We start from the raw sequence: 72,089 nt of genomic DNA, 5'->3' as shown, positions 1-72,089 counted from the left end.
CTTTGGGGAGTAGATAAGAGGGGACATTAACCTAGAACTGGTGGGTCTTAGTGCTTAGCACATTACCTGGTATACAGTGGGCGCTTAGCAGATGTTTGGGGAACAAACAAGAGAAAAATTTTTCCTAAGACCAGCTATATATTTCTCCTCTCAGAATTTACAGTTTCCCCAAGTAAGTCACTTAACCTCAACCCCATATATTGAAATACTGTCTGCCAGAAAAGACAGATTTTATCTATTTTTAAATTTTCAATATTGTGAACATCTTTCTCATTAACAATCACGGTGAAAAATAAAGGAGTAATCAAAACTGCATCAAAGTTCTAAATTTTATCAAATAGGAAAGATAGTGCCAATTTCTAAAACATCAGAGAAGGAAAGGAAAAATAATTTTCAATTAAGTTATCACTTTTTATAATGTTTTTCAGCCCTTTTTTTTTTTCATTTCCTCAAATGAATGGGAAGCTCTCCAAAGGTCCTCTCTAATATAATCCTGTATCTACACAGGAGGCATAAACAGCTAATGAATGACTTGGAGGATAATGATTTTTGTTGCTTACCACTAACTATGGGCATAGGAGGCTGTGAAGTCCAGTGCCCAAACACCCAGATTTTGGAATCAGATGGCCTGACCCTGATTCCTGAAACCACTGCTAGCTAGATTTCTGATCCTAAAAGGATGAAATGAAAGAATATAAGTAAAGTATTACTGTTCTGCCTGGCATGCAGTAAATGTATGCTTATGTTGGATACCATCATTATTATTAGCTATGTGAATCATGAACAAAATGGGACTACTTTGACCACTAGGTGATTCCATCTATAACAAGAGAGTCAAATCTTTAAGTCTAATTGTGATTTCCGGGTGTGTTAGGATCCTTCAAGAAGCCACAGGTTGTGCAGTAATAAAATAACAGGCACTGTATAAAGCAAGCCCAGGTAATTCATAATCTAAACAATCACTAGTTTCCACCTGTCTTTTTATTTTCATTTCCAGCTAAGTGCTGTTTTCTTTCCATGCTGGTATCTGAAAAAACACTTAAAATAAATAAAAGAGAAACTCTCAGGGCAGTGGCCATGTCCATGATTAATGCAGTATTGTGTTCACCCTTTAACATAGGTGAAGACTTCTCTGAAAGCCAGGATTAATGACAGCAAGGAAGAGAAGATGCACTTCAACTGTACACATTTCCCAAATGATCAGCTTTGCATGACCTTCATATAAAACCCAAAGGTGTTTATTGGCCTTGTGCACAAGCACGTCTCGAGCGAAGGCAGCTGCCTTTCCTCCCGGTACAAGTGAAAGGTTTTAGATTAGGAAGTAGATGAGGTTAACTTACTTCATTATTTACTCATTGGGGGAAAAATCAATTTCTGGAATATAATCCTATTGACCTGACTGGCACCAACCAGGAGCATAAGTAATCACAACCCTAAAATAAATACCCGTTCATACCTTGAAAAGACGCCTACACTAACCATTCTCCTTTATGCATTAAGGATATCAAATAACCATGCAAACCAGACTCAAGGCTAACGGGCCTCTTTTTTGAATATGTCACTAAAATGGGATGGTGAAAATTCTGCTTATTTTGTTCTGACCTTGTGAAATTCACACATTATATGATCAAGGCTGCATGTGTCCTATCTCTACTTAATACTGAGATTACTATGTTGCCAGACAATAGTGAAAAAAGCAAACATCACTGAAACAAAAAAGTAACCCAATTACACCAAGGAATAGTGTGTTCACCTCACACTATCAGCAACAAATTATGGTGTAGTATAATATACATAAGTAATTTTAACCCCGACTCCCAAGCAGGGATTCACAATGCCCCAATCCCACTTTCTTTCTCACAGAAATTTGAAGATACTTTTCCTTCCAGGTTTGCCCTTTAGCAAGGATGTCCTAAGCTTCCATCATGTTGAATTTAGCCTTGCAAGGATTTTTAATTAACAGCAGTGATCCACAAGCCATGATTTATATGCAAGAAAGATGCCCTATTTTATCTTCTTTCCCCAGGCTATGATATATGGATGCTTCTAATAAGCTAAAGATAAAAGTGGTTTGGACCAAAAAGCACCTATTTTCTCAAAGATGCACATTAAGACCGCAGCTGTCAGCGAGGGAATAAAGTAGAGCCTAGACGACAGAAAATATAAAGGAAGTAGAAAATGATCAAGGTTTAATTTATGTATTTATGATTAGATCCTAATTCTTTTTCTAGAAATACTTAATTTTTACTCCAAGTAAAGCACTATATTTAAAAACTGTAGTTTGGTGAGGGGTTATCTGAAGTATTTCTAAAGTTTTGTGATTCTATTTTAAAGAATCTTAAATTTACTCATTCAAGTTCATGCTGTACATGAGGATATACACTTATTGCAACGATGATACTGTAGCTGAAAATATGTTAGCATCTCTTTTCTGGTATAGCTCTCAGAGACAGTGGTATACTCTTTTGAATAGACCTAGTGTTGAAAAATCATATTTTGTAGTTGGATTGAGACTCTCTAGTCCTCTAGCTCTGCTGTAAATTAGCTGGTTGACCTTGTGCTGTCACTTAATCTCTCTGGGTCATGGTTTACTTATATACATAAAGGCATGATTGTGCTACATTACTGTCAAGGGCCTTTCCAACTATAAAATTATACAATTTAGTGACTTGACATTTGGAAACAGCCAGAAATCAGTGTGGAAACAGGAGAAATGTCATTTTATGTATTTAGAGAGAGAAATTCTTATGAAGTCATTCATTCATTCATTCAACCAATATTTTTTGAGTACCTACTGTGTGCCAGGCACTCTCCTTATTGCTGCGGATACGTTAGTTAACAAAATAAAGAGCTCTTTGTGGAACTGAAATTCTAGACAGATGAGATAGATAATAGACAATGAATGTAAGGAATAAGTCAATTATATACTACTACAATATATTATAGGGTAAGTGCAGTGAGAAAAGTAAAACTAGAGTGAGGTATGCAGCACAGGGAAGGCAGTGGTTAGGGGGCTGGGAAGGGGTGGGTAGGTGGCAGTATTAAATAGAGCAGTCGGAGACAATCTCATTAAAAAGGTGAGGCTTATGCAAAGACTTGAAGGAGAAAATGAGGGAGTCAACTAAATGATGTCTTGTGGAAGAATGGGTCAAAGTGCACAGCTAAAGCAAAGGCCCTGAGGTAGGATCATGTGTGTTTTGTTTGAGAAAGAGCAGAGATGCCAGTGTGGAGCTGACTGAGCCTAGAGTAAGGGGTAGGAGAGGAGGTGAGTGAGATAACAGGCTAATCATGGAAGGCCCAATGGGCCATTAGAGGGACTTCAGCACTAATTCCAAGTGAGATGGCAGCCATTGCAAAACTCTGAATGGAGGAGTGCTATGACCTGACTTACATTTATAGAGGATCACCTATGTTGAGAACATTTATAGGGGAACAAAGGTAGAAGCAGTGAGACCATGTCCTTTTTCCTTATGCATTTCGTAAAATGCCTATGAAGCTGATACCCAAAGGATTACAACAGGGTTTCGCAGTGAACACGTGGGAAAAAGGGAATAATTTCAAATATTATCTAGGTTTATGAATTCTGAGTTTGTAACAAAATCAGTTGCAAAAGATCGTCATATTCTATATTCCCAAGATATTCTGCTTAGGCTGATAATAAAACTTTCAGAAGTGAAGATAATGATCACTGTTCAAAACTATTATTACGTATATAGTCAAATCTTCAAGCTCATAGCATTTTAAGGGGCAGGAGGCCACTTATTCATAATTGAAAAATAATTGTTCATTGTATTCTCATATTTGTGAACAACTATAAAGCACCCTCCCCAACTCTTGAAAGTATTTCCTATTGTCTCACCTTATTCTTTTTATTACTACACACTGCCTTTCATCAGCCTTGTTCAATAAGCATTAAGCCCACTACCATTCCCTTCTTTTCTGGGAGGAAATTAGTAAGACCTCTGCATTACCTATTAAAGCTACTGTTCTGGCTTTAACAAAGAATGTGATATTGGTACCCTACTGGTGGCTGTGAGAGTATAACCATGAACTCACAATTTCTCAGTGACTATCACAAGTAGCTTGTCTGAAAAATATTCAGTGCATTCTTTTTTTACAAGTCTAAACCAGCAATGTCCAATAGAACTTTCTACAAAGATGAAAATAGTTTTTATCTCTGCTGTCCAACATCGTAGGACCAGCCACAGATGGCCACTGAGAACTTGATATGTGGCTAGTGTGATGGAGGAACCAAGTTTTTAGTTTTATTTCATTTTAATTAATTTAAATTTAAATATAAGTAGCCTCATGTTGCTAGTGGCTGCTGTATTGAAGAGCTCGGGTCTAAAGCTTTATCCTATATTATGTCAGACTGACCGTGAGACATTCCTGCCCCATATTGTCTTACTATCTCCTAGAAATGCTTCTCTTGAATGTTCTTTGATATTATGCCACAGTCATTAAGGAAATTTTTAAAAAGCAGCCCTATGAAATCCATTGCTATATTCACCGAAAGGAAGTTGCTGAGGTTGCTGATAATTGTGTAACATAATAGCCTATTACTCTGGTCTCAGTACTAGGAAAAGATGTGGTTGTTCTAAAAACTTTGTCTGTATGATGTAATTTACTGTGATACATCTTTACATTTGCTTCAGGGGAGCACAGAGCCAAATAGGTGGTCCATCTCTTGCAAGCACGTATTAATACAACATAGAGCCTCTTGGGCTACATTCTGTGTGCTTATTTTACTTTTAACCTCTTTGTCTTATTTTTTTCCGTTCTTATACCCTCTTTGCTGATTTTATTTTTTTTAATTTAATTAATTAATTAATTTTTTGGCTGTGTTGGGTCTTCGTTGCTGTGCATGGGCTTTCTCTAGTTGCGTTGTGCAGGCTTCTTATTGCGGAGGCTTCTTGCTGCGGAGCACGGGCTCTAGGCGTCTGAGCTCAGTAGTTGTGGCTCGCGGGCTCTAGAGCATAGGCTCAGTAGTTGTGGCACGCGGGCTCTAGAGCGCAGGCTCAGTAGTTGTGGTGCACGGGCTTAGTTGCTCCGCGGCATGTGGGATCTTCCCGGACCAGGGATTGAACCCGTGTCCCCTGCATTGGCAGGTGGATTCTTAACCACTGCACCACCAGGGAAGCCCTTTCTTGCTTATTTTAAATGCTAGCTGGTGGTACTATAATCATTTTTGTATTCCAAAAACAAGCAGAACAAAAATAAATTAAAACCCTGTCTTTTTTTGGAAAACATATTCAACCTCTTTGTTCAAACTGCTGACTTCCTAAGACCTCATTCTTATCATTATTTTTGCTTTTCTCTAAATTATTCCCAAATTCTACATATTTCATGTCAACTGTTGACCTCATATGGCTCCTATGACACTGAAAACACCCTAGAGATGAAAATGAGAATAAAAAGAGGATAATATTATATATAATTTGTTAGATTACAATTTATTCATTTCAATATTATACTTGCTATGTTACTAAGAAATTCTGACATCATAAAAGTTTCATATAAGCTTATGAAGACCCTGAGTTATACTAAGAAGTTATGTCCCGCAGGGTTGAGATCATGGGTGTTTGTTTGAGAAAAGGAACCATTTAGGAAAATGTACAAGAGTGGTTTAAAAAATGAATATTCACAACATCTGTGAGTCTATGACTTGGTGATCATTAATTAAAATTAACTATTGCTTACCTGTCCTTGGTTGAGTTTTGGTTTTTATTTTTATGATCCTTTTTTTAAAAAACACATCTCTGCTTGGCTTTGTTTTCAGAGCCAAACTGGAAAAAACTTGATAAAGTTTGTTATGTAGTTTCTTTTTTTTTTTTTTTTTTAATTTTTTTTTTTTTTTAATTGTATAGCTACTTTATTTATTTATTTATTTATTTTTGGCTGTGTTGGGTCCTCGGTTCGTGCGAGGGCTTTCTCCAGTTGCGGCAAGTGGGGGCCACTCTTCATCGCGGTGCGGGGACCGCTCTTCATCGCGGTGCGCGGGCCTCTCACTATCGTGGCCTCTCTTGTTGCGGAGCACAGGCTCCAGACGCGCAGGCTCAGTAGTTGTGGCTCACGGGCCCAGCCGCTCCGCGGCATGTGGGATCCTCCCAGACCAGGGCTCGAACCCGTGTCCCCTGCATTAGCAGGCAGACTCTCAACCACTGCGCCACCAGGGAAGCCCTGTTATGTAGTTTCTGTCATCAGTGTTCCTGATGGTTTGCAAAAGTTTGAATCAGTTACTTTATTCCTGGGCTCTAGGAAAACTCTGTTTCTCACCTGAAAAAATATCCATCACTTGCTATGCTAATTTATGACTCTGAGTCAGTGTTGGGCAAAGGGAAAGAGGGTGCTTGCTGTTCTAGTGGAATTTTGCTATAGTCCCAGTCTGGTAGTTTGGGCAATGTTTTGTCATTACCTGCCAGTGAATCAAGAGGTGTTTCATCTTGAGTGGAAGGGGAAAGAAATCAGGCTTTTAAGTATGAAAACCATAACACCTAATATCATACAGGAGATTTGCTATATTTGGACAGGTAACACAGCCTTGCTGTTGATGGGAAAGGTGATTCTCCTTTCACCCCAACCACAAACCACTTTTTATTATATTTATTGAGGGAAAGTAAAACAAGAGACATCTCAATCTTCAAAATTGCCTATGCATCGGCTAGATATAAATTACTACTCAAGTAAATAACTGGGAAGTCAATTTGTCTAACATCAAAAAGAAATGGGGGGCCTCCCTGGTGGCACAGTGGTTAAGAATCCACCTGCCAATGCAGGGGACACGGGTTCGAGCCCTGGCCCGGGAAGACCCCACATGCCGCGGAGCAACTAAGCCCGTGCGCCACAACTACTGAGCCTGTGCTCTAGAGCTTGCAAGCCACAACTACTGAGCACGCATGCCACAACTACTGAAGCCCACGCGCCTAGAGCCCATGCTCCACAACGAGAAGCCACCACCATGAGAAGCCCGTACACCACAACAAAGAGTAGCCCCCGCTCGCTGCAACTAGAGAAAGCCCGCGCGCTGCAACTAGAGAAAGCCTGCGCACAGCAACGAAGACCCAACGCAGCCAAAAATAAATAAATAAATAGATGAATTTAAAACAAAAAGAAATGAGAACAAATGGTAATCAAACGGTAATTTAAACTCCTCATACTAAAAAAACTACTGTTTTTAAAAACAAGTTCAGTATCCTATGATTTATTCTACATTCACTTGCAACAGATCCTTTTGTTATATAAACTCTATAATTTTGACTAAAAAATGTACAACAAATTATATTACTTTTCTTCACATTGCAAGGACAGGATTCAACTGAACAGCTAACTCTTAAATAAAGAGGAAAGTGGGTCAATGCCATGTATTAAATGACTAGCTCCGAAGATAGCTATATCAGCTATTGTGATTTTAGAGATGCCTCTCAAAGATGTAAAGTTATTAAGCTATCTTCAGAGCTAGTCTTTTGCTTCATTTAAATGTATGGAATTGACCTCAATGATTATCCTCATATTGAATTAAATATTAACTTGGTTCTGCTTCATCATTTAATACACATTTATATTTCAAGATAGAAAATAACTTTTATTGATTTAAAACTCTAATTACAATAGAGCTTCCTAACAATGTGTCCTTGAAACATTGTAATTACCCAGACACTCTTATCAACCGTGAACTATATTACATTTGGACCCACTTAAAAATCATCCACTTGAAGTCATGCCCCTCTTATTCCACTCCTTATAAAAGAGAACTAGCATGAAAGAGTTAGTCTCCACATTCTCACCTCCCATTCTCAGACTTTTATTCCCTCTACTCTGAAAAGGCTCTTATCAAGGTCACCAGTAACCAACCTACTTAATACCAAGCCCTATGATCAGTTTTCAGTCCCTACCTTCCTTGACCTCTCAGCAACATTTCACACAGCTGGTGATACTCTCCTCCTTGAAACCTTTCCTTCACTTGGTTTTCCAGATTTTCCTCCTACCTCATTGGCTTGCTCCTTCTCAATTTCATTTGCTAATGCATCCTTCTTTTCCCGACCTCTAAATAATACAGTGTCCTAGGGCACAGTCTTTGTTCCTCTTTTTTATGCACACTCTATCCCTAGGTGATCTCATCCCGTCCTGTGACTTTTAAATAAGATCTAGATGGTGATAACTCCAAAATTTACATCTCCTGCCCTGATCTCGTTCCCACACACCAGATTCACATACGGAACCACTTGCTTGCTATTTCCACTTGGATTAAGAAGTATAATTTTCAACTCCCCTCCCAAACCTACTGCTTCCTCAGTGTTTCCTGCCTTATTTTATAGTAACTCTGTTTACCCATTTTCTCAGTCTTAAAACTTAGGAGTCATCTTTCATTCTTCCCTTTTCCTTCTACCCTTCCTCCAGTCTATTATCAAGCCCTGTTGTGTCCTTCTTCAAAAATATATCCTCAATCTGACCGCTTCTCATTGATTCCACTGCACTGAGATAAAACTTTTACAGTGCTTAGCCCAGAACTTGGAAACCGTCTCTTTCTCTTAGACTCCTATCTAATCCATCAGCAAATCCTGTCAACCCCGCTTGGGAATATATCCTGAATCTCACTGCTTTCCATTAACTATCACAGGTACCACTCTAGCCAAAGTCATCCTCATTTCCACCCTGAAATATGGCCATAGTCTCCTAACTGATCCCCCTCTACTCCACTTTCATGCTTGCCCCCTATAGTGCAGACTGATTTAAAACATAAATCAGATGAATCACCTCCCTATTTAGAACTCTTCATTGGTTTTCCAACATACCTACATTAAAATCCAAAGTCTCCACTGGGACTTGCAAAGCTCTACATAACCTGGGCGATGTCTACTTCTCTGAGTGTTTATCCTACTACTCTCCATTTCACTCTCTCTACCTGAGTCACACTGTACTTCTTCTACTAGGTGAACACATGGATCTGATCTTGCTTCAAATGTTGCACTTGATGTTTCCCGTACTTGTAACACACATTACCATTGAAATTCTCATGGTTCACATCCTCCTTTCATTTAGGCCTGAAATGCTAACTTCCCAGAGAGGTCCTCCCTGCCCAACCTATCTCAGAACTTGTTGATAACTTTCACCAAAAAGGATGCCCTGATGTAATCAGACCGACTTCATAGAGGCGGCTGACCTGGTGCACAGCCATCTGATGGAGGCTGTATAACCTTACAGATAAAGCCCAAGCTTTGCATTCAGGTATCATAGGTTCAGCGCTTAGCACAACCACCAGTAATCAAATAGCTATGGGCCTCAGTTTCCTCATCTGTAAATGAGGAATAAAATTAGGAGTAGATATTATTGTCGTGAAAGAATTGATAAGTAAGCTGACCAAATAATTTATCATCCAAGATGGGATAATCTGAGAGAAAGGGGGCAGTTTTTATTTTCTCTGCATTTTATTTTTTTAATTACCAAAAAGTAAAATCGACTTTTTTCTATCAGTTTTAACACGTAAAAAGTTCTATGAATTTTAACATACCCATAAAGTTGTGTTAACAGCATCACAAACAGTATAGAGAACACCTCAATAAACTCCCTCGTGCTATGCCTTTAAAGTTACATTGGCCCCCCCCATACCCCCTGGCAATCACTGATCTGTTCTCCATCACTGTAGTTTTGTTTTTTGGAATGTCATATAAATGGAATCATACAGTATGTAACCCTGATATTGACTTTTTATATTCAGCATAATTCCCTTGAGATCCATCCAACTTGTTGTGTTTATCGGTAGTTATTTTATTACTGAGTAGTATGCCATTGAATGACTGTACCACAGTTTGCTTATCCATTTACCTACTGAAAGACATTTAGGTTCTTTCCAATGTTTGGCAATTATGAATAAAGCTGCGTTAAACAGTAGTGTACAGGTTTTTGTGTGAACATAAGTTTTTATTTCTTTAGGGCAGGGGTCAACAAACTACACAGAACATTCATGTCACATCTGTTCTACCACCTGTTTTCTTAATAATATTTCATTGGAACACATTCACACTCATTTTTAAAAAAACATAGTCTATGGTTACTTTTGCATTATAACAGTAGAACTGAACCACTGTGACAGATATTGTATGACCTGCAAAGTCTAAAATATTGCCCATCTACCTCTTTATAGAAAAAGATTGCCAATTCTTGCTCTTGGGTAAATACTCAGGAGTAGTATAACTGGATCATATGATAAGTGCTTGTTCAACTTTTTAAAAAAGTATCAAGCCACTTTTTCAGAGTGGGTATACCTTTTTGTATTCCCACCAGAATTATGTGAGAGTTCTTGTTACTTTGCATCCTCATCAGCACTTGATAATGTCAGTATTTTTTATATCGGCCATTCTAAGAGTTGTATAGTGGTATCTCATTGTGGTTGTAACTTGCATTTCCCTAATGACTAATGACATTGAACATCTTTTTATATACTTATTAGCCATCCTTACATCCTCTTTGGTGAAGTGTCTGCTCGAGCCCTTTCCCACTTTTAATTAGATTGTCCATTTTCTTACTGCTGAGTTTTGAGAGCCCTTTATATGTTCTAGATACATATCCTTTGTCAGATACATGATTTGAAAATGTGTTCTCACAGTCTGTAACTTTTTTTTCCTCTTAACAGTGTCTTTCACAGAGCAAAAAATTTTAATTTTGATAAACTTCAATTTATCAGTTTTTTTAATAGATTGTATTTTTGGTGTTATGTCTACCAACTCTTCAACCTAAATTCATGTCACAAAGATGTTCTCCTATGTTTCCTTCTAAAAGTTTTATAATTTTATGTTTAAATTTAAATCTATGATCCATTTTGAAATAAGCCTTGTATAAAGTGTGAGGTAGGTTAAAGGTTTGTTTGTTTTGTTCTGTTTTTGCACATGAATGATCAATTGTTCTAAAACCATTTGTTGAAAAGACTGTTCTTTCTCCACTGGATTCCTTTTACACCTTTGTAAAAACTAAATAGCCATATTTGTCTTTTTCTGCACTCTCTATTCTATCATTCTACGTGTATATCTCTCCTTTCTTGATTATCCTAGTTATATAGTAAGTTTTAATATCTATTAGAATGATTCTTCCCATTTTATTCTTCTTTTTCAAAACTGTTTTTGCTATTCTACTTCATTTTCCCTCCCCTATAAACTTTAAATCAGTTTGCCTATGTTTATAAAAAATACTACTGGAATTTTTATTAGTATTATTTTTAAAATACTGAGCAATTTGGAGAGAATTAACATCCTTAATATACTGAGTCTTCCATTCCATGAACATAATATGTTTTCCATGTATTTAGGTCTTCTCTGATTTCTTAGGTTTTCTTTTTTTTTTTGTAGTTTTCAACATACAGACTATGTACATGTTTCGTTAGATTTATTTAATAGTTATAGGGCTATTCAGATTATACAGTTCATTTTGGGTGAGTTTTGGTGGTTTGTGGCTTTCAAGGAAACAGTCCATTTCATCTTAGCTGTTCAATTTATATGCATAGAGTTGTTAATAATTCCCTTATTATCCTTTTCAGGTCTGTGGACTCTTTAGCAACAGCCTCTCTTTCATTTCTGGTATTGGTAATTTGTGTCTTCTCTCTTTTTTCCCAGATATTTACAATTTCTGGTGCTCTTCCTTCAATCCTGATGTTCCAGGTTTCCCTTTGGTATCATTTCCCTCCTGCCTGAAGAACTTCCTTCAGCAATTCTTTTAGACCAGGTCTTTTGTCTCCAAATTATCTTAGTTTTTCTTCATCTGAGAATTTCTTTAATTCACCTTTATTTTTGAAGGATATTCTCTCTGAATATAAAATTCTAGATTCACAGTTTTCTTCCAGCACTTTAAAAATGCTCTACCCCTTTTTTCTGTCCACCATGGTTTCTGATGAGAAATCCATTGTTATTTAAGAAATTGTTCTACTATAGGTAATACGTCATTTTTCTCTCGCTGCTTTCAAGACTTTTCCTTGCCTTTTGTTTTTAGTGGTTTAATTGTAATGTTTCTACACTTGAACTTTTTGGGTTTATCCTGTTTGGGATTCACTTAGTTTCTTGAATTTGTAGGTCTTCTCTAGAATGGGGGAACTTTTTTTTGTTTTTGTTTTTTGTTTTTTATAAATTTATTTATTTTCATTTTTGGCTGTGTTTTGTCTTCATTGCTGTGCGTCGGCTTTCTCTAGTTGTGTCGAGTGGGGGCTACTTTTCGTTGTGGTGCGCGGGCTTCTCATTGCAGTGGCTTCTCTTGTTGCGGAGCATGGGCTCTAGGTGCACGAGCTTCAGTAGTTGTGGCACGCAGGCTCAGTAGTTGTGGCTCATGGGCTCCAGCGCACAGGCTCGTAGTTGTGGCACACAGGCTTAGTTGCTCCGTGGCATGTGGGATCTTCCCGGACCAGGGCTTGAACCTGTGTCCCCTGAATTGGCAGGCGGATTCTTAACCACTGCGCCACCAGGGAAGCCCTAGAACTGGGGAAGTTTCGTCTATTAGTTCTTCAAGTATTTCTCAGCACCACACTCTTCCCCTGTTTCTTCTAGGACTCCAACAACAGGAATGTTAGACATTTTATTGTAATCTTACAGATCCCTTTGGCTCTGTTTAGTTTTTTCAATCTTTTCTTTTTCTATCTGTTGTTCCGACTTGACAATTTCTGTTGATACATCTTTAAGTTCACTAACTTTCCTCTGTCACTGCTATTCTGCTACTGAATGTATCAAATGAGGTTTCAAAATTTCAATTTTATTTTTCAGTCCTAAAATTTCTATTTGGTTCTTCTTTATATATTCTATTTCTTTGCAGATACTTTTAATTTTAACTTGCATTTCAAGAATGTTTGTGATTGCTCTTTCTACATTTTTATTATAGGTGCTTTAAAGTCTGTGTCAGAAAATTCTATTACCTGTGTCATCTTGTTGGTGCCTGTTGATTGTCTTTTTCCATGTGAGTTGAGATTTCTGGGGTTCTTCATACGTTGAGTAATTTGGGATTGTTTCTTGGTCATTTTGAATATTACGAGATTGGGTCTTGTTTAAATTCTACAAAGGATATTGAATTTTTTGTTGTTGTTTTAGTAGGTACTTGAATAGGTTTGGGTATTTTTGTGACAGCATGTACATGTCCTGCTTTGATTCAGGCTACAAGTTTCAACCTACCTTCTGTGGGCTGTGGTACCACTGTCAGTGCAGTTGTTGAAGGGTTTGCAGGTTATTTGGAACTGTCCCTCATGTGCACCACCCAGTGGTCAGTTTGGGACGTGGGTGGAGGTCTTTCTGTTAGCTCAGTCTTTGGTATCTAAGATCAGATCCATGCATGCACAGGTTGTGGGTGGACCTAGGAGTTCAAAAACAGCTTTACTGGGGCTCTTTATCAGGTTCCTCCCTCTCTGCGATTGCCCTAGTACTTTCTGGTTCCCTGAAGTTCCAGAAAGGAGGCAGTTTTAATAATTATGCCAGGAGAACAGGCATAACTGGGACTATCCCAGCAAGCTGAGTCTTATGGTTACTATATTAATAAAGAACATGGGAATGGGAAACAGCAGAGGTACTCTGTGGCTAACAGGGAGAAAAGACTTCCAGGTGTAAACCACCTAAAATTTGTATTGCCTAAATAGTATGGGATCAAGAGCTACAGCCAGACGTTTCTGGGACATAATTGAAGCATACAGACCAACGCGACATTCAGAAAGGGGAGGGTACTCCTACAGTGTTGGTAGGAATGTAAATTGGTGCAGCCACTATGGAAAACAGTATGGAGGTTTCTTAAAAAACTTAAAATAGAACTACCACATGATCCAACAATCCCACTTCTGGGCATATATCCGGAGAAAACTCTAATTTGAAAAGATACATGCACTCCAATGTTCAGAGCAGCACTATTTACAATAGCCAAGACATGGAAGCAACCTAAATGTCCATCGACAGATGAATGGATAAAGAACATGTGGTATATATATACAATGGAATATTACTCAGCCATAAAAAAGAATGAAATTATGCCATTTACAGCAACATGGATGGACCTGGAGATTACCATAATAAGTGAAGTAAGTCAGACAGCAAAACACAAATATCATATGATATCACTTATATGTGCAAACTAAAAAAAAAAAAGATACAAATGAACTTATTTACCAAACAGAAACAGACTCACAGACACAGAAAACAAATTTACGGTAACCGAAGGGGAAAAGGGTGGGGGATAAATTAGGAATTTGGGATTACTATATATAAAATAGACAACAAGGACCTACTGTATAGCACAGGGAACTGTATTCAATATCTTGTAATAAACTGTAATGGAAAAGAAAAAAAAAGAAAGGGGAGGGAGGGTACTAATGGAATCAAGGTCATTGTTAAAGCCCAGTACAGCAAAATAACTAGAAAAAGATATGAATGGAGAGACCATAGCTATAAAGGTTAGCTTTCTCCTGACCCACTAGTAGTTGCAGCAGAATTTACCATTAAGATAATGAAACTTCAGTTTTAGGGTCCCTCATATTATAGGTCCCTTTCAAGCCCTAGTCCAATTTTTTTGTACATGTAATTTTGTATTCTTTGTTCTAAGGAACCCCACCCCCATGCCACAGTTTTAAAGTTTTAGGTGCTACAGAACCTGGATCTCCACTGATAAGGTCGCAATTTCCCCCTGAATAATATACAGGGAAGTCTTCTACCTTCACACTCTTTCTTCCTCTATGAATTTACCTTATTCTTGGCTCTAAATACAAATTTAGAGCCATCCAGGGAATAAATGGAAACTTAGGTGCTAGTTGGTTCCTATCCAGAATGAAAAGGTCACCATGATAGTCATTACATTTTATTCTTAAACACAGACAAGACAGAGATCAAGCATCTTTGACATTTTCGTCTGATGTTTTTGGCCATATATCAAAACATTTGTTGATGACTGAATTTTCCACTTATTGCTGAGAGTTTTAAAACTCTTCTGGAAAAAAAGTAGCCACTACAGGTATTTACAGCAGGAAAATTATACAATTAGAAGGGTTTTTCAAGAGTATTCAAGTAATGAGTGTGGGAGGGTTTCGTAGGGGTAAGAGTTTGAAGACAGGGATAAAAGTTGATAATTTAGTCTAACTATATGGCAAGAGACAATGAGGGTCTGTGGCAGACAGAATAAATTTCTGAACCTGAATAACACTTATTCTCTGCAGGCTTAAAGGACTTAGAATTTTCTTCCTTTTCATGAAATCTCATTATCAGAATACTACAGGATGGATTAACATGTTTGTTGAACAATAAGAATTATCATAAAAGGGTTGAAATGATATTAGTGTGTTTGGAAATCATATGATTTAGATTCTGTTGCTAGAATTGAATTCTATATACCATTTATTTATACAATTAGGAAAGAAATGACTTGCCACTTAATGATCATTTATGAAGTAATGCAGCTACTTTTCAACAATTTGACTGCTTTGTCAGCCCCTCAAGAGTACAGAAAAAGAAACCATGAAAAATGTGGTTCAATTGCACCGAGTGACGTCCTAGGGAATTTGGAATCCACCTCCAACCCCAACTGCCTCAATGGCAGAGGTAATGAGCAGCTGTCAGGGCTGCAACCCTATTTCAATCAGAGTGACATGCCCTCTACCAGTCTTATTTATTTGTTTTTTAATTAATTTATTTATTTTCGGCTGTATTGGGTCTTCATTGCTGCGCGCAGGCTTTCTCTAGTTGCGGCGAGCGGGGGCTACTCTTCATTGCAGTGTGTGGGCTTCTCATTGTGGTGCTTCTCTTGTTGCAGAGCATGGGCTCAGTAGTTGCGGCACGCGGGCTCAGGAATTGTGGCACACGGGCTCTAGAGCGCAGGCTCAGTAGTTGTGGTGCACGGGCTTAGTTGCTCCATGGCATGTGGGATCTTCCCAGACCAGGGCTCGAACCCATGTCCTCTGCATTGGCAGGTGGATTCTCAACCACTGCGCCACCAGGGAAGTCCCTACCGGTCTTATATATTGGGTTCCCTTATAAGATTTTATTTGAACAATGGGTTTAATGGATAAACAAATTTGAAAATAATGAACATAAAGAAATTCTTAACAATTCATCCATTTGTAGGTAAGAAGTATGAATAATTTTTCATGTATCTAAAATGTATTTTTGTACAAATGGAAACAACATACTGTTATTTAAATAATTTGGACATAGTACTTGGTTTAAACAAAATAAACAGAGGATGAATCTTTTGTAGGATGTTCTTGAGAAAATATATTCTACCTTGCTTTTTTGGTCTCTTTTCTAGTACAGAAATGAAAATATTTGTTGTGGAAATTTTTATTTCTTTTATACTAAGATGTTTACATAACTTATAAATGCTATTAAAATAACTGTGCATTTGATGAAGAAATGAGCAAAAAATATGGTAACACAAAATGTGAAAACTAAAAGAAAATATATGTGGCTGTTGTGTTGGTAGCACTTTATTTTCTGTTTCTTGAGAAGAAGAATTTCTTTGACATAAAAAGGACTAGAGGTATTAATGGTCCCAGTTTAAAAATTCCTCTAAATTACGCCCACTTAGTCATTGGGCCTTTGAGGGGGAATTCACATTATCACAACACAGTTCATTATACCTATCAATTTCTACTTACTAGTAAGTTTTTCCAATGTGTTGAGTCAATTTTTACATCTTTAATATTTGGCTCTATTTCTATACTGTTAATCCAACAGAATTATAATCATCTTTATTCATTTACTTACTCATTCACTTATCCAATCTTTATTTATTTATCATTTCGCACATGCCAGACATTGTGCTGGGTGCCAGGGATACAGTGCGGAATGTGACACAGACTCTACTCTTAGGAATTTACAGAAATTCTGGGAAAAGGTCATTTAGAAATCTATCAGAGGGGCTTCCCTGGTGGCGCAGTGGTTGAGAATCTGCCTGCCAATGCAGGGGACACGGGTTCGAGCCCTGGTCTGGGAAGATCCCACATGCCGCGGAGCAGCTAAGCCCGTGTGCCACAACTACTGAAGCCTGTGCGCCTAGAGCTGGTGCTCTGCAACAAGAGAAGCCACTGCAATGAGAGGCATGTGCACCACAACGGAGAGTAGCCCCCGCTCACCACAACTAGAGAAAGCCCACGCGCAGCAACAAAGACCCAATGCAGCCAAAAATAAATTAGGTTAATTAAAAAAAAAAAGAAATCTATCAGATGTTAGAAAATAACAACTATGTCTCACTTCCTCACATGAGCAATGAACTGAATTGAACAACCTCTCTGCTTGCGTTCCTCACACCTCCCTCCACACTCCTCCTTGATCAAACCTAGAGATGTGGAAACGGAAAGAACTCATTTGAGGCTGGCACCACCCATTCAGGGTCAGTGTGATGGAGCCATTCACAGCTAATGCGGTGGATCCTATTATATAAATCAACTTCTAGAAGGATCAAATGCTGGTAAGTACTATTTTATCACTATTATTGTTTTGCTAGGAATAGCGTCATAGTAACAGGAAGAAAATGCTTTCCTCTTAAGATACTTGCCCTTGTCTTCAGAGGGCAAAAATGTTGGCACTTTCTTCGGCAAGAGAAGCTCTCTTCTTAGGTAAGTAGTGAGGTTCTCACTGGTGGGGATGCTGAACTGAGGAGAAGAGGATGGGAACACCTGCTCCCGTCACTCAGCTCATGTAAGCAGAAACACATCTCTTCTCTAAAGTGTGAGCTACTGGAGAAAGTAAGAGACAAGCAAGGGCTGAGGCATGTAACGTTTTCCTTATATGAGATATGTTTCATTTAAGCTTCCTGGAGATTTTCGAAGGATAACGGGGCAGTTATAGAAAGATAGAGGTGAGGTTAAAAGGAATATTCATCAGGCCTCTTCCTAATTAGGGAATGCGAGAATCTATTTCCTTCAGGCCAAGGGAAAGCATACAACAAGTAAATTGTTTTGTTTTTTCTCTTGCCTAAGTGCTTCTGCCACTCAAATCTTCCCTGAAGCCTGCAGTAGGGCACAACTCCATTTCCAATAATGGCAGTGGGTCAACCCGTAATTGGCATCAGATAATATAAGGCAAGAGATATTGAGAGACATTTCCCTGGGGCCTGGATGGTGTCCGTCATGAAAGTAGATGTTTACAACATGTACCATAGCTGTGCCAGAACTACTAAGTGCTCTATCTCTAGTGAAACGTGCATATGTGTGTTCTTTAACTGTATGTGTGTGTGTGTGTGTGTGTGTGTGTGTGTGTTATACATGGCTCAAGGCAAGTATCCTCTGTAGCCTCGGCCAAAGGGCAGTACTGCTCTCAAGCCATCTGGCAAGATGAAGTAGTTAGCTTATCATGAAGCTATGCACAACTATGTAGCATGCTTCTTTATATTTGCTTTCACTTCCTGCCTCACTACCCCTTTCTCTCACTCTCTCACTTAGCAATAAGTATTTGATTTGTTTAGAACTTATTTTCTACAGAACCCAGGCTAAATTAAGTTACTCTCCAAAGATTACTAGAAATAGTTCCATAATCACATTCATAGATTTTGTTTTCAACTCCCTGGAAAGAATTTATTTGGATTCAGTGACTAGAATGAATTTAAATACATACTCTCACTTTTCACTGTTTGAAAACCGAGCCAACTCTCATATTTTTGTTGCCCTGTCCTCACAGCCAATGTCTACGTTTTTTATTTAGCAGTTACCCAAGGCTTCCTCAGTGTTAGCCACCATCTGTTAAGCACCTTGCTTGCATTATCTCCTTTAATCCAGATAACAACCTTATGAGATAGATACTATTATCTCTGTTTTACAGATGATAATATTTAGACTTGGCTAGGTCAAAAAATTTGCCCGAGGTCACTTATTTTGGGACATACAGCTGGTAAATGATAGAAGTTTGAGTTAAACCTCACTTCTTTTTTTTTTTAAATTTTATTTATTTATTTTTTATTTATGGCTGTGTTGGGTCTTCGTTACTGTGCGAGGGCTTTCTCCAGTTGCGGCGAGCGGGGGCCACTCTTCATCGCGGTGCACGGGCCTCTCACTGTCGCGGCCTCTCTTGTTGCGGAGCACAGGCTCCAGACGCACAGGCTCAGTAGTTGTGGCTCACGGGCCCAGCTGCTCCGCGGCATGTGGGATCTTCCCAGACCAGGGCTCGAACCCGTGTCCCCTGCATTGGCAGGCAGATTCTCAACCACTGCGCCACCAGGGAAGCCCTAAACCTCACTTCTGAATCCAGAGTCTGCACTCTTAATCACTGTGCCATACTACTTCTCTGGGATAGAAACTTCTCTCACTTTCCTTAGCACTTGGATCGTACTGCTCTTCCCCATCTCTGTTGCCACTCTTTCACCAGCCACTTGGTATCCTAGATGTCTGCTCTACTTCATCTCCTCATAGCTTTAATTGACTCTGGAATAGCCACAAATTGAGGCTTATCATTACTCAGAACTATCCTCACCCAAGATTGGAAACTCTGAATTTTCCCTTCTGACCACATCCTGCTATTTTACTACCTATCCCACGCATGTTTCTACAAGATGTATATTTCTATCGTTGGAGCCCAACCCATCTTATTTAAAAACATCCCTTTTGGTTCTACTTACTTCACCTTCCACTGGGCCCACCTTGCAAATTATCAACCAGTGGATGCACCCTCCACCTTACTTTTCTCCTCTGGCTGCTGAGCTCCTGAAGGCTCTATAGGTTGAAAAGCACAAATGCCTCATTAGCTGGCCCCTGAGGGCTTTTGAGTCATTCCTTTGTTTTCAAAATATTTTTTGGTTTGTTTTTTATAATGATCAGGTAGTATGTTAGATGTTGGTAATTCAGAGATGAAAGAATGAGTTCTGTCTTCAAGTGACTCACAAATAAATAGTAAATTGTAATATATTTGGTTCTTGCCTTAGTCTTCTTTTAACAGCTGTGACTCAGTCTGGTTCAGAAAAACTTGAGGATTGGAGGTGGTGACTTTGTCATTACATTTGGTTCAAAAAGTGTTCCCACTTGTACTGAGAGCCTAAACAGAGACTCTACATCCCTTCACCATGGGTCACGCCAGCATCATCCTCTTACCACTTCCTTAATTAATACCTTGAAACATAACTTTCTTTCCATTACACATGCTCTTTCTCCACCACACCAGGCATGAGGAGTCCCTTCAGTAGATGCTACCTAACTGTGATCTGTACCAGGTGAGAATCTGGAGTAATAAGAAGATCTACGAAGCAAGCTGGAAAGAGAGAACTGTGTAAAAAAGAGAGAAGAAATGTTCCGAGAGTAAGTATCCGACACAGGAGACTACAGAAGCCTGGAAGTCAAAATTATTTTCTAAGGAGAGAATGTCCATTGGACTTTTCAACTAGGAGAGCATTGGAGATCGTTTCCCAAGCGTGTTCAGTAGAGGTGGTAGCCAGGGACAATGGCTTGGGAACTAATAGGATGAATCTAAGGTGTTTATGGTACATGCAGAAGGAGGCTGAAAACGCAGACCTGGAATTTGGACAAGACATTTGTGTGGGATATAAAGATCTTGGAATCAACAATATGCAAGAATTAACTCATGGAAAATCTATGAAGTTTAGAAGAGTATCAAGATTGAGATGGTAGTGAAAACTAAGGTTTATGGCAAGAGTAGAGGGAGCTAAGGCTGTAAAGGAGACTGACACAGAGTGGCTGGAGAGGCAAGAAAATGATGTCACTCCATGTGGTGGACAGTAAGGACACCAGAGAGAGAAACATTTAGTTTTAGCAACTGGGAGGTCACTGGGAACCTCTGCGGTTTCAGTAAAGAAGAGCTGTCATAGGTCAGACCATAATGTGTTGAGAAAGTAAATTTATTGAGTGTAGACTACTCTTTTAACCATTTTTTACAGTGCATAAAAGGAGAAAGGCTAATATGGCCTAGAGGAAAATGTAGGGCCAAAAAAAAAAAAAAGATTAGCGCTTGTCTGTTTTTCATTTGTTTGTTGTTTTAAAGGTGGAAGATAAAAATAGCCTTTTAGAGATCTAAGTAATTGGAGAGAGAAGTGAATTAATAAAGTAAGATCACTAAGGAAGAAGGAAAATATGAAATCCATAGCACAAGGGCTTGGACTAGGTTGGGGAAAGAGACAAACGCCTCATAAACTGAAGCTAGAGGGAAGAGGTGAGGTTGATCCAGATACAAGATAAGTGGATACTTTTGGGTTCAGTATCTTCTGTGGCAGTCAGAGAGCAAGCGGGCTGGAAGACATGGTCTGCCTTGTCAACTCGCTTCAATTTCTTGATAGCAAGTGTTCTATACATTTTAATTTTACATTTCCAAAAATCTAAAGTAAAGCTTCACTCAGCCCTTCCAGAAAAGGAAAACATAATGGATTCTTATTACATGACAGGAAAAAATAAAAACATAACATGATTTTAAAAATCAGGAGAAACAAACCTTACTTTAGCTGTGAACTTTGGAGGAATTTTAGCTGTATTAGAGACTTCCTTTGGCTAGGGATAGGGCATGGGACTCTGACAAAGACATTCAAGCTGGCAGGCTATTGGCATTAGAAAAGCCCGCCAACAAAGCTTTAACTTCAGGACTAAAGTTCAGATATTGTTCAAGGCTGGAGAAGCTTGGCAAAAAATAGAGGATTTGGCTGCTGGGAATGTTATAAAGGCAGCAGGATACAGTTACCATAGTGGTTGAATAAGAAAGGTAATTCTTTCCAGGAAAAAGCAAAAACCCAGGGACAAGACAAATCCAGAATTAGAACTGATAACTTGATGTTGAGGATTAAAACAGAATTTATTAAATACCTGATGACTATAAGCCAGTGGTTCTCAATCGTGGAATCATCCAGGGAGCTTTTACAAAAACCACTGAAGCCTGGATGTCACTCCTGGAGTCTAACTGGCCTGGGAAGAGGCCTGGACATCAGGATTTTTACAAGCCTCCTTAGATAATTCTAAGGGATAGTGAAATTGAGAACTACGACTCAAACCAGAATCTGTCCCAGAGGTGGAAAGGAGACTGGAAGGAATCACAGACTTCTTAATGTTCCTAAAATTCTGAATTGACTGGATAAAAATTAATTTTGTCATTTCTCTGCATCCCTCCCCACCCCCCCAGTGCATATTCTCTGGCTTTCTATGAATCTCCAAATGATTTAGGCTCAAAAAAGTTATCTATATACTTCTTTTTTTTTTTTAATTTTTAGTTTTGGCTGCATTGGGTCTTCGTTGCTGCGCGCAGGCTTTCTCTGGTTGCGGTGAGCAGGGGCTACTCTTTGCTGTGGTGTGCGGGCTTCTCATTGCAGTGGCTTCTCTTGTTGTGGAGCACGGGCTCTAGGCACGCGGGCTTCAGTAGTTGTGGCACGCGGGCTTCAGTAGTTGTGGCACACGGGCTTCAGTAGTTGTGGCTTGCAGGCTTCAGTAGTTGTGGCGCATGGGCTTAGTTGCTCCGCAGAATGTGGGATCTTCCTGGGCTAGGGCTCGAACCCGTGTCCCTGCATTGGCAGGTGGATTCTTAACCACTGTGCCACCAGGGAAGCCTTATATACTACTAAGAGAAAGTTTCCAAGTTCATATTCCTTCTCAGCCCTCTCTCTATCCTATGAGCCCAGGAATGACCATTTGACACCTTTTCTCGAAACTTTACCCAGAATATTTCTTCTCTTCATTCCCACTGTGACCCATTTTACCTACATCACAAGTAATGCAAAACCTGATTAACTGTTACTGTATAAATTATATTCCACGTCTAGTCACCCCGCCCTCCAGTGTTTATCCTCTAAGCAATTCAATATGTATCTTCCTGATACACTTGTCTTCATATTTCTCAGGTAGCCTCAAGAGTTCCATCATCTATTGAAAGAGGCTCATCTTGGCATTCAAGGCCTTTGTGGTAGACTCTGTTGATGCTCCTTCCCAAATATTCTCAGCTATCCTGAGTTCACCTGAATCTACAGGTGGACACAGTTCCCAACCTGTTGTCAAATTTTCATCTCGAGCCCCTGTGTTTCTCCTTCTCTCTCTAAGGGATTTCCCCAGCAACCTGGGAGTTCGACTTGCTGCCTGCAGTAGCAACCCAGAAGTCTGGTGCTGTAGTAAGCTTTATTCCTCGATCCTCATCCAATGTGGAATGAGACTTCAAAGATAAACGCCCCAGCTTCCCCCTCCTCCAGTGGAATAATTCTACACTGTGTTCCACATGGCTTACTAGGGGAATCCCTAAAGGGATTGGGCCCCAGTTACCCCCAGAGGTAACCTGCTCATCAATGAACCCTGTTTTGGTGCTTTTCTCCCTTCACTGTCTCACTTCCTCATTTACACTTCTTGAGAGTAACTCCCAAATAAACAAACTGCATGCACCCAAGTCCTTGTCTCAGAGTCAAGCTTGAGGGGAATCCAAACTAAAATTGCCCTTTACTACATCTGACCCCAATTAACCTTAAAAATACTCCACACCAAACTGGAAAACTTGAAATTCTCAGAGGATTTTCTCATCCCCATCCAATATTCACATCATCCCCTTCCTTAGAAAAGCCTTGCTGCCCATTAAAAGAGCATCTCCTTCTTCAATACCCAGCTCACATTCAGCCTCTACGAAATTATGCTCAGTGTTCCCAAGATCAAAGAGCTCTCTGGATTGTCTTAACTCTCATAGCTCTTCGTACATTCTCCTTTTATTGGACACACACACAAACGTAAATTATAAATGGAATGATAATATACATGTGCTGTTCAAACTGTGGATAGGTTCAATTCGAAAAAAAGCTTTTTTCACTTTTTCAAACAAGCAGGTTTGAAGAAAAATGGATTTTTAAAAAATGAACCAAACCAAATACAAACTATTATCTAATGTTCTGCAGATCACAGACATGGATTGTTAAGAGAGAAAAAATAACAAAGGTTACCATTATTACCAATAGACTTCATTGTGTTCAGGGAAAATTTTATGTTTCTAAAATAAATACTAAGTTATAGGTTGAATATAGTTACTATAATTATAATGGTTAAAATGCTAACTAATAAGGATGAATATCATTATTATAATTCTATATTTCGGTAGATACTTCTATCTCAAATAGATAGATTGGTAGAAAAATAAAACATGACTAAGACATGATTTGAAGGCATTCAGTAAAGGATAGGACATTACTTCACTTAATCTATGTGGAAACTCACTTCCCTTTGAAAAAAAGAACATGGTTTTGTCTCTCGAGATTGATTATCCCGTTGCTTTTGGGAAAGCATTAAGATGACATACACACTTCCAGGTACAGTTAAGATCAATATTTCTCTCTTTCTTATTCAATCTTTTATGTAGTGCTCTCAAAGTTCTTTTTCAAACAGGATTCAATCCAGCAAATATTTATTGAGAGTCATATATACAAGGTCTTGTGTTAAGCAATGAGGGGGTACAAATGTGAATATAACAAGATCCTGGCCCTCAAGGAGTTTGCAGATACCCTGGGCCAATTTATTTATGAGTGAGCTTTGTATGAAACCAGCTCTTTACTAGTGTGAAAGATTTAAAAAACCATGGCATAGCTGCTGGGGGCAAAACTTGATTAACCCTCCTGTTTTATGTCCCCTAAGACTCAATGATGAAGACAGAGAGGACATCTTAAAGACTTTTACTTCCTAGTCACTTTTTAAAAGAGAATGTAGGGCTTCCCTGGTAGCGCAGTGGTTAAGAACCCGCCTGCCAATGCAGGGGACACAGATTCGAGCCCTGGTCTAGGAAGATCTCACATGCCGCGGAGCAACTAATCCCGTGTGCCACAACTACTGAGCCTGCAAGCCACAACTACTGAAGCCTGCGTGCCACAACTACTGAAGCCTGCGCGCCTAGAGCCCGTGCTCCACAACGAAGATAGCCCCCACTCGCCACAACTAGAGAAAGCCCGCGCACAGCAACAAAGCCCCAATACAACCAAAAAATAATAATAAATAAATATTTTTAAAATCACAAAAAAAGAGAATGTAAATTTAACCAAAGGAATAGAAATTTCTTTACCATTATGCTTTTGTAATAAAGAGTACCTTTAAAGACTTAATGTCACTTACAACTAAACAAGCTCTTAATTATATGTGACATTCAACAAATGGCTAAATAATGAAAATCTGTCTGAGATTGAAAATAACTGCCTTGGATTAAAACAGAAAAAAAGCAGCTCTGTTGTTAATCATGCTGAGAGGATAGAAACAGACAGTAGTTGCAAAATTAACAGGAAACACTGGTTCACTCAAGGCTATGTAATCACTCTCCCCACCCCCTGCCCTGATTTGAATTTTTACTGCTTTCTTACCAATAATGCTCCCAAGTCACTCTGCTATTTCTATCACTGGGGATACCCAACTGTTAAACTGCCCTTGAGTCATGACAACACCAACCTTTAGTTAATTCCTGCTTTCCCTGATGCCACCTCAGAAACACTAACCAGTTCAGAATCCCCACTTCGCTGACACCCTCCACTGAATCCTTCAACAGGAACCCAAACCTTATAAAAGATGCCTCCGTCTTTCCTCTTGTTGAGAGCAGCAATTCACAGTCTCTCTGGGGTGCCCCCCCCTCACTTCACTGAGGCAATAAATGTGATTATGTCAGACTCTAGGCTTATCTCTGGTGATCTTTGGCTCATTAGGCTTTAACAGCACACATGTGCACACAGAATAACAAATACTGAAGTACTGTAACAACACCAATAACAAACCTCAACATACTCTTCATAGTTGACCTGGGAGGTAAAACACTTACTTAAGTTATTTAAAAACTTTGTGTGATTTATCCCTTGGAATTGACTTTAGGGATGAGGGTTCTCATTTTCTCCCTCCCTCCCTCCCTTCCACTTCTACCTTTCCTCCTCCTCCCTCCCTCCCAGTAGTCTTTGATGATAAATACATTGATTATGGATCTGCATCTTGGAAGTAACCAAATATTATTTGGATACATACTGGCTTTGCACCCCCTTCCATCCTGGTAAGATATTTGTTAAAAACTCATTCTGAATTTCTGTTAGAAAAAAACTCTTGATGTACGTTTTTAAATATAATGACTCCATTAGCCCTTCAAATGTACTGGTTACTGCCATTTTTGCATAAGTGGGTGATAAAAAGGTATAGAGTTTCTCTCTATGGTAAAATGTGATAATATATCCTTGTGCATAGACAGTGTACTGTTGCCCAATATTTTCTCACTGATGTTCCGAAATAGAAAATTCAAACCATTACATACTTAGTTACTTATATTCAATATATTATCTTTTCTCAAAAAATAATTTGAGTTGACTACCAGTAGTTTAAACCATTTGAATTGTCCAGTCACCTATGAGTGAGATAAAAGGCCCTATTATGTTTTAAAAGGGTCTGTTAATCTGCCTACCTATGCTTTTAGGAATCTCCTGCTTTCCCTTCAAATCATCCTTCCTGAGTCACTTAGAGAATCCTTTGATATAGAATTACTTTTCACTAGTTTGCCTGGGTACTGTTTTGGATTTATCTCTTCACACTACTCAGTTTTTTTCTGAGTTTACCTTCATCTGAGACACAACCTTAAGTTACCCTGTTCGCCATGCCTTAAAACCATGAACCATCTCTCTATAGTCTTGAATTTCTTGAATTTAAGTTAGTATTAATGTGAACTAGATTGTTATAAATTAACATGTTAATTATAATCCCCAAAGCAACCATGAAGAAAATCATTTTTAAATGTATTGTAAAACAAGAAAGGAATCAAAATAGTACATTAAACATACTATTAAACACAAGAGAAGACAGTAGAAGATGAACTGAGGAGAAAAAATATAAAACACAAAGAAAACAAAAGCAAAATGACAGAAGTCCTTCTTTATCAGTAATTCCATTAAATGTAATTGGATTAATCCATTAGGACTAGTGGGTCAATTTGTCAAGAAAATATAGTAATTATGAACATACATGCATCTAACAATACAGCCCCAAATATATGAGGCAAAAACTGACAGAATTGAAGGAAGAAATAAACAGTTCAACAATAATAGTTGGAGACTTCAATACTCTGCTTTTAGTAAAGACTAGAACAACTAGACAGATGATCAATAAGGAAATATAAGACCTGAATAATACTATAAATCAACCAGACCTAACAGACATACACAGAGCACACCTTCCAACAATAGCATGTTACACATGCCTCTCAAGAACACATGGAACATTCTCCAGGACAGACCACATAGCATGCCACAGAAGAAGTCTCAATAAATTTTTTAAAAAGATGAAGTCATACAAAATATCTGTTGTGATCACAATGAAATGAAATTAGACATTAGTAACAGAAGGAAATCTGGAAAATCCACAAATATGTGGAAATTAAATAACATACTCTTTTTTTTTTAACACACTCTTAAACAGAAAATGGGTAAAAGAAATCACCAGGGAAATTAATAAATATTTGAGATAGATAATAATGAAAGTACAATATACCAAAACTTATGAGATGTAGCAAGAGCAGTACTAAAAGGGAAATTTATAGCTGTAAATTCTTACATTGAAAAAGAAGAAATATCTCAAATCAATGACCTAAGTTTACACCTTAAGCAATCAGAAAAAGAGCAAACTAAACACAAAACGAGTAGAAGGAAGGAAATAATACAGATTAGAGTGGAGATAAATAAAATAAAGAACAGAAAAATGATAAAGAGAATCACTGAAATCGAAACTTGGTTCCTTCAAAAGATGAACAAAATTGACAAGCATTAGCTAGACTGACCAAAGACAAAAGAGACTAGACTCAAATTAGTAAAATCAGGAAAAACATTAGGGACATTGCTACGAACATTGCAGAAATAAAAAGGATTATAAGAACACTATGAACAATTATATACCAACAAATTAGACAACCTAAATTAAATGGGCAAATTCTTAAACACACAAACTACCAAATCTAAGTAAGAAATAGAAAATCTGAACAGACCTATAACAAGCAAAGAGTTTAAATCAGTAAGCAAACAACTTCCAACAGAGAAAAGTCTTGGACCAAATGGCTTCACTAATAAATTCTACCAAATGTTTAAATACCAATTAACACCAAATCCTCCTCAAACTCTTCCAAAAAAACAGAAGAGGAGGGACTACTTCTATTCTCACTTTATGAGTATTCCCCTGATACCAAAATGATACAAAGACATCATAAGAAAACTACAGACCAATATCCCTTATGAATATAGATGCAAAAATCCTCCACAAAGTACTAGCAAAATTAATCCAGTAGCACGTTAAAAGGACTATACACCATGCCCAGTGGAACTTATCCCAGAAATATAAGGATGGTTCAACATACAAAAATCAATTAATGTAATACATATTAATGGAAATGAAGGAAAAAGACAACATGATCACCTCAGTTGATCAAGAAAAAGCACTAGACAAAATCCAGTAACCTTTTATGATAAAAAAAAAACACTCAACAAACTAGGAATAGAGGGGGAACTACCTCAATCTGATAAAGAGCACCTATGAAAAATCCACAGCTAACATAATAATGGTGAAAGACTAAAAGCTTTTACTGTAAGATCAGGACTAAGCCAAAGATGTCTGTTCTGGCCATTTCTATTCAATAGTGTACTGGAAGTTCTACCCAGGGCAATTAGGCAAGAAAAAGTGATGAAAGGTATCAAAATTGGAAAGAAAGAAGTAAAATTGTCTCTATCATGTTTAAGATCATATCAATGATATAATCTTATGTACAGAAAACCATAAAGAATAAAAAAAACTATTTGTGTTAATAAACAAGGTCAGCAAAGTTGCAGGATACAAGATCAACATACAGAAATCAACTGTATTTCTATAAATTAGCAATGAACAATCTGAACACAAACTTAAGAAAATTCCATCTACAATTGTACCACGAAGAATCAAATACTTAGGGATAGATTTAAACAAAGAGGTGTGAGACTTACACAATGAAAACTAGGAAACATTGTTGAAAGAAATTAAAGAAGACCTAAATAAATGGAAAGACATCCTGTGTTCATGGATTGGAAGATTTAATGTTAAGGTAGCAATACTCTCCAAATTGATCTAAAGATTCAATGAAATCCCTATCAAAATTTCAATGTCTTTTTTTTCAGAAATGAACCAACTAATCCTAATATTTGTATGGAATTACAAGGAACCACAAATAGTCAAAACAATCTGGAAAAAGAAGTACAAACTTGGATAACTTCACATTTACTGATTTCAAACTTACTACAAAGCTACTGTAACCAAAACAGTATAGTACTGGCATAGGAATAGCCATAGAGATCAATGGAATGAAAATGAGATTCCAGGAATAAACTCTTACATATATGGTCAACTGATTTTCAACAAGAGTGCCAAGATCAATCATTGAGAAAAGGACAGTCTTTTCAACAAATGGTATTGGGATAACTGCATATCCACGTGCAAAAAAATGATTTTGTACCCCTAACTCATACCATATACAAAAATTAATTCAGAATGGATCAATACATAAATGTAAGAGCTAAAATTATAAAACTCTTTGAAGAAGACATATATGTAAATCTTTGTGACCATAGATTAGGCAGTGGTTTCTTAAATGTGACAACAAAAGCACGAGCAACAAAAGGAAAAATAAATTTGACTCCATCAAAATTTAAAACTTTTGTGTATCAAAGGACCTGTCAGGAAAGTGAAAAGACAATCCACAAAATGGGAGAAATATTTGCAAGAGATTAATATCTAGAATATACAAAGAATTCTTACTGCTCTTACAAAAACAACCAAATTTTAAAAATGGGCAGACTCAGGGGCTTCCCTGGTGGCGCAGTGGTTGAGAATCTGCCTGACAATGCAGGGCACACGGGTTCGAGCCCTGGTCTGGAAAGATCCCACATGCCGCAGAGCGACTAGGCCCGTGAGCCACAATTGCTGAGCCTGCGCGTCTGGAGCCTGTGCTCCGCAACAAGAGAGGCCGCGATAGTGAGAGGCCCGTGCACTGCGATGAAGAGCGGCCCCCACTTGCCGCAACTAGAGAAAGCCCTCGCACAGAAACGAAGACCCAACACAGCCATAAATAAATAAATAAATAAATAAATAAATAAATAAATAAATAAATAAATAAATTTTTTTAAAAAATGGGCAGACTCAAATAGACATTTCTCCACAGAAGATATTCAAATGCCTGGTCAATAAACACATGAAAAGATTCTCAGCATGACTGATCATTAGGAAAATGTAAATAAAAACCACAACGAAATACCACTTCACACCCACTAGGATGCTATAATTTAAGAAGAAAGAAACAAACAGAAAATAAGAAATGTTGGTGAGGATGTGGAGAAGTTGTAACCCTCATAAATTCCTGGTACTGTGAAAAAAGTTTGGCGGTTCCTCAAAAAGTTAAATATAGAATTATCATATAACCCAGCAATTCCACTCCTAGGTATATACCCAAGAGAAATGAAAACATATGTCCAAATAAAAACTTGTACATGAATGTTGATAGCAATATTATTCATAATAGCCAAAAAGCAAAAAAAAACCCAAAATAAAAAACACCCAGTGTCCATCAATTGATGAATGGATAGAGAATATGTGGTACATTCACACAATGAGATAAATTTGGCCATAAAAAGGAAAGAAGTACTCATACATCCTACAACATGGATGAACCCTGAAAACACTATGCTAAGTGAAACAAGCCACACACAAAAGGCCACATATTGTATGATTCCACATATATGAAATGTGCAGAACAGGCAAATCCACAGATATAGAAAGCAGATTAGTGTTTGCTAGGGTTTGGTGGGAAACAGGAATGTGGAGTGACTGCTTAATGGGTTCAGTGTTTCTTTTTGAGCTGATGAAATGTTCTGGAATTAGATAGTGGTGATGATTGCACAGCATTGTAAATATACTAAAAGGCACTGAATTGTACATAAAAATGGTTAAAATTGTGAGTTTGTGTTATATGAATTTTATATCAATAAAATGAACCTCTTTGAATAACATTTTTGATAGATTGTGAATTGTTAGACCCAAATGGGAATCACTCATACTTTGGTGCTCAGAATGAGAACTCCAGGTAAAAAGCACTTATTTCAAAACACAGTAGACCTATAACTCATACTGCTTTTTTTTTTTTTTTAAGATTTATTTATTTATTTATTTATTGCTTCAAAAGGATCAAGTAGGATCAATGGCTGGCAATCCCTGGGAGGCAAATTTTTTTTTTGAATTTTTGAATTTATGTTTTTATACAGCAGGTTCTTATTAGTTATCCATTTTATACATATTAGTGTATATATGTCAATCCCATACTTCTCATACTTCTTAGGATGAGCCACTCATTACAAAATCATAGAGAAGCTTGAGCATCTGTGGTAATGCCTACAGGCTGGGTCAGGGGAAAGGAGGATAGCTAGGACTTTAAAATGGCATATCATTTCACATGTCAGATATAATAGCTTATTTTTATATTTTGGAACATATTCTATACTAGAGATGGCTGCCTACTCTGAAATCCGTTTTCTCCTTCTTCTCTAGTAAGAGAACCCTTGACTTTTACCATAGCACATGGCTGTGCAAAATAAAGATTACTTTTCCCAGTCTTTGTTTTCAGCCAGGTATGGCTTTATAACTAAGTTATGTTCAATGATAATGTAAAGAAAATGGTGGCATGTTAGCTTCTTGGTAAACACATTTAAAGAGATATTTTACCACTTATTCCTTGTCTCATTCATCCTCCTGATGGCTGGAATGTGGATTTGAAGGCTGGAGCTACAGAAGTCATGTTGACGATAGGCAGTAGGCTAACAGTCATGGTGGAGAAGGAAGATGGAAGGATGTGCATGAGGGGTCCTTGATGAACATGGAGATGCCTTAACAGCCATGAAGTTTCCATCCCCAGGCTAATTATCAATGAGACAGAAGTGAACTTCTATGTTGTTCAAGGTACTATTATTTTGGATTGAATGACTGAGGGCCGCAAACAGACAAACCTAAACTTATCCAGCTAGGGCTTTAATAAGAGACATGGGAGAGAGACTGAAATGATTTGAACATTTCAAAAGTTTTAAATAAAAATTTAAAAGTAAAAGGGATTACGTATTTCAGAGAAGATAAACCCAAGGAAGTAACATGAGGCAAAGTCCTGATAGATATTCAGTAATAGCCACGGGAAGGAGAGGGAAAGTGTCAAATGCTGTATTTAAACATGACACTATTTGGCTGCTCTCTTAAGTACACATTCTCACTGAAGTTAATGAGAATTCTAAATTGTGTCAACCAATATTGTGATGATAAAGTACTCCAAAAGATAGAAATCCACTTTACTCAGATTGGATTTATTGCCTTTCAAAATGTGTGTGCGACTATTGCCAACATATAAAAACCCTCAAGCTACCATGGTATCCGTATCAAGATAAAGAAAAGAAAGAATCACCCAAAAAAAAACCCCACATGCCTAAAGAACGCACTCTTCGGTCTGATTGGTAGAAATGTGAAAGACATGACCCATTCTATAATTCTGTTCTGACAGATTATTTGTTACAAGATATTAACTACAAAGTTTTCTTTTATGTCTGCAAATGTAAGGAAATGGGAAGTAAGATTGCTTTTTTTGAACTGAAGTATAGTTGACTTGCAATATTGTGTGTTTCAGGTGTACAGCAAAGTGATTCAGTTATATTTTTTTCAGATTATTTTCCATTTTAGATTATTATAAAATACTGAATATAATTCCCTGTGCTATATAGTAAATCCTTGTTGCTTATCTGTTTTATATATAGTAATCTGTATCTATCAATCCCATATTCCTAATTTATCCCTCCTCCCTTCCCTTTCCCCTTTGTTAACCATAAGTTTGTTTTCTATGTCTGAGTCTGTTTCTGTTTTGTATATAGATTCATTTGTATTATTTTTTATATTCCACATATAAACGATAAATAATATTTGTCTCTGACTTACTTCACTTAGTATGATAATCTCTAGGTCCATCCATGTTGCTGCAAGTGGCATTATTTCATTCTTTTTTATGGCTGAGTAATATTCCATTGTATATATGCACCACATCTTAAACCAATTGTCTGTTGATGGGCACTTGGGTTGTTACCATATCTTGGCTATTGTAATAGTGCTGCTATGAACATTGGGGTGCACACATCTTTTCGAATTAGAGTTTTCATCTTTTCCAGATATACGCCCAGGAGTGGGATTGCTGGATCATATGGTAACTCTATCCTTAGTTTTTTAAGGAACCTCCATACTGTTTGCCATAGTGGCTGCACCAATTCACATTCCCACCAACAGTGTAGGAGGGTTCCCTTTTCTCCACAGCCAAGTGAGGTTTCTTTTTTTTTTAATTTAATTTAATTTTATTTTTTTGGCTGTGTCGGGTCTTCGTTGCTGCGCATGGGCTTTCTCTACTTGCAGCAAGCGGGGGGCTACTCTTCATTGCGGTGCGCGGGCTTCTTATCGCGGTGGCTTCTCTTGTTGCGGAGCACAGGCTGTAGGCACGCGGGCTTCAGTAGTTGTGGCATGCGGGCTCAGTAGTTGTGGCTCACAGGCTCTAGAGCGCAGGTTTAGTAGTTGTGGCGCATGGGCTTAGTTGCTACGCGGCATGTGGAATCTTCCCGGATCAGGGCTCGAACCCGTGTCCCCTGCATTGGCAGGCGGATTCTTATCCGCTGTGCCACCGGGGAAGCCCCATGAGGTTTCTTTTTAAACAAATACATATTGACACTCATAAAGGAGATACAGAAAATGTACAGTAGCTCAACATCTCCATACATGGTGATGGTACTGTCAACATACCCCACTTGTTACCTCTCACACTCTGTCCCAGCCACATGTGTATCTTTTCAGTTCCTTGAACGTGCCGAGATGTTTTGCATTTGAGAGCTTTGGACTAACTTCCACCTGAAAGGCTTTCCCTTTCCCTGGCAAATCCCATGTACCCTTCAGGCCCTGACTTAAGAATGACTTTCAAAGAAAGTATTTCCTGAGACTCATATTGAAGGAAATAATCGACAGAAAATGCTTAGTATGGTACCTGAAACATACTAAGTGCTCAATAAAAATCTGCTAAATGAAAAGACTTTCATTGTGCAATAATGCAAAACAGGTCAAACATGCAGGACATTGAAAAATATCCTTGTATGATAGAGCTTGAAGTTTTTGGACATCTGTATATATATATAGTATCTCAGTGATTTCAGTAAAGATTTAAATAAATTATTTAGGCATAAAACATATTTTAATTATCTTATGTGAGTTAACTGCTCATGTTTGGGCAAAAAGCCTTTGTCTAATTTATGTTCAGAATGATTGCTACAGAAAATTGTATGCCATCAGTTTCTGTTTCAAAGGCGCATCACACTGTTTGTAGGAGCAATATGGCATTTGAGAATGTGCATGGATCACTTGGAGCAGGAGGAAGGTCAGCTTTCATGGTAATAAAACACACCTGCATTGTTACATATTAACTAAAATAACAGACCCTGGGATGAATGTCTCCATGATATTGGTAAGTTGAATATAAAGGTTTGATAGGAAAAAAAAATCCTTTCTTTTTCATTTCTTTTTTTTGTTTACCTTTTTGTAGCAGTTGTTAAGCAAAGTTTAACCTTCTTCCACCAAATTTTTACTTGGTGAATAATGACAAAGAAGGAAAACACTTACTGAGCCCACTTAATTGGTTTGTTAATTGGCTAGATAATGGAAGACAGAATGGGGACTTCACTGTTCTCTTGTATTACCTAGGAGAATACTACAGATCCCAGTTTTAAAATATGATGTTGTGAGCCATCTAATCTGCAAAACTGATTCTGGATCTTAGCATCATATTCTTATTCCTTACATGAATGAGGGGGAGAAGGAATCTGACTTGCTTTGAAGTCTCTGTGGAAGGGGGTTAGTGGTCAAATCAGGGATAAAATTGGGAAAACCATTTTTCATAGTGGAAAAATGGTGACTGGGTTGAAATATGTATTGTTTGCCTATAATAGGTGCAACTGTATATAAGAAATGTGTTTCCTGATACCTGGTATAAGAAAGACTAGTACTGGCCTTCCTTAGTGGCGCAGTGGTTAAGAATCTGCCTGCCAATGCGGTGGACACGGGTTCGAGCCCTGGGCCGGGAAGATCCCACATGCCGTGGAGCAACTAAGCCCGTGCGCCACAACTACTGAGCCTGCGCTCTAGAGCCCACGAGCCACAACTACTGAAGCCCACACGCCTAGAGCCTGTGCTCCACAACAAGAGAAGCCACCGCAACGAGAAGCCTGCACACCGCAACGAACAGTAGCCCCCGCTCGCTGCAACTAAAGAAAGCCTGCACGCAGCAACGAAGATCCAACACAGCCAAAATAAAATAAATAAATAAATAAATAAATAAATTTATTAAAAAAAAAAAAGAAAGAAAGACTAGTACTAACAAAGGATGATAGTATTTCCACGTACCAATAAAATAGTGTTGCCACTTGGCAACAGACCAGAGTTTTCAATTCACTTGGCCCTCCAGTTTTGAAATTATGTGATTTTTGAGATAAATATTTAAATGTAAGAAACCTGCATTATTTAAAATTTTATGCTCAGAGTAGGATCTTATTAATATTTTGATGCTTTAATATTTAAAAGGAACACACTGCAAGTCTGTGTAAAATACAACAAAATATGGATAGGAGTGGTGTGTGTCAATCCTAAGCAGAAAATTTATAGACTCATGGATCACCTTATCTCCTTTCCCTCTGTCACAAAACCAGCCATGTTCCAGGTAAAATCTGCTCTATCAACCTGGATTTTGGAGTCAAGATAGCATGAAATGGCACCACAACCTACCCATATCATAAGCAAGAAACACACCTTTGCCCTTTTAGGCCACTGAGTTTTAAGGGGTTGTTATATGGCATAACTTAACCCAATCTGACTGATATAGATCCCAAGATGAAGAAGATGTTGCTTACAAAAATGAATAAGACATGATTTGTATCCTCAAGAACCTCGTTTTATAATAGAGAAATAAATACATCAAAATAATTACAAAACAGTATGTCGAAAGCTAATAGGATATGTGGAAAGTACTATAATTACACTGAAGAAAGAGACAAATCCTATTTAGGGGATTTGGGGAACACTTTATGTAGGAAACAACACTGAATTTGAATTTGGAAGGCTACGTAAGAGTTCAAAGATTCTTTTTTAAAAGAGGGACATTATAGAAACAAATATCATGTTCAAAAGTTTAAAGGAAATTAATTTCTAAAGGAATAGTGAGAAGCATGACGTGTTTTGAGGATGTGTAATGTCCGGTTGGGCATCTATAACATGGGGAAAACGTTGAAAGATGAATCCAGAAAGGTTGTGAGATTATGAAAGATCTTGTATACCATGCTAGATAGTGAAGATCCAGGCAGATCAGAATTCTAATTTTGCCTCTGCCATTAAATAATCTCTCCATGGAAAAGGACATTAGTTTCTTAATCTGTACAATGGGATCAATAACACCTACCTCATAGATCTTGTTTAGAGAACAAAAGAAGTATCTAATGCTCAATAAATCTTAATTCCCTCCCAGACCCATTATGCCAAGGAGGTGATGTTTCATGTAATGGGATGTGTTTGGAGTGTTTTTTTAAGCAATGGATTGATGGGATCAAAATCATACTTTAGAAAGATCACTCTGGAAGCATTTGGAAGATGAATAGTTTAGGGGGATGATGAGAGACAGGGAGGCCAGTTAGGAGTTCACTGACATAAAACAAGAGATTATGAGGACTCAAGCTAAGGCAGTGATAATACCTGGCTTTTCCCCTTTCTTCTTATGAATTCCTTAGATGTCATGTGCATATATCAATGCTCTCAACAAGGCAGGGAAGCACAAGAGAACTACATGTGGTTTCCTGGGGTCCCAATTTTCCAAAGGTGAATGATGCTGACCCCTTGCTAGCCACACTAGTATAGGTACTGAACCCTTGCTATCGAAAGCCATGCATTTTGGTACTTTTCAGGGTCTAGGTTACTCTGCCTCACCCTGTGTTTCAAGTCCTACCCTTCACCACTACTTCTGTCCCATCCCCTTATCACTCTGCTGATCTGATAAACTGATCAGTGTTACTGTGATAATGGGACAAAATCTTTTCATTAATTACAGTTTCCATGTTTGCTTTCATCTGTGCTTTCTGAAGAATTTATTATCCCCAAATATTACTACTACTACTACTATTATTATTATTATGTAATGACTATGATTTTGGGTTTTATTCTTAAGATCAATGATTCTCAAACTTAGCTGCTCATTAGAATTACCTGGGGAGTTTTTCAAACTCTCTATGCCCAGGTCATGCCTTATACTAATTAAATTAGAATCTCTGAGAGTGGGATCCAGTCCTAAGTAAGTAATTTTTCAAACTTTCCAGGTGATACCAAAGAGCAGCCAAATTTGAGAAGCAGAGATTGATGGAGTGACTTGCAAGCTTTAATGTGCATACAAATCATCTTCGGGATCTTGCTCAACTGCAGATTCTGATTCAACAGGTTTGGGGCAAGACCTGATCCTGCATTCCTAACAAGCTCCCAGATGATTCTGGTGCTCTGGTCTGAAGACCACACTTTGCATAGCCAGGACTTAGTGAACCATTAATATCTCTATGACGAAACCATTTTAGAATATTTTAAAGGCAACATTATTATTTGTGATTATCAAGGAACAATTTTCTTCTTCCCTTTTACTCCCAGAGCTACATTTGGAATTTTGACTAAGAATGCGCCCATTGTTTAGCCATCCCTTTTACGTTATAAGTAGTTGATTGAGTGGTGATCAAAAGCCAATGTGCTTTTACTTAACTAAAATACAGCTGAGATTTGCACACAGTGAAACATTTCGCTATACAATTTACCCTTCTAATAGGACTCAATGGCCTTGATATGTGAAAGACCGTGCTGTACTGACCCTTAATCAAAGAACTTTAAAAAGATACCAAGCAGGGCTTCCGTGGTGGCGCAGTGGTTGAGAATCTGCCTGCTAATGCAGGGGACACGGGTTCGATCCCTGGTCTGGGAGGATCCCATATGCCACGGAGCAACTGGGCCCGTGAGCCACAACTACTGAGCCTGCGCGTCTGGAGCCTGTGCTCCGCAACAAGAGAGGCCACGATAGTGAGAGGCCCGCGCACCGCGATGAAGAGTGGCCCCCGCTTGCCGCGACTAGAGAAAGCCCTCGCACAGAAACGAAGACCCAACACAGCCAAAAATAAATAAATAATAAATAAATAAATTAAAAAAAAAAAAGATACCAAGCAAACCAATGCATAATTGTAATTAAGAATGTTAAATCAACATTTAATAGATGCCAAACAAGGTAAACCCATTTAGAATGATCTTTTCTGTCTGAAAAGGAAGTACTTATTATGAGATTAAAGTTTATCTGCTGAATTAAAAGATATCAATAATACAAAAGTTACTTCACTCAGCTTTTGCACAGCAAAGGAAACCATCAACGAAATGAAAAGACAACCTACTGAATGGGAGAAGATATTGGCAAATAGTATGACCCATAATGGGTGAATATCCAAAATACTGAGTTGGCCAAAAAGTTCGTTTGGGTTTTTCAGTAAGATCTTACGGAAAATCCCGAACCAACTTTTTGGCCAACCCAATACGGAAAAACCCGAATGAACCTTTTGGCCAACCCAGTATAAACAGCTCATACAACTCAGTAACCAAAAAAAATCCGATTTTAAAATGGGCAGAAAACCTGAATAGACTTTTTTCAAAGAAGACATACAGATGGCTAACAGGCGCGTGAAAAGATGCTCAACATCACTAATTATTAGAGAAATGCAAATCAAAACCACAGTGAGGTATCACCTCACACCTGTCAGAATGGCTAACATCAAAATGTCTACAAATAATAAATGTTGGCGAGGATGTGGAGAAAAGGGAACTCTTGAACACTGCTGGTGGGAATGTAAATTGGTGCAGCCACTACAGAAAACATTATAGAGGTTACTCAAAAAACTAAAAATAGAACTACCATATTCTCCAGCAAATCCACTCCTGGGTATACATTTGAAAAAAGTGAAAACACTAACTCAAAAAGATACATGTACCCCATGCTCATAGCAGCATTCAATAACCAAGATATGGAAGCAACCCAAGTGTCCACCAACAGATGAATGGATAAAGAAGATGTGGCATATATGTACAATGGAATATTACTCAGCCATAAAAAACAATGAAATTCTGCCATTTGCAACAGTGTGGATAGACCTAGAGGGTCTTATGCTTAGTGCAATAAGTCAGACAGAGAAAGACATACTGTATGTTATCACTTATATGTGGAATCTAAAAAATAAAACAAATGAATATATATAACAAAACAGAAACAGACTCACAGATTTAGAGAACAAACTAGTAGTTACCAGGGGGGAGAGAGAAGGGGAAGGGGCAGGACAGGGGTAGGGGATAAGGAGATACAAACTGTTATATATTTATAAACTATTTATAAAATAAGTAAGAAACAAGGATATATTGTACAGCACAAGGATATATCATACAAACAAGGAAATATATCCATTATTTTGTAATAACTTTAAATGGAGCATAATCTGTAAAAATATTGAATCACTATGCTGTGTATCTGAAACTAATATTGTAAATCAACTATAGTTCAATAAAGATACACAAACAAAATTTTTAAAAAGTTAGTTCGCTCACACATACAATTCTAGATACCAGAGAAATATCAAATTATATTTTATTTACATTATAGTACTTCTAGTATAGGTGTACGTTGGCAGAATTTTTATGAAAAGTTTAATTTCTTATTTGTGTGTCCTTTCTTATATGTGGAATTCCAACTTCAAATGTTGCTGAATGGTTATTGAAATAATCTTCAGGATCTGGTCCCTAATGACACCTTTTAGTTCATCCATAAGACTCCAGCTGGAGGAAGGTTACAGAAGTGGCATTGGATGGTTTCCCTTTACCAGCCTATAAACCAAATTCTACCATCCTGAATCTTGTGGGCTCCAGATCATTTTTGGCTGAGGCCCTGGACTACCCCCCTCGCATTATACAATTTCTAAAGAAACACACACACACACACACACACACACAGAGTCCTAACAGTGTCACGCTTAATAAACTGTTAACCAGGGGCTTGTGACTCAAAGTATCACATATTTTTTTGTTTTTCATATGTTTGTCACTGCAGGCTCAGAGAGAGCAATTAGGCTTTCTGGCACTACTAATGTTAGATGCATTTAAGTCCAAACTTGAATGACTTATTATCAACTGCAGGATGCCTTATTTCAAATGCATTTTAGATGTATATGTACAGAGAGTTTCAAATGCACATATTTGATTTAGTTGGGCAATATATCACTTCACAAAGTCTGATGCTTCTGACTTAAAGAAATTGTAATCTAACTGTAATAACTCACATGAGGTATTGCCAATCATTTCATACATTCAACAACTTTGTGAAGTAAACACAGATAATATATTTATTCTCATTTTCGAAATTATCAAGCTAGAAATCAGAGTGGTTAAAACATTTTTCATAGAACAACTAGAACAAAAAGTTTTTAAGTTTGTATGGAAACACAAAAGACCCCAAATAGCCAAAGCAATCCTGAGAAAGACTGAGCTGGAGGAACTAGGCTCCCTGACTTCAGACTATATTAAAAAGCTACAGTAATCAAAACAGTACGGAACTGGCACAAGGACAGAAATATAGATCAATGGAACAGGATAGGAAGTCCAGAAATAAACCTACGCACCTATGGTCAATTAATCTACAACAAAGGAGGCAAGACTATACAATAGAGAAAAGACAGTCTCTTCAATGAGTGGTGCTGGGAAAACTGGACAGCTACATGTAAAAGAATGAAATTAGAACATTCTCTAACACCATACACAAAAAGAAACTCAAAATGAATCAAAGACCTAAATGTAAGGCCAGACACTATAAAACTCCTAGAGGAAAACATAGGCATAACACTCTCTGACATAAATCACAGCAATATCTTTTTGGATCTACCTCCTAGAGTAGTGAAAATAAAAACAAACAAATGGGACCTGATTAAACTTAAACGCTTTTACACAGCAAAGGAAACCATAAACAAAACGAAAAGCCAACCCTTTGGGAGAAAATATTTGCAAACAAAGTGACCGACAAGGGATTAATCTCCAAAATATACAAACAGCTCATGCAGCTCTATGTCAAAAAAAAAAACTAATAAAAAAATGGGCAGAAGATCTAAACAGACATTTCTCCAAAGAAGACAGACAGATGGCCAAAAAGCACATGAAAAGATGCTCAGCATTGCTAAATATCAGAGAAGTACAAATGAAAACTACAATGAGGTATCACCTCACACCAGTCAGAATGGCCGTCATCAAATGTCTACAAATGGCTTTTCGCCGAATGCCGCCAATATGGTGTTCAGGCGCTTCGTGGAGGTTGGCTGGGTGGCCTCCGTCTCCTTTGGGCCTCATGCTGGGGTGCTGGTCGCGATTGTAGATGTTATTGATCAGAACAGGGCTTTGGTGGATGGACCTTGCACTCAAGTAAGGAGACAGGCTATGCCTTTCAAATGCATGCAGCTCACTGACTTCATCCTCAGGTTCCCACACGGTGCCCGCCAGAAGTATGTCCGAGAAGCCTGGGAGAAGGCAGGTATCAATGCAAAGTGGGCAGCCACAACGTGGGCCAAGAAGATTGAAGCCAGAGAAAAGAAAGCCAAGATGACAGATTTTGATCGTTATAAAGTCATGAAGGCAAGGAAAATGAGGAACAGATTAATCAAGCTTGAAGTTAAGAAACTTCAAAAGGCAGCTCTCCTGAAGGCTTCTCCCAAGAAAGCACTTGCTGCTAAGGGGGCAGCTACGGCAGCTGCTGCAAAGGTTCTAGCAAAAAAGATGACCGCCACAGGTAAGAAGGCTCCAGCCCAGAAGGTTCCTGCCCAGAAAGCTGCAGGCCAGAAGGCAGCACCTCCTCCAAAATCTCAGAAGGGTCAGAAAGCTCCAACCCAGAAAGCACCTGCTCCAAAGGCATCTGGCAAGAAAGCATGAGAGCATAAGAGGCTGTTATAAACAGAATAAAGGTTCTTTTTGACATGCTGGCAAATCTGTTTAATCTATGGATTAAAGTCTGTTACTGGGGCCGGGATTATGAGGTAGATTGATGGAAGGGTTGTTAACGTCGTCATTGGAGAATCAGTTCCTTAGTCCCACTCTGCCCAGATTCAAAGTCATCACACAAAGCCATAAGTAACGTTCTCATGGGAAATCATGATAATTAGACCACTGGGTTAATTTTTTTCCCTTGTACAAATATATTTCCCATAAATAAGTAAAATCCCAGCTGCTTTTGATGCTCGAGTTTAGTAAATTTTCTTATAAAAATAAACTAGGAAAACAAATACATTAAAAAAAAAGTCTACAAATGATAAATGCTGGAGAGGGTGTGGCGAAAAGGGAACCCTCCTACACTGTTGGTGGGAATGTAAATTGGTGCAGCCACTATGGAGAACAGTACGCTTTAAAAACAATATTTTTAAAAACTAAAAATAGAACTGCCATATGTTCCAGCAATCCCACTGCTGGGCATATATCTGGAGAAAACCATAATTCGAAAAGACACATGCACCCCAATGTTCATTGCAGAACTGTTTACAATAGCCAGGACTTGGAAGCAACCTAAATGTCCATCAACGGAGGAATGGATAAAGAAAATGCGGTACATGTATACGATGGAATGTTACTCAGCCATAAAAAAGAGCAAAATAATGCCATTTGCAGCAACATGGATGGACCTAGAGATGATCATACTAAGTGAAGCAAGTCAGACAAAGAAAACTATCATATGCTATCACTCACATGTGGAATCTAATTTTAAAATGATATAAATGAACTTATTCACAAAACAGAAACAGACTCACAGATTTTGAAAAGAAACTTATGGTTACCTAAGGGGAAACGTGGGGGGAGGATAAATTAGGAGCTTGGGACTAACATACACACACTGCTATATATAAAATAGATAACCAACAAGGACCTACTATATAGCACAGGGAACTCTACTCAATATTTTATAATAACCTAGATGGGAAAACAATCTGAAAAAGAATGAATATATGTATAACTGAATCACTATGCTGTACACCTGAAACTAACACAACGTTGTAAATCAACTATACTCTAATAAAATTTAAAAAAATAAAATAAAACAGGTAGCTGGTATTTGGCAAAAGGGACCTAGGGTCTTTCCACCAGGGCTGGCAAGATTGTTAAAACCCATACAGTGACAGGAAAGAAGAAAAGTTTGGGCAACCTAATGAAGTTAAAAGATTTGTAGATGTGGAAGAAACTTCACTCTGTTTCATTAAGCGGGTGTTTGTTGAGTGCCTTTAGTATGCCAGGGAATGTACAAGGCACTCTAGATATAATGGCTGTGGAGAAAAGAAAGCTATTTCCAGGAAGAGAGATATTACTCCAGTTCCAGATCCCAATACACGGGGAGTCTGTAACTAAAATTACCATCATCATTAGGGGACATAGCTATGTGAACCAATAGAGCAACGATTTCCCAATTTACCAGTCAAACCAATTTTAATAGCTTGCTAACCAATGGGGCAATCATTTTGAAACCTGCCAGTCAATGGAATTTATTAACTAGATAATTTGATCAACATCTGGTATTGGGATGTATTCAAAATTGGTAGCTGCAATAAAATTAATTGATTTGATGAACGTTTTTCCTTGAACGGAGTGGTTGTTCAATTGACTTAGAAAATTGATTTTAGAACATTTCAGAATTACCGTGAGTACGAGTCATTATTCCAGTTCAGCAACTATGTGACCCCCTAAGGCAATGGATTGCCTTCTTTGTAGCTCGTCTGAAGGAAATAAATAATGATGACTTGATCTTCTTTAAGGGTTTCATGAATCAGCAGCTAAAGCCTATTAATTCTTCCATAAATAGAGCTTTCAACATTCTGGGTGTTGGAAAGGAATAGGAGGGAGGCTATCTCTTGGATTTTATCAGCCACTATTTTTCTACAATAGTGTTTACCCAATATATACATTGAAAAGTAAGGAAAACACTATTGTTACTCCCTGTCAGCTGTCTACTGAAGGAACTGAATTCTGAGGCACTCCAGCTCTTTTAAGCCTGGATTGATAATTCCTATCAGGTTTCAGATCGCCATGCCTTCCAGGTCAAGAGCCGCTTGCTGTGCAAAGTTCAGTTTTACAATTTTACCCAGCTTTATCCCCACGTGTACTTCACTCCTCCATCCTTTAGTGAAAACTGCATTACTTTGAAGTTGAAGGTTACATTCAGCCAGGCAGAGCAGCTTTACTCCCACCATGAGTTGGAACAGATAATGGATTCTACAGAGCAGGTGTCCAATTGACCAAGGTCATCGAACAATGACTCAGTGTAAATACCCAAATTGAAGTTGTGGACAAACTCAGCACATGACAGGTGCAGGTGATGAGTGTCCTTTTGTCTAGCTGTCATGGTGACCTGAGGACACGGAACAAATCAAATGAAGAAGCCTGTGCCTGCCTTAGAAGGTTATGTCTTCACTAACCCTGTAGCAACCAGCAGGCTGGCATAACTTGACGGGAATCTCTGCACTTGTTTGGATGATTTTGTTTCTCGGGAGCTATTCGTTCAGGGAAAAAAATTGAAAGTGGAAAGATGAAGTCGTTTTCTCCTGACATTTCCAAGGATGAATACTTATGAAGGACAAGCAGGTAATCTCTTCTTCAAAACAGTCAATCCAAAGAACCTAGAAAGTCCTTCAGAGTTGCGAACAGAAGATCGCAACTTCAAGAAAAGCACAAGTAAGAAAGTCAGAAGACTGCTCCTGGGAAAGAACAGGAATTATAACCAATATATTACATGTTCATGGTTCTTGGCACTGCACTGAAGTTTCAATTTGACACAATGCCTGAAAGTCAAAGTCAAAAGCATCAAATACGTGCGAGGTGTGGATGATTAAAGTCACAAAAAATGGATTTAAGTTACTAGGATTTTAAAAATATATAGTTGATAAGTTAAAAGAGTTTTAGAAAAACCCTTGAATTATACAGGGCTAGGATACATATATTAAAATAGTTTATAGCATTTTTTTCTGGTTTCATAGCTGAAAAGGCTAACATAGTGTTAAATGCTTTGCTCAATGTTAAATCATTAGAAAGTGGATGAGTGTAAAGTTCTCGTAACTGTGAACTTAATGAGTGTTAAGTTGCTTTATATTTTCAATGTAGCAAAGAGGTCAGCAAACATTTCTGTAAAGGGCTATATTGAGAGAGAAATAAGAAGAAGAACCCTTGAATGACAAAACAGGCTGTACACATTAATACTGGTTTATAGAATTGTTCCCCATTCCATAATGGTGAAGGCTGAAGCTAAATGACTTTTCAGTGTTATATCTTTAGAGTGGAAGGGCCGAAACTCAAAGCCATGTCTTCTGGCTGTCAACCTAGTTCTCTTGTAACTTTACCACAGCACGTGTAGCACTCTGTGTATCAAGAAAGGCGTGGGGGGGGGGGTGCTCCAAATAGGCACATGAAAAGATGCTCAACATCGCTGATTATTAGAGAAATGCAAATCAGAACTACGAGGTACCACCTCACACCGGTCAGAATGGCCATCATCAAAAAGTCTACAAATAACAAATGCTGGAGAGGGTGTGGAGAAAAGGGAATCCTCCTACACTGTTGGTGGGAATGTAAGTTGGTGCAGTCACTGTGGAAAACAGTATGCAGGTTCCTCAGAAAACTAAAAATAGAGCTACCATATGATCCAGCAATCCCACTACTGGGCTTATATCCAGACAAAACTCTAATTCAAAAAGATACATGCGCCCCAATGTTCACAGCAGCACTATTCACAATAGCCAAGACATGGAAACAACCTAAATGTCCATTGACAGATGAATGGATAAAGAAGATGTGATACATACATACCATGGAATACTACTCAGCCAAAAAAAAGAGAACGAAATAATGCCATTTGCAGCAACATGGATACGACTAGAGATTATCATACTAAGTGAAGTCAGAAGGAGAAAGACAAATACCATATGATATCACTTATGTGTGGAACCTAAAACGTGACACAAATGAACCTATCTATGAAACAGAAAGAGAATCACAGACACAGAGAATAGACTGGTGGTTGCCAAGGGGGAGGGGGGCGGGAGAGGGAAGGAATGGGAGTTTGGGATTAGCAGATGCAAACTATTGTATATAGGATGGATAAACAACAAGGTCCTACTGTATAGCACAGGGAACTCTTTTCAATATCCTCTGACAAACCATAATGGAAAAGAAAATGAAAAAGAATGTATATATATGTATAACTCAGTCACTTTGCTGTACAGCAGTAATTAACACAACACTGTAAATCAACTATACTTCAATAAAAAATTTTTTTAAAAATTTAAAAAGGCCTCCAGAAAGCTCTGAGTCCAACGGGGCCTCTTAACTTCTCTTTCTCCATGTTCAGTGCAGCCACAGTTGTGTGGGAACACTTGCCCTCTGTGCTGAGAGTAGGAGCTACAGCCTTCTACTCTTTCGCTAAAGATACAGTTGGCCAACAAATATAATTTCGAGCACCTAGTGTATGCCAGACATTGTTCTAGTTGCTGGGCTACAGCGTGGCTAATTCCTTTCCCTCAAGGGACTTTTATACTAGTTGGGAGAGAGAATCAACAAGCATCAAATAACTAAATCAATCAATCATACCCAATTCTGATCATTGTTAGGAAGAAAATAAAATGAAACACAATAAGAAGTAACTAGCACTGGCAACGTAAGGAGGGGACTGAGGCAGGCCGGGTTTTTCAGCGAGGCTGGTTGGTGGGTTCATCAAGCAGGGAGATTGCTGAAGCAGCAGTAACAGTACCCCAAACAGTAGCTTGAATATTGGAAACAGCAAATGATGAAGGGGACAATGAGATAACATTTCCAATATATATTATTGTTGTGGACCAGGTGACCCATCCAGTGTTCTGAATCTGGGCCAAGAAATGTGGACATGCAGAAAAAAATGAGACAGCTTCAGGGTGGAGAGTGAGGACAGGCTTCCCTAGGAGAGAGAGAATAAGGGTGGTGCTGGGGTTATATTGCCTCTTAACCCTGAAGTTATCCCACATTATCTTAAAAAGGGGTAGATAATAGTTGATACATCCAACACTCATCATGTACCAAGCGAACATTTTACACGAATTAGTTCACGTAGGAGGATTACCTCACAGAGACTATTGTCCGCATTGTACAAATAAGGAAATCGAGGCACAGGTGGCTTGAGTAACTGTCCTGTGAAAGGCTAAATAATGCCTCCAATGAGGTTCATGTCCTAATCCTCAGCACCTGGGAAGATGTTGGCTTACATGGTAAAAGGGACTTTCCAAATGGGATTTAATTTTGAACTTTGTGATGGAGAGATTATTCTAGATTATTTGGATTTGCCCAATGTAATTATAAAGATCCTTATGAGAGTCAGAAAGGAGATGGAAGCAGAGGCAGGAGTGATGTGGCCAGGGGCCAAGGAATGTAACCAGCTTCTAGAAGCTGGAAAAAGCAAGAAAATATAGTCTCCCCTAGGGTCTCCAGAAGGAATCTCACCTTGATTTTAGCCCAGTGAAACTGATTTCAGACTTCTGGCCTCCAGAACTGTAACATAAATTTATGTTGCCTTAAACCAACTAAATTTGTGGTAATTTGTTTCAGCAGCAATAGGAAGCTAATACACTTCCCAAAGCCACGGAGCTACAAGGTGTCAGGGCCAGAATTAAAATCAAGGCAATCTGGTGCCAGAGCAGAGATTTAAGCACTGTTATAGGGCCTCTCACAGGCAACATAAAATTACAGGTTGAATGCAAAATAAGCGTCACCTAGCTTTTCCTCTTATGCTCAGAATTCCAGGTCTCAGAGAAACTAAGAGAGAGAGAGAGAGAGAGAGAGAGAGAGAGAGAGAGAGAGAGAGAGAGAGAGAGAGAGAGAGAGAGAGAGAAGTGGGCTCCTATACCAGCTGGTACACACCAGTCCCCCTTCCTTGCTCCATGTTTTCAGTCATGGACCCAAGAGATCACTAAATAAACCTCCCATTTGAGAGATGAGAAATTTGAGGGCTAAAAGGTTGTGATTTCAAGTTAACCAGATAGTTGGTGAAACAGCTAGTTACACAAGGGTCAGGTGGTGATGTGGAGCTACCCACTGATCTCATTGCCTGTCTGGGGCTCGAGGCAAGAGGCTGTGTGGCAAGTGAGAACAAAAGATCCAGGCTTCCTGAAACCTGTGCTTCTCATTATTCGCTTAGAAACGGTGGGAGAAGAAATGTTAATTGCACATCTACCCAATATAATATCTCTAGAAGAATCCAAAGTTCTCACTGTAGCAACTTTTTAGCCCCTTGTGATTATTATATTCCCAAATATTAGCCACTTTTATAACCTGGTCGCTGCCCACAGCTCTCTAACACAACACCTACGACAGAGTGGGTGCTCATAAATATTACTTGAATTAAACAATAAGCTTACGATAGCATCCTTAGACTAGTGTTTTTTCAACATTTAAGGTGCACGCAGATCCTTTGTGAGCCTCGTTAAAATGCAGGTTCAGAGCCAGAAGGTCTGGCTGGGGCCTGAGATTGGCCATTTCTACCAAGTTCCCATATGACGCCGACACTGCTGGTCCATGGTCTATGTTTTTCAACGTCCCTTAAAATGAGACCTCCCTATCCATATACAATATGTCATACAAAGTTTGGTCATTTAATGAAAGTTTGCAAATATGGCACAGAAATAGATTTTTCCCCTTTTCGGTACCCCTGCCCTCCCAGTAAAGGCAGCAAACTAGACGCCGGGGTTCAATGGAAAAAGTTGGAACAGTGCCCCCAAATACCTGCTCCCTGCGCTCAGCTCTGTCTTCCAGACGCAGGGAAGGGTGTAATGACAAGGAGGGAAGTTTCCGGGAGCTCCCACGGCTCTGCTCCTCTTCCATTTTCAGCTGTTAAGGAGCATCTGCCCCTTCTGAACCGCCGAGGTCACGGGCTAACACACCCGAGCGCCGCGCCCGCCTCCGCGCCTTTGCCCAGGCGGAGACGGCCGACGCGCGTGCGTGCGTGCGCGCTCGGTATAAATAGATCGCAGGCGGCGGCCAGTGGACAGAGCCGGGCTACGGGCACGGCGGGCCATGGCGGGCGAGGACCACCAGTGGCAGGGCAGCATCCTCTACAACATGCTCATGAGCGCGAAGCAAACGCACGCGACTCCGGAGGCGCCCGAGGCACGGCCGGGGGGCGCGTGCTGGGGCTGCTCCTGCGGCTCGGAGCCCCCGGTGGGCAGAGAGGGGCTGCCAGGTGAAAGGCCAGTGGCGCTCCTGTACCGCTGCTGCTTTTGCGGCGAAGACCACCCGCGGCAGGGCAGCATCCTCTACAACATGCTCACGAGCGCGAAGCAAACGCAGGAGACTCCGGAGGCGCCCGAGGCCCGGCGGGGGGGCGCGTGCTGGGGCTGCTCCTGTGGCTCGGAGCCCCCGGTGGGCAGAGAGGGACTGCCGGGTGGGCGCGCCACGGTGCTCCTGTACCGCTGCTGCTTTTGCGGTGAAGACCACCCGCGGCAGGGCAGCATCCTGTACAGCTTGCTCACCAGCGCAAAGCAAACGCACGTGGCTCCAGAAGCTCCTGAGGCGCGGCCGGGGGGCGCGTGGTGGGACCGCTCCTACTGCGCGCAGAGGCTGGCGGGCGGAGAGGAGCTGCCGCGTGGGCGGGCCTTGGCGCTCCCGTGCCGCTGCTGCTTTTGCGGTGAAGACCACCCGCCGCAGGGCGGCATCCTCTGCAACGTGCCCACGAACGCAAAGCAAACGCACGTGGCTCCAGAGGCACAGCCGGGGGCCCCCTGGTGGGACCCCTCGTGCGGCGCGCAGCGGCGGGTGGCCCTCAAGAGCCCACAGGTGGTCTGCGAGGCAGCCTCGGCGGCCCTGTTGAAGACGCTGCGCTTCGTCAAGTACCTGCCCTGCTTCCAGGTGCTGCCCCTGGACCAGCAGCTGGTGCTGGTGCGCAGCTGCTGGGCGCCGCTACTCATGCTGGAGCTGGCCCAGGACCGCTTGAACTTTGAGACGGTGGAGACCTCCGAACCCAGCCTGCTGCAGAGGATCCTCACCACCAGGCGGCCGGAGACCGAGGGCGACGAGCCGCAGCCACATTTGGTACTGTCGCCGGAGGCCGAGCATTTGCCACTGGCCGCCGAGGTCCAAGCCATCAAGGGCTTCCTCGCCAAGTGCTGGAGCCTGGACATCAGCACCAAGGAGTACGCCTACCTCAAGGGGACCGTACTCTTTAACCCGGGTAAGGGCGCCGGCCTCGGCTCTGGCTTTTCTCTGCTCCTACAAGCACTGGGCAGTACCTACCCCTGGCACAGACACTTGAAGAGTTTTCATTGTTAGGGGAGTTTGGGGGGCACAAGTCAGGAATCATGACAAACTCAGCAGAGTTGGGGGAGCTCCAGAAACCATTCCTCGTGGATGGGGTGCTGCCAGAAACTCAGCCGAGAGGAGGGGGTTTTTTTTGGTCGAGGTTAGTACTTAATCTCTCTACACCTTTCTGTTACTACAGAAAAGTTTGTGCTTTCAGGGACATGGCTATTCCTTCTCAAATCTTTTAAATCCAGTAGCATAGCTTTAAAAAAAAAAAGTTTGTGTTCTCTGCAAATTTTGCAACGTCTCTTTCTGAAACCCAGCTCTGAAATTTACTAGAACCTTTTGGTTGGAGGAAGTCTATTAAGGCTGGCAAGAGAGGAAACATTTGTTAAGGACCCACAGAGACACCATCCCCTGGGGACACTGTCAGACAGGACACTGGACTTAGTGTTTCATGTGTCTTGTCTCTGAATGGTCATTTTAATGGTCCTAAGCAGCTGGACTGTCTCATCATCTAAGTGTCTGTAAGTATCAGGTTAGCAAAGGGGTAGGAGAAAGACATGTTAGGGACTGAACGCAGGAGCACTGTATTTTAGAGACTTTAGATGCCTTAGAGACCTCCTAATCAACCCCCTCTGCCCTTCACCCTTTCCTCATCCCATTGGCAGGTTAGGTAGTCTAGTCCCAAGTGACCTTACTCCAAAATAAATGGCCAGTGAGTTGTGGAGCATGGGTCTCCAGTCTCCTGGGCCCAAGGGGATGTCTGCTGCACCACACTTTCAGGTTGGCTGTTGGGTGCTGGACACTCTGCCCCACACAGTGCAATCGAATCATTGGAGAACATCTCCCTGGACAGCCCAGCACCTTGTCTCGAGTATGTCCTACTACTAGAGTCATCTTCAACCAGCATCCTTCCAGAAGGGTCACAAGTGGGCAGGAAGTTTCCAGGCAGCTTGAGTTGGGAGAGTATTTATCATGCTCCCTCCACATCCTTTTTTCCTGACACCAGGAGTCTCGGGGTCATGTCCTTGCCTCCTGCCTAGCATTTTTGAAGGGGTATAGAGCAGAATTTAATGGGATAATTATTCATTCAGACCTCACATTTCAGGACTTAAGAGACCTCAGCTCATCCCAGTGATCATGATAGGTTACGTTTTGCTTGTATCATTGTTTTCTAAACTTGCCTGTGCACTTGGTGGTGTTGGCGGGGAAGGCGGTCGTTCAAAGTCTTTCCGGGCCCCTCCTTTACAAGCTCTGATTCGGTAGCTCTGGTGCAGGGTCAGCAAATCTGCATCCATAATAAGTGCCTCAGGTGGTTCATTGGGAAGACAGTGTTTTCTCGCTCCTTCAGCTGTGTTATTAGACACCTACCATGTGCTTTCTTCTGTTGGAATAAAAAGGTAAGACAAGGGCTCAGCTTTCAGAAGTTTACATTCCACTAGTTCCCCTCTTTCCCTCCGCCCTGTTTTGCATCCATTATTCTTGCTCTGCTTTTCTGAACCCTCTCTCAAATAAGTTTAACCAGCTAAGCTGGGTGTGCTTTAAACATAAATATACCTGCATCTGGGAAAAAGTGATGCCTGCTAAGCGTGTGGCCTTTCTTTGCTGTTTTTATCATTTTGTATCCCCTGATCTTTATTTAAACATTTCCCTCCCACCTCCCATGGAGTCCATCTATCTGCCTTTTCTCTTTCCTGATTTTACTTTGAAGGCAAGTCTTTTTTTGGGGGGGGGCACTTTTAGTGGATGATGGGAAAAGAGGAGTGTGGTATGAAAGCAGAGAAAAGTGGAGTTCACAAGATGAAGTTTTAATAAGCCATGAATTTAGACCTGGTGAAGCTTCCGATTTCTGGTGGTTTCACACAAGCCTCTTCTTACCCTCATGAATGGAATCCAAGTGCGATAAAATTGGGTCTCAAGCCTGGATAATGAGCTGTAGGTAGTAGGGGATGGTAATCCGTGGACTGAGGTAATCAGAATTGGAATATGGATAAGAGATGTTGCTGTATTTTTGTTCTCATTTATCAGATTTGATATTTGCCTGTACTAGAAATGACTCGCCTATCGCTATTATTTTTTTTGAAAGAACACTGGCTGGTTCGGTTACTCTGTGACGATTAGCATGATGCTTTTAAAACACTTTTCTGTTGGCTTTTGTAGAAAAAGGGAAGGAAAATGATTACAATAATCAACGTCATTTAAACCGAATGGTAAATTGGTAATTTCTTAAATACAAGTTAAAGAATTTTACAGTAATATTAGTATCATGGAGGATCAAAGGACTTTTAAAAGCAGCCTCCTCTTACCACGTTCTTTATAAAACTTAGAGGCATTTAATCTTTCCTGCATTGCATTTCATTCAGTTTTACTTGGATATCACACTGTACTGCAAGAAGGTCATGCAATCTCTATTTGAAAAGCAACTTTTGTACCATGTTGCAATCCATGTTTTCATGTTTACTTTTTAACCCTCTAATGGCTGTAAGACAATGCTTTCAAAGACTGCTTTATTTTTTTTAAAGAACCTTTTGGAATGCTCATTTGAATCACTTTTCTAAAAACCTCCCCAGTACAGAAATCATGGTACAATGAGCTAAGTGGCCAGAGTTATCTCTTAAATTATTATGGGACTGTAGAGTAAAATCAGCCTGCACGCAAATAATTTAAATGAGACTGTCAGTCACAGTTGGTGGCTGTGAAGTTTACCACCATGGGCTGTAATCATTACAGTGGTGGGAAATTCAAAGGAGGATGGTAAAATATTACCTAGCAAAACCTCTTGCCTTTATACTAAGGCCTGTTTCCCATAGGTAAAAGGTGCACACTTCTTGAAATAATTTTAATTTCTTTGTACGTGCATAGATAGTGAACTGGAGCAATGATTCATTAAACTATATTCTACTGTCATACTGAATTAAGTGTGCATTTGTTGGCTCAGGGCCAGCAGTTTTTAAATGTGAGCATACAAACATAGTGAATATTAAATAAGAATAATTACATGATATTTCCTTCTTGGAAGCGTTGCTCCTGAAACCTTAGAAGTGGTTTGGCACTTTATCCTTGCTGTTGAAAAGAACTTTTAACCAGGAAGCTTGAGCGCTTTTTTAACTGGGGAAGGGGGCAGAAATGGATCTATTTAAAAAGCTAGCAAAGGGCTCAGAGTGAGCTGTTTCTAACAAAGAGATTTTTCTCCCTTTTTCTCCTCCAGACCTACCAGGTCTGCAGTGCGTGAAATACATCCAGGGACTTCAGTGGGGAACCCAGCAGATACTCCGTGAACACGTCAGGGTGACACACAGGGGGCACCAGGCCAGATTTGCCGAACTGAACAGCACCCTCTTCCTGCTGAGATTCATCAATGCCAATGTCCTGGCTGAACTGTTCTTCAGGCCCATCATCGGCCCAGTCACCATGGATGATATGATGCTAGAGATGCTCTGTGTGAAGTTATGAAGGCACGGGGGCCACACACGTGCAGTTCACCATGAAGCACAAATGAGGAGCTGTGGGCAGAAGGGTGTAAAATAGAGTAAAATAAACTTTCTTATTATTTTTACATGCATAGTATTTTTGTATTCAATTAAAGAAAAACTTTAGTTACAAACAATTAGAAAATCCTCTGTTCCATACTGTTTCATTGCAAAGGAAAACATTTGCCAACAGGTAACACATCTCTGTACATCTTTAAGGAACAAGCAGGGGGACTACACTCATACGCTATTTTCACAAGTTTAGCCACTCTCTCCATTGAACCTGCCAAAATCAAATTTGTTAACATTAACTTATAATGTTAAGGTGTTAACCACTAATTTGATTGCGAAAAGGTTCATCAGGGTTTAAGGAGGGCTTCAAAAAATATTAAAAACCTAGGCAACATAAAAATTATCTTTGTAGGTTGACTTGGCTCTATCTCCTCCACTCCCATTGGCTGTGTGGAAGACTGTCTTTGTACCAAGTCAAGTGGAAATCTGTGATCAGAGAAGCACCTGAAAGTGAAGTAGGAGATTTTTCAGAGTTTTGGTGTGGGATTTTTCTGTACACAGTAAGTAAAGTTCAACAAGAAACTTACGTTCTATAAGGAGGCGCTATAGTTCCAGAAAAATCAACATCGTTATAAACCCCCCAATTATATCTCACCTTTTAGATACATTATATATGTAACTGTCACATTGAATGAGCATGGTATGAAATATAAAGTGACTTTATCGTTGGCTCCTGCTGCCCCTTTAAATGCAATCAGTAGAACTAGTTCTTCCTTGTCCCCAGATAAAATTTAGGGCACTAAATGTTTATTCACTGATAGGTAATAAATTGCCCATCAGTGATTAACACATCTAGTCTAGGGTAATAACCCATTGCAAGGAGTCTTGAAATTTCTTTTGTGCAAACCTCTTGGGCAGTCTGATGAATCCTATGGACATCTCAGAATCAGTCTCTCAGCATAATGCAGCAAATAAAAGACTTAGGATTACAAAGAAAATGAATTATGTCAAAGGATAGTACTAAAAATGTTAAACTTGGACTTCCCTGGTGGCGCAGTGGTTAAAAATCTGCCTGCCAAGGCAGGGGACACGGGTTCGATCCCTGGTCCGTGAAGAACCCACATGCTGTGGAGCAACTAAGCCCGTGCGCCACAACTACTGAGCCCACGTGCCACAACTACTGAAGCCCATGCACCTAGAGCCCGTGCTCCACAAGAGAAGCCACTGCAATGAGAAGCCCTCGCACCGCAACGAAGAGTAGCCACCGCCCTCCGCAACTAGAGAAAGCCCGCGCACAGCAACGAAGACCCAACGCAGCCAAAAATAAATTTATAAAAAAAAATAGTTAAACTTTCTGCTGTACAGCAGTGACTCAGTTATACATATATATACATTCTTTTTTTTTTTTTTTTTTTTTTTTTTTTTTTTTTTTTTTAACTTTGGGTTTATTTTATTTATTTATTTATTTATTTTTATGGCTGTGTTGGGTCTTCGTTTCTGTGCTAGGGCTTTCTCTAGTTGCGGCAAGTGGGGGCCACTCTTCATCGCGGTGCGCGGGCCTCTCACTCTCGCGGCCTCTCTTGTTGCGGAGCACAGGCTCCAGACGCGCAGGCTCAGTAATTGCGGCTCACGGGCCTAGTTGCTCCGTGGCATGTGGGATCTTCCCAGACCAGGGCTCGAACCCGTGTCCTCTGCATTGGCAGGCAGACTCTCAACCACTGCGCCACCAGGGAAGCCCTATATACATTCTTTTTTAATATTCTTTTCCATTATGGTTTATCTCAGGACATTAAATATAGCTCCCTGTGCTATACAGTAGGACCTTGTTGTCCATCCATTTGATAAACCAACTATACTTCGATTAAAAAAATGTTAAATTTTTAAAATATTTTGAAATGTGGTATAATGATATACATCTTTATCAACACAAAATCCTATCTGGTGGCAGGTCTAATATCTAAATTTCAAGGCAGTGATCAATAGAATTGAAACTTCAAAATAATCTACGTCTATAATGTGATAAGAAAATATTTGAGATTTCCATTAGTGACTGTGTTGGGGGACCCCAAGATCAACACCCCACTCAGGGATTTGCTAGGTCTCGTGGGCCTCAGCCTATAGTTGTCTTCAGGGCTAAGACTCATCACAGAGATATGGTAAGGATATACAGCCAGATCATAGGGGAAAAGACACAGGCAGAGTCTGGAGGAATCCATGTGTAGGGTTCCCTTTGCTCTCCCCCTCCCATGGGGGGTCACAAGCACGTTATTCCTCAGCAATAAAAATTCAACAACATGGGTGTGATATTTCTGCCCAGGGAAGCCCTTTGAGACTCACAGTTTAGGGTTTCAGTTGAGGGCTGGTCACATGGGCACCCTTTACCTAGTATGTACCAAAATTCCAAACACACAGAAAGGGAGCAGGGTCTCAGCATAAACCCCCTTGTTTGCACAAACACTCTAGGCCCAGTGAGCCACTCTTTCGAGTTAATTAGGGAAGGGCGGGAACACTCCCCAAATCGAAGTTCCCAGATGTCAGCCAAGGGTCAACCTTGCAAGCAGGCCATTCCAAGGACAGCAGTCTCACCCTTGGTATGTGAACTCATCTTCGCAATCCACTCCCTTGGCCCTTGGGCAAGGAGTCTTTACAGAATTATGGTCAGGAGAATATCAGGGTGAGGCCAACCTGCAGAATTGATTTCAATGGTGCCCTGTATGGGTCCTTCACAAAGCCAGTTAAAACACATCCCATTAGCCACAAAGGTCTGTCTTAGAAAACCAAGTGCCTTCCTCCATAACTTTCTGTATGAACCTTTTTTTTTTTTTTTCTTTTTTTTAACCTGGCCAGAGGTATCAGTTCAGGGCCCTGCAGAGCTCTGGCCAGTAAGATGAGACTGACCCGAAGCCTTGGCAGGGCTGAGGCAGTGTCAGAATAGTCAGGGCACACATCCAAGAAGTACAATCCCCGAGGGCGCACTGGAAACAAAGAGTTTCCGATGTTCAGGCACTCCACGCAGGACACACGTTGGGCAGGCAGCATAGGCTCACAGGGCCCCCAGTGTGGCTTCCCACCATGGTGCCTCCTGTCCTCAGGCTCTCAATCTGGCCCGAGTCATTCAGTTCAGTCCTTGCTTTCAGGCGGACTGCCTGAGGCAGTCTATTCCGAACAGTTCTGCCAGCGACACTGGTTCATCACCTGCCAAGGGTGAACTGCACTTGGAGGTGGTGAGCAGGGACGGCAGGAGCTGGCCGGCCTCCGCTGTCTCACAGGCAGTTATACACGATCTGGGCTTGGCTGTCCATCTGAAGCCGATGCGCTCCCACAGCAGCTTGCAAGGCAGAATGAAGGAACATTCTTCTACAGAAAGAGCCTAAAGCTTCCAGAAGCAGTGTTGAAAAACAAAGATCATGAATGCCCCAACCCCACCCCGTGCCTACCCAGGAGCCAAGGGTGTTTTGGTTGTTTTCTCTGTTGTTACAAAATCTGTGAGTCCTATTCACTAATCCTAACTTTGCAATTTTTCCTAATCATTTCTCTTTGGCCCAGACCTTTTGTCTGCAAGAGGGACACAAGCTTTTTCACAGAATAACGTTTTTTAGAACTGAACCAAAAAGACACGTCATATTCAGGAACTGGTCAGGGTGAAATTGAAACTGAGCCTCCCTAAAACCAAGTTTTCCTTACCAAGTTTATGATTAATCTCTCTATCCAAAACTTTATTCCCTTTCTTGTCTCCTCTGACCTCAATCCTGTGCGAACTGAACACAAATCAACCACAGTCAGATGACTAAAAGTGCTGTTGTCAATAACACCATTAGTGTACTAAAACTGCTATTATAGATATAATAATGTACAAATTCAGGTTGTTTCTCCAGGGCAAGGTGAGCTCACAGACCCCCAAGCCATGGACCACCTGGCTCCCGAAACCCCGATTCAGAAATGGCACAAGACGATGATTAATCCCAGCCTCTTTGTCCTTCCCCTTTAAAACATGCCTAGTTCAAAGACCAAGCTGGAGTGGATCTGAGGCTTGCCTTCCACTCCCTTGCTTGGCACCCTATAAATAAACCCTTACTTTGCTGCAAACACCCGCTGTCAGAGTTTGGCTTTCTGTGCCATGGGCACATGAGCCCTTGCTCGATAACAAAAGTCTGATTTTTCGACATCTGAAAAAAATGGATTTAGATAATCCCTCCTTCCCCCATGCCTCCTGTCCTGATCATTTATCTGATGAGCAGCCTAGAAAAGGTCAAAGCCTCTCTGAAGACTGCTGCACTGAATGATCCAAGGGCCTTCCTAAGGCCTGCGCAGCAGGAGAAAGGTGAGGGAAGTAGAGTCAGGCCGTCAGTCCACTGTTGCAAATGGCAGCTAATCTGGGAAAGCAGAACACAACAGCACTCAGGCATCTCCCCTTACCAGCCACCCTGCACAGGGGTTCCAGAGTCTGATCTGCCAGCCGGGCAGAGGGGTCCCCGAGAGCACCCCCCCCCCCCCCCCACAACTCCAGCTTTCAGCAGGAGTCACAAGTGAGGACTGCAGTCACGCTCTGCATCGGGACTACAGAGCCCATCTGCAACTCTATCTCAAATGGCTCCACTGGAGAACAATCCCTACCCTAGGGCACCTGCAAGTGATCCAGATGGTCCAGCCAGCATTCAGACGTTTTCAGAGCTAGGGCCCCACAGAGGGGTGTGCTAAATAAATGTCCGGCAGCTCCAGAGTCTGAGTTCCCTTCCCTGAGCCTGTGCCTGCTTTCAGCTGAACACAGCTCAGCGCTGACAATGAAACAGCCCGTAGCAGGCAGTATCAGATTTTAGCTGAAATCGGGTCCAGGCAATTAGGATCTGTGAGTTCAGCATATCAAAAATGCCAGCAGCTTTTCCTCAGCAGCAGCAAAGCCGAGACGCTGTAGGGCCAGACACCTGTGTGCCAAGTCCAAGTGACAAGCCAGGTTTTCCCAAGCACTTTTTACCTTGTCAGACTTAGAGTCCAAATTGACCCAAGCAAAAATAAACACATCAGCGCAGAAAATCATCAGCCCCTAAGGGGTCAGGAATCTGATTTTACAAGCGCTCATTAGCAAAATAAAAACTGCTGTCTAAAATTCTAAGTATGTATCTTCATCTGGACACTGGTTCCCTTTTCCCAAAGGCTCCAATACGTAAAATCATCAGTTATGGAGACTTGTTTCCAATACTAAGAGTTTCAATTCCAATCTGCCAACCTGTGGCAGAAAGCAAGGGAGCTGTGTTCCATTAACACTTTTTTTTTTCCTTTGCTGTTTTCCCTGGTTGAGATGACCCCTCTAGCGTTTATGAAATTAAAAGCATATACCATTTTACATTAGTTTTTACCATACATCCAGATGCAATAGCCACAAAACGCAAAGCTGTGATTTAAAATTCCTTTTCTTTCTCTTGACAAGTTTACTTAAAGCCCTAGCAGTAAATTCACCATTTACACCCTTCACATCACAGCTGCCCAGAGAACCCAGCTGGAGTGCAAGGGAAGAGGGAGGGGCAAGCTGCAGTAGCAGCTATAGGCTGAAGAAAGGGCTAGAGTGGTTCTTCCTCTGGTTTATCTAAAGCCTTGCTCCATCCCTCACAACAGATTTAGCCTTTTTTTCCCCCTCCCACTTAGAGGAGAGAGCAACTATAAACTCACTTCTATGCTAGGGCCCTTTCTCCCCCTGCCCAGAGGCGGGACGGAGAAAAACAAGTCATCACCTGGGCTGCAGCTATTCTTTCCCTCACTTTAGCGTGCATGACCAAAAGCAGCCTGGGGGATGCAGTGAGCAAACTCTAGGGATGGATCTATCATGTTGACATTCCATAGGAAGCTTTTACCTCTGACCACGAACAGCCACTCAGATGCTGCTTCATACTATGGGTACCTCACTATAGCCACCCAGCTAGCGGGCTTTCGGCATTCCCTGCCTCCCTCTCTTTCCTTCTTTCTCCCCAAATAACACTGTAGCTAAATTTCAGTGAGTTAGAGTCATTCTAGCAAATTCCACCATTGTGTTGGAGGCCCCCAAGACCACCCCACATTCAAATATTCGCTAGATGATCTCACAGCACTTGCATGTAGTTGTCATCACAGCTAAGATGATCTATAGCGATGGAGTGAAGACACACAGTTGAATCAAAAGGGGGGAAAGACACAAGCAGAGTCGGGTGGAATCCATAAGGCTTCATTATAATCTCTCTCTCCCATGAGGGGTCATTCAGGGTGCACTCTTCCCCCTTCCCGCCCGCCTCATCCCCACCCCACTCCAACAAAAATCAGCAACATGTGTGTAACGTTTTTTTTCCCAGGGAAGCCCATTCCAGACATCGCTGGAGTTTTTGTTAGGGGCTGGTCACATGAACACCCTCTACCTAGCAGGTACCAAAATTCCAGACTCCCGGCAGGAAATCAGGAACTCAGCATAAGCCACATTGTTTGCACAAACAACCTAGGCACAGTGAACCACCTTTATCACTTAGGGAAGGGTAGGAATACTCCTGAAATGGTACTTCCCAGATTTAGCCAAGGGCCGGTGTTGCATGCAGGCCTTGCTAAGGATAGCACTCTTAAGCTTGCTATGTCAACTCGTTCCTGCACGGACACTGCTAATACTACTGTGCTGTGTTATGTGCATTCATAATTAAAGGAGAGGCTAAATTTCAGTTAGAGTTTAATGAAAATAACTATAACTATTTTTTCCCAAATTCATTGCACCCCTAATTTCTATCCACTGGCTCCTCCGACAGAGGGGATGTTCATTGATTACTGATTCAGAACCACTGCAGGTTAATAGCTCATTTTTCCCAGACTAAGGCTTTCGCAAGTTAAGTGCCTGCAGTGGGAGAGCAGGGGCTTCTAACATCCCCCCACCTTGTAGGTCTAGTCCTGCTTCCTCATCTTGCTCCCTACACTTGCAGACGCCCATGGGGTTGGAAGACGTCAAGGAGGAAGAGGTAAAGGGAGAAGAGTTCTCACCAGGCTGATGCCCCTCGCTCTGTACTTTTCTCTGGCCATGGCAGATGTTTAGAGTTAACTCCTCTTACCTCGTGGGCACTTGCATAGATTATCTGGAGAACTTCCTCCACTTTTCTCTCATCCCAGATCTCTTGGGATCTCTCTCCTGTAACTACTTGTATATTCCTTCTGGTCTTGCTTCTTGTTCCCCAGTCCCCAGATCTCTTTCTTTCTCTCCAGCTCCTTCTACTAAGTCTTTTCACTCCGCTAGGCAACTCTTTTGGGCAGGACGTAAGCTGAACCTGTGGAAGCAGCCGTGTGCGCTCCCGCTCTCGCGCTCTCTGTCTTGCCCCTCCCCCTTTACGAGGGAAACAGCTTCTGCTTTGGCAAACTTGGAGCGTGTAGGCTGCCCAACCCGGCCCCCTGTTCTGTACTCTGCCGTTCCGTGTTCTACCTACTTTAGATTTCCAGGTGAGAGTCAGACACCAATCCCTGATACTCCCCAAACTGCAGTGGACACAGATGAATTCTCCAAGTCGTCCCCTTAAAGTCCTTTTGTTGACTTGCCTTGAAATGGGAAGTACCTCCGCCACTCCACCTTTGCCTTGCCCTCAGCACGCAAATGGTGCTCCCAAACATTTCTGTCTCCTTTCCGACTTCCATACTTTCATACGCTTGATGTGGGTGAGGGATTAACAATCACGTCAACCTTGCAGTTCTTGCATGGTGATTTTAAACCTCATTCAGCATCTTGTTTTCTTTGTGCCTCAACAGAAACTTGCGACGGAATCCTATTTTAATGTCCAGTTATTAATGGGCATTCATTAACGTTCCTTTCCTAAACAGTTGAACTACGATCCGCATGTAAGTCCAATGGGAGTCTTTTCTTGGTACACATGATGATTTCAATCTCTGTCTCAGTTGTATTAAATTTGACCCTCACCTTCTTCTTTTCCATTTTCCTGTTTTAAAATTCTTTTTCTTATAAAATAATAAGGGCAAAGTGCAAGAAACTATTTAAATATTTCACAAACACTGTGACGGGCACACTAAGATGGCAAAACTTTAGAAATGCAAGTGTTGGTTGGCAAGCAGCACTGTCGTGAGAAAGCTCCAAATGTTCTCTCATCAGGTGATGGATGAAAGTCCACATTCAGCACAGGAAAGGTAGTTCTGGGGTTCAAGTGTATACTTCACTGAGGTGCTGATACTATCTGTAAAGATTAGTTTGGCTTATAATATTCTTTTAAATTACTAATACCAACAGAGAAGTTCACACCTTAGAATTACTAAGTTAGATTTCCTTCCTTCCTTCCTTCTTTCTTTCTTTCCTCTCTTCCCTTCTTCCTTTCCTCCTTCCTTCCTCCCTTCCCTTCCTCCCTCCTTCCTTCCTTCCTTCCTTCCTTCCAAATAATACTAATCACTAAGAGGTGCAGTGAATAAATGACAGTTTGTCTCTACTGAAAAACAAGAGAACTTTTGGATTAATCTTGTTAGAGAATTTAGATCTGGATGTAAGAGGTTGGTAGAATGATTGAGGTGGGGGGCAAGCGAGAAGGCCTGACAATAGGTAGAAGAAGGTCTTTTGATAGAAGCCACAGAACCTGAATGCCTACTTAGAAATTCTGTCTGAGTGGTTGCAGTGATCTCATTCTTTTGTTGCCCTCTTTTTCTATCATTGGTTGATGGTGTCCCCTGTAGCACTGAAATTTCTTTTCATTTTGACTTAATTTCATCTTGCATTTACATGAGGTATGATGAAACATGACCACTAAAGTGAAGGTGAGTGAGATACTGCTCTGAAGAGAAATATACCAATAAACAGTCATCTACAAATTCTTTAGAATAGTAAACTCAGGCATTATCACATCAGTTACTAAGTTATGTGTATGGATTTAAGAAGCCACCATTTAGTGTTTTAAAGTAACAATACCAGAGAGTTGGGCAGACTTGTTCATTTCTTTTTATGGAAGTCTTACTGATCAATAGTGCTGAATTCAACTCTTTTCTATTCTATTCTTGTCTGTATGAGTAATCGGTGATGTCTAACCCTGAACCTAACGTTTGAGGTCAGAAAATCTCATCAAACCATATGCCCAATTTTAGAGCAGAAGACCAAAAGTTCTGGCAGATATTTTAAGAGTGCTTTAAGTGATTAGAGAAAGATGCAAGATGGTCTACAGAAAACAAAATGTAAAAATAAGTAGAACAGAAATAGGAAGGTAGCAAATAGCAGAGGATGGGGGACAAAATAAGCAGGGAAAGGGGGAAAATAAATTCATAATATAAAATGTCAAATTTACGTAAAATAGTCTAAATTATTACATTGTTTTACTCTTATTTCATGGATACAAAAAACCATAGAGTAGGGACTTCCCTGGTGGTCCAGTGGTTAAGAATCTGCCTTCCAATGCAGGGGAAGCAGGTTCGATCCCTGGTCAGGGAACTAAGATCCCACATGCCACAGGGCAACTAAGCCCATGTGCCGCAGCTCCTGAGCCCACACGCTCTAGAGCCTGTGTGCCACAACTAGAGAGAAGCCCACGAGCCGCAACGAAGAGCCCATGCACCACAATGAATGATCCCGCATGTCACAACGAAGATGCTGCATGCCGCAACTAAGACTCAACAGAGCCAAATAAATCAATAAACTAATTAATTTTTTAAAAAACATAGTGTATTTCAAGTAAAAGAACTATTTATTGTACCAAGCTCTGTTTTGAGTGCTTTTCAAGGAGTATATCTTTCAATCCTTACAATAGCTCTACAAGTTAAATCCATACTATCTTCCCAAATGAGTTAAGTCAAGGCTCAGTGATTGGGTATCTTTCCCAGGCCCCCATCACTAGCATAAGGCATGGCTGGAATTTGAAAGTAGTCCTGTATGATGAGCGCATCTGAGTTTCTACCACCACACCACACTGTCTCCAACTTAGCTGCAGGAGCTAAATAGAAGTAAGTACATTTGTGACACTTTATAGAATACATCTAATATACCTTATTTTAAAATCCAGGTACCTAAGACTACTTTTGGTTTTTGGCTGTGGTGTTGCCATTGTATAGTTACAGTGGACACGTTTTCCAGACCAGAAATTGGGACCCAAGGTATAACAAGGAGAGTTGCAGGTTTGTACACATTTATATGAAAAATCTTATGAAGATATAAAATGTAAAGTACATTTAATTCTATGTTTAACAAGTCGCCTTAACTGAAAAGAAGAAGTCACATGAAATATGGTCCACTTGGAAAATACCAAACATATGGCTCTGTAAGACATACTTCTCTCCTTTATAGCCAAATCTTTTTGATGCTCTCAGGACCAGCCTTTACCCTTACTAATTTAGTCACAATTCTTGTTTAGCTAAGGACTTTGAAGCCATTTCATGCTTCAGTGCAGAAAGGTATTTAATGTTAGGATTCTGACATTTAAAAACACATGTAGAGGTTTTAATAGCGTTGATGTAATTACAATGCTTTAAGTGGTTCTTTCTTTCTTACCTCCACAACGCAACTGTAATGAGTCCAATGCTACTATTATCATTGCTTTTTAAATTATAAACAAGGGAATTGCCAATGTGGAAAATGAATCCTAATTCAAATTAGGCATAACGTGTAGAATATAAAATACATGAAAACTTGCTTCTTTGGCTTCCTTTCTTCCTGCTACAAGATAAAATGATTACTTTTAATTAGCCCCCAAACCACTCATATCGATACATATATCTGGTTAAATACTAGAAATTATTTACTTGGGCATCTTATACAGGACAACATTTAAACAGTGGATGAATGATAGATAAATCCTTCTAATCAATTGGATGACTGATTGAATCTGTGGTCCCATAATTAGAGAATGGTATTTCTCACTGTCTGTACCAAAAATACCAAAATGAAAGTAAATCCACTCGTTTGTAGACAGTTTCACTATTTAGTTTTATAATTATTAACACAGTATTATGGGGTCTGTATGCAGACTGAAGATATTTATACTTATATGAATTGGATCACTATTAGGAGGTAAGGCATATTCTTTTTGCTTCACCACAATTCATACTACTACTTATTGTCATATATATTCTATTTTACTCACGTGGGTTATCTTCTGGGCTTCTAGGATTTTAAGAATTATTACTCTTGAGTGAGAGGATGACAGAAAACATATACATGTTATATTAGCCATTATATTAAAAAAAACCCTTGGACACCTAAATTAGATTAATCACATATGTGAGTGTGCCAGTTAATCACTTTTTGACACTTAACCCCAAATTCTTTGCCTTGGTCTGTGATATCACAGGCACACCCTATAAACATTTCTCTTTTGCCAGTGGCACAATGTTGACTTCAACAATAGAAAAAACTTAAGGGACGCTGCCAGGCAATAGCAGCAGGAAGACACTTTCCTTCCAGATCTGGTCCTCCTTTCTTATTATTCAGCACGGGAGCCTAGTGACTCTCGTGGATCAGCTCCAGTCAGCTTCACTCACCAGCCACACCCTCCCCACTCAGTGGCCCACCAGCTGTGATCTGTGGCCTCTGGCAAGTTTCTCTGACCATGGAGGATGCCTGCTCCTGCCCTCTTTGAAGAGGTCTGAACCTCAGTCTCGGGAGGACCCTCTGCTAAGTTACTGTTCCTACATTGTCAACTCTCCTCACCCTAGATATTGTAATTATTTGTTTTAAAACTTGCTATCCCTAGACCCCTTCAAGTCTTCTTTTACCCCATTTAGTGTTTAACTCTCTTTTATTCATTATTAATTCTTTATGTTAATCTTCCCTATTCAAATTACTGGTGGTATTTCTTTTCCTCCCTATATCTGGACATACATAATGAACAACTAAAGTCTAGAAAATTTTATTCTAGATAAGATGCACCAAAAATTGTTATAGGCAAGTTAACAGAGTGTTCTAGGAAATATAACTTGAAGCATGATCTATTGTATGCCAAGTTTAAATTCTGTGTGCATGAATGGAGGCCTACTTTTTTTTTTAACATCTTTATTGGAGTATAATTGCTTTACAATGGTGTGTTAGTTTCTGCTTTATAACAAAGTGAATCAGTTATACATATACATATGTCCCCACATCTCCTCCCTCTTGCGTCTCTCTCCCTCCCACCCTCCCTATCCCACCCCTCTAGGTGGTCACAAAGCACCGAGCTGATCTCCCTGTGCTATGCGGCTGCTTCCCACTAGCTATTTTATGTTTGGTAGTGTATATATGTCCATGGGAGGCCTACTTCTTTATGTTATTTTATATCAATAAACTTTAAAGAATACTAAAAGGCTGACTTTCTCATAAGGAGAAAGCTGAAAACCAGGACCATGAATTTTCATCCTAAGATATCTGAAGTTATGCTGAATAACGATTTGAAGAAAAGTCGATCTCCAAGGATGCACACAAGGTACATAGAAAACCATGTAGGTGGGGCCTTTCCCTCAGTCATCATTTCATACACATGCCAACAAAATGCCAGGAAGTTATAACTGGGTGGACTGGGTGTCCTTTGTTCTCAAAACATTTTTTTTCTCTTTGTATGTAGGTAAGGATTTGCAGATCAATAAGCATTTTGATTTCAGCATGCAATTACATTCTCTTTGCTTGAGTTCCTCTGAGTTATGCACAAGGCTTCCTCCTCTGATGCCACCGTGTATTTTTTTTTCTGCTGTGATTTCAATGTATGCTGATGGCAAGTTAAATTATGAAAAACCTTGGTCTTTATTACCATCAAGATGTGGATATCAAAGAAAGGTAAAGATACAAATTAGACGGTACTAGGAAACTTGAACGTAGTTCAAGAAATAAATAGAAATAAATCATTTTCCGTTACACTTTCCTTATTCTTCCCTGTGCCATGCACCTCCAATTTTTATCAATGATTTTACTCTAGCCAAGGGCAAAGTAGAGCAGAAAGTTGAATAATTCTGAAAAAGTATATTAAAAAGTTTGACTATTTGTTTGAAAATATTTAATTTTCTCACACCCATTTTTGTTTCACCAGTAAATGCCCTTTGTTAACTGAACTGGCAAATCTGTGAAAGACACAAACCTTAGTGCTAGGCCATTTAGATTGAATAATTTTGACCAGGTTGTGTTGATGGCATTTTTACCATCATCAGTTCCTTCTTAATAGAGGACATGTATTTACTCAACAAACACTTACTTAGCATATATATGCCAGACATCAGTATTCTCAAGGCTAGATTATTTGCCCAAATCTGAGGAGGCAAAATCCTATGAGAGGCCTTTCATTGGTTAATACCTCTTTCCTTCAAAATACAGATATGCAAAAGGTTAAGTGAAAGTTTTCTCTTTCCTGGAGGCACCCTGCACTGCTCCCCACATTATTCCAGAGGTATTCATTTCAGTTAACAAATTAAAATATAAATTAGAGGACTTTCAGTAGTTTTTAGACACTTTAGGAATGGCAAGGCTTTAAGGTCTCTTCTCTTACCCTGGAAATGTACAAGTCACCAATTCAGATCATCAGAAAAAACTTGGCCTCATCTTTGGGATACCTAAACCCACTTATAAGAAAAGAAGTCAAGAGTCTCATGCTCTATCTACTGAACTAGCCGGGCTACTGTCCATCGGCAGATGAATGGAAAAAGAAATACATATAGTGGAATATTACTCAGCTTTAAAAAAGAAGGAAATCCTGCCATTTGTGACAATGTGGATAAACCTGGAGGACGTTATTATAAATGAAATAAGCCAGTCATGGAAGGGCAAATACTGCAGGATTCTACTTATATGAGCTATCTAATACAGTCAAATTCATAAGAGCAGAGTACAACAGTGGTTACCAGGAGCTGTCAGGTAGGAGGAAATAGGGAGTTGTTATTTAATTGGTATAAAGTTTCAGTTACGCAAGGTGAATTAGTTCTAGAGGTCTACAGCATAGTGCCTATAGTCTGTAATACTATACTGTGCACTTAGACATGTGTTGAGGATAGATCTTATATTAAACGTTCTTACCACAAAAACAAACAAACCAAAAAACCCAAAGGGACACAAGGAACCTTTTGGAGGTGATGGATATGTCTACTGTTACCTTGATTTTGGTGATGGTTTCACATGTATATGCATATGTCAAAACTCATCAAACTGTGTACGTTAAATATGTGCAGTTTTTTGGTATATATATTAAAAAAAAACCCAAACAAGTCAAAACACAAATCAACAAATATTTCTGGCCACGTGCCATTTGTTGCAGTTGAGCTCATTTAAATATTTTAAAAGGCCTAACACTTTTCTAAAGAACTCTCCTACTTTCTGAGTCTTTTCTCATGTTGCGTCGGTCTTCTCAAAGTTCCATCTGATAGTTAAAATTCTGTCTACTTTTCAAGGCCATTTCAAATAATTCTTTCTCCAGGAAACTGTTTTATCTATCAAACCAAGATAATTTCTCCTCCACAATACTTCCTAACTTGTTTCTTAAAGTTTTATAACATCAAAGGGTACCGTAAGAGTGAACGACCACCTTTCTCTGATGTTTTGTTCTGTTTAGTTTTCACTAATGTATTAGGAACACATCGTATGCTTTTTTTTTTTAATATTCATTCTTTCTCAGATTCTTTTCCCATCTAGGTTATCAGAGAATATTGAGTAGCGTTCCCTGTGCTATATAGTAGGTCCCTGTTGGTTATCTATTTTATATAGAGTAGTGAGTGTATGTTAATCCCAAGCTCCTAATTTACGCCCCCCTCCATATTTCTTTCCCCTTTGGTAACCATAAGTTTGTTTTCGAAATCTGAGAGTCTGTTTCTGCTCTGTAAATAAGTTGATTGTGGAATCTAATTTTAAAAAGTGATATAAATGAACTTATTTACAAGACATCCTATGGTTTTAATTAATGAGCAGGGCTGGAAAGATTACTCAGATTATACTTCCTAAAATAAAAATATAATTTCTCTATTAAATTCCTCCAATAATGAGGCCAAAACGAACTTTATCATTGGAAAATCATAAAAGGAAAGTGAGAAACCTCAGAGATTTTCATGCAAAATTGCACCCTGCCTCCACGCTATGTTTGGAGCACCCGTCTCAGGAATCTTTCCCTACTTAGAATGTGGAGAGGTTTGATGGGGTTGCAGAGCAAGGACTCCTTCCCCTTCTTCGTGGTGGGCAATCTCCTCCCCTTCTGAACAGTGGCAGCTGCCAGGCACCCCAGTGGACATCTCTTCCCAAACCTTTTCAGAGCCCTGAGGGCAGGCAGCAGCTGAAGGCAGTCAGGGGTGGGGAATCTTTCCTTCCCTTGGACAGGGATTGCTAGCTGCAGTGCTGCAATTTCCCTGGTGTCTAGAGTTTCCCCGGATGTCCCTCTCCAAGTCCCAGAAGACACCTTGGCAACATGGAGCGTTTCCCTCAGCTCCAGGTGACCCTGCGGTAACTGCCCCCCGCCCCAAATCCCCATGGAACCTCAGTGCCTGAGAGAGGCTCTCCACCTCCCAGGTCTACTTTCTTTCATTTTCTTTTCTCCAAGTGTGGGGATTTACATCAAGTGAGAGTTTAACTAACAGAGAACAGAAGGAAACTTTTAGCCGGTTATGACGTTGACACAGGGGAGAGGAGGAGGAATTAAGTAAATTACGATTTAATAAGAGTTCTTCTGCCAAAAAAAATTACGGTTGGACCAGAAATGTGTTGGATTTGGTAGGCCAGCATCAATTTCCTCTCCCTAAAAGCACCCAACAGTTTTTTGAGGAATTACTTCTTTATTGAATGCAGTCTGGTGGGCTGTGAACAATGGCTCTGTCCTCCCCCAACTAAGGGGTGGGCACATGACCCAATCCAAACCAGTGTAAATCTTGGGCAGAGAAATAAAGATCAACAGTGGTTGTAATCTCATTCCTCCCTGGTGTGGGAGATGTGGGCAAGGATGTTCTGACTGTCCCAACTACTGATTTCCATTTGGGGCCTTAAAGACAGCCTTGGTTCTGGCCCATTTGAAAACCTAGCCCCTGATAGTTTTCCACAGAAACTCTGTTTAACATCAGCAAAATGGGATTATTTTTGTTGCTTAAAACCAAAGAAACTTCATTATATAATGGTATAACTCAGAAAAGTAAGCTATAGAATGAACACTGATGTCTCAAGTATATTAAGCCCTTATTACCTGGTCTGTGGCTTGCCTGACAATGTAACAAGATTAAGCACCAAATATGTCAACATTGAGTATATAAGGGAATCTGCTTGTTTTTGTACACTCCACAGGAAAAAAATCTGCAGCATTTGAAAATATTTTGTTCACTTCAAAGAGATCTGACAAACAGTGCTCTGGAATGGTTCTAAACCTCAGGCGTAAACAAACTAAATGATGAAAACATGAATTCCTCCTCTTCCCTTTTAGATAAGATTGCTTGCAGTAATAAGCACTAGTGTCGCCAGGGATATAGTCAACTGTGTACTGTCTGAATGGAAGGCCAGAACAATTTGTTCCATATAAAATTTACACCATTAGTTGGAAAATTTATAGTACTGGGAAAAGATAATTTCCTTTAAAACATTTATAGGTGAGAAAAATATATAAGCTAGAAATTTTGGAACAGATTCCCTTATTAATGTATTTTATCATGTAGAAGTTTGAATGCCAGTGTGCTTTTCGATACATGGCCCAAGTGCTTTATGACTGAAGTTTCTTTGCTGTTTCAAGAAAGGTAAGGGCCTAAATGAGCAAAATAAATAAGTAAATAAACGAACCATGTTGAGAATATGGTAACATCACAACATAAGCCCATACAATGAAAATCAACTATAGTAAATATTACTCTTAAAGATTCCTGAGGATTCTTAAAAATCTCCTCTTTGGAGATCGTCATGGTATTGCCTGTCACTATAGTGAGTCCAAAACTACCAGCACTAGTTTGTCCTGCACTATCGGACTAGATTGCTCTTTCTTAGGTGAGCTCCAGCTTAAACCGTTTCCCCATGCTTCAGGTTCATGTTTCAAAGAAAAAAAAAAAAAAGCTTTTATAGAATACTAGAACCACACCCATTGAGGTAAGAAGCTCCAACTGTCACAGCTACTGGGAACAGAGACCGAGAAAGAAGAGTCAACTCTCCCATCTCGTGCTAACTCCCAGGCTTAAGATAGTTAGAATTTTCTACGCATTGAAATTTTGGCAAACTGACTTCTCAAGAGTCTCATATGTGGTTAATATGACTCCACTCTACACTAGTAAATTATCCTCATGGCAGATCTTAAGTCAACTGCAGCCTGCTTTAGTTGTACCTCACTTTTGTTTATAACTCCATCTTGTGGTTTACCCTATTAGCTGGTAATCAGCTGGTAATTTGCCATCCAAAGTTAGTTGGTTAAACAATAATAGCTACCAGTGTAGATCATGTGCAAGGTTCTTAACAGACTTTGTCAAATTTAAACCTGAAAGGTGGGTATTATTATCTCCATTGTATAGACTTAAAAAAAAAAGGAAGGTTCAAACAACAATAACAAAAATAAATGAAAAAAACCAAACCAAACAAAAACAAACATGTAGATACAGAGAACAGAGTAGTAGTTACCAGAGGGGAAGGGGTGGGAGAGGGAGGTGCAAAATGGGTAAAGGGGATCAACTGTATGGTGATGGATGAAAACTTAAATTTTCGGTGGTGAGCATGCTGTAGTGTATACAGAAGTAGAAATAGAATGTTGTCCACATGGAACTTATAAACCAATGTTACCTCAATTAAAACAACAAAAAAGAAAGGAAGGCTCAGAGGGACCTGTCTGAGGTCACACAGACAGTAAGAGAACAAGATCTTATGCACATGTAGACTCCAAAACTGTTCTTTATCCTTTACCATGTTACCCACGTACAAACAACCATCAGTAATTTCATTTTAGAGCTGGGAGTCTATTCAGATGCAGTAAAGTGTGATAGATAATAGAATAAACTTTAGAACCAACTTAGGCCTTATTCCTATGTTAGCCTCTTACTTGAGGGTGACCCTGGGAAAGTAAGGTAATCTCACTTCTCTGTGACTCAGTTTCCTCATCTGCAAGATGGGGATAATAACAGAAACTACCTTATAGAGGTGTTGTAAAGATCAAATGTGTAAATGCACAGAAAGTTTTTGGAGGTGTTTGGCACACACGTGCTCCATTGCTTCATAAATGTTAGGTATTAATACTCCATATGTGACTGCTGAGGACATGATTTCCCCTTGTCAGTTTTGATCAAGTCTAGGATTCTGGGGGCACTGCTTTCAAACTGTATGGTGTGGCTTCCTTGAGACCTCTTACTGATCAGGTAGTATTAATTATGTGGCCAACATCAAATTAGGCAGATGCAGGATAAAAAGC

At 39.9% G+C, this 72,089-nt stretch overlaps 2 protein-coding genes across 2 annotated transcripts; both read left to right on the top strand.

The window, feature by feature from the left end:
- The first annotated feature begins 41,335 nt into the window (after nucleotides 1-41,335).
- On the top strand, nucleotides 41,336-42,032 carry LOC103006084 (60S ribosomal protein L14-like). The gene has a single exon (XM_057538427.1). The coding sequence runs from the start codon at nucleotides 41,339-41,341 to the stop codon at nucleotides 41,972-41,974; it is 636 nt and encodes a 211-aa protein (XP_057394410.1). The 5' UTR covers nucleotides 41,336-41,338; the 3' UTR covers nucleotides 41,975-42,032.
- A 7,082-nt stretch (nucleotides 42,033-49,114) lies between these two features.
- NR0B1 (nuclear receptor subfamily 0 group B member 1) lies at nucleotides 49,115-53,846 on the top strand. Its single transcript, XM_007175276.3, has 2 exons — nucleotides 49,115-50,267; nucleotides 53,547-53,846. The coding sequence occupies exons 1-2, from the start codon at nucleotides 49,115-49,117 to the stop codon at nucleotides 53,789-53,791; spliced, it is 1,398 nt and encodes a 465-aa protein (XP_007175338.3). The 3' UTR covers nucleotides 53,792-53,846.
- The last annotated feature ends 18,243 nt before the right edge of the window (nucleotides 53,847-72,089 follow it).

The sequence above is a fragment of the Balaenoptera acutorostrata genome, chromosome X (genome assembly GCF_949987535.1).
Source record: "Balaenoptera acutorostrata chromosome X, mBalAcu1.1, whole genome shotgun sequence".
Lineage (NCBI taxonomy): Eukaryota > Metazoa > Chordata > Mammalia > Artiodactyla > Balaenopteridae > Balaenoptera > Balaenoptera acutorostrata.
The sequence above is the reverse complement of the archived record's forward strand: the minus strand, read 5'-3'. Positions and strand labels throughout refer to the sequence as shown.

Bases quoted from the DNA above. Each gene is read 5' to 3' on its own strand.
- LOC103006084 (XM_057538427.1), top strand. From the start codon at position 41,339: ATGGTGTTCAGGCGCTTCGTGGAGGTTGGCTGGGTGGCCTCCGTCTCC.
- NR0B1 (XM_007175276.3), top strand. From the start codon at position 49,115: ATGGCGGGCGAGGACCACCAGTGGCAGGGCAGCATCCTCTACAACATG. The intron at 50,268-53,546 runs GTAAGGGCGCCG...TTTCTCCTCCAG, and splicing joins GACCGTACTCTTTAACCCGG to ACCTACCAGGTCTGCAGTGC.